Source organism: Diospyros lotus, chromosome 6 (genome assembly GCF_014633365.1).
Source record: "Diospyros lotus cultivar Yz01 chromosome 6, ASM1463336v1, whole genome shotgun sequence".
Classification (NCBI taxonomy): domain Eukaryota; kingdom Viridiplantae; phylum Streptophyta; class Magnoliopsida; order Ericales; family Ebenaceae; genus Diospyros; species Diospyros lotus.
Genome location: NC_068343.1, coordinates 35,519,316 through 35,591,404, shown reverse-complemented (window position 1 = coordinate 35,591,404; position 72,089 = coordinate 35,519,316). Strand labels below are relative to the sequence as shown.

At 37.3% G+C, this 72,089-nt stretch overlaps 1 protein-coding gene and 1 non-coding gene across 3 annotated transcripts; one reads left to right on the top strand and one right to left on the bottom strand.

The window, feature by feature from the left end:
• Positions 1-15,407: 15,407 nt before the first annotated feature.
• Positions 15,408-59,868, top strand: LOC127803011 (uncharacterized). Of its 2 annotated transcripts, XM_052338991.1 has the most exons (8): positions 15,408-15,685; positions 16,221-16,322; positions 21,607-21,708; positions 22,840-22,929; positions 56,580-57,095; positions 57,711-57,866; positions 58,056-58,480; positions 59,142-59,868. In XM_052338991.1, exons 5-8 carry the CDS (start codon positions 56,639-56,641, stop codon positions 59,724-59,726), a joined length of 1,623 nt encoding a protein of 540 aa, XP_052194951.1. In that variant the 5' UTR covers positions 15,408-15,685; positions 16,221-16,322; positions 21,607-21,708; positions 22,840-22,929; positions 56,580-56,638; the 3' UTR covers positions 59,727-59,868. The 2 variants fall into 2 exon arrangements, with proteins under 2 accessions (XP_052194951.1, XP_052194952.1); XM_052338992.1 differs by lacking the exons at positions 15,408-15,685; positions 16,221-16,322; positions 21,607-21,708; positions 22,840-22,929 and having other exon boundaries at positions 52,600-57,095.
• LOC127805362 (small nucleolar RNA R71) lies at positions 33,921-34,027 on the bottom strand. Its single transcript, XR_008024098.1, has one exon. It is a non-coding gene; the product is annotated as a small nucleolar RNA R71 (small nucleolar RNA).
• Positions 59,869-72,089: the final 12,221 nt, after the last annotated feature.

Here is a 72,089-nt window from a genome sequence, read left to right as displayed (position 1 = left end):
CAAGCCATAAATCAATACATGTAAAAGTGCATAAGTTTCATAAAACCTCATAAATAAATATGGAGCCAACCTGTCGGGCTATGGCCACCTCGTCCCGTGCCAGGTGCTCTAGGGTACCCTTTCTCCCTCCGCACAAAATAATAGGTGCGCAAAACACACACACATATATATATATATATGTAACATGTACATGTATGCATTATGTATGCATTGGCTAACCCCGTGTATTTAAATTGTTGTTTCCGCGATATTCATATTTTCATCATCACTTACCCATACCGAGTATTTTTCCATCATCAGATAAATTCAACATATCCTACTTCATAATGTTTACAGCATTCAAAATGTAATTTATGACACAGAAATGCTTGATGTAATTTATAACACAAGGATAGTTTTTTGAGAAATGCTATTTAATATCAAATCTCGATTCACCAGCTGAGGAGTATTATAAATTTAATAACTATTTTTCCCAACATATGATTGTTGTGATTTCATTTAACTAGTGATAGTATGTATTTACTTGCATTCATGCTCATAGCTCAAATTCATGATTAGTCCTCATGCAATCAAATGACCACACCACGCGAAATTGCTTGCCAAACATAAACTTGAAATTTTCTAAGGCGAAGGACCAATTAGAACATATTTTGAAAATGTCTTCATTTTGAAAAACTAACTCTCTGTAATTTGATAACTAGCATTCATTGTTGTAAAAATGATTTTTAATGAATTTTTCAAGAAATGGAAACTATGTATTTCGATGGTGGTAAAATTACAAATTCGTGAATTTGTATTAAAACCAAAATTCTATCTTTTTATTATTATGGGTTTTGATTTTTTTGATATTTTTATTGAATCCAAATGGGAGTACTTTCTTATTTACATTTATGTATTAAAGTAAATGAAAGGTAAAATATAAATTAAGGAAAATGCAAACATTTACTTAAAGTTAAATAGATAGGGTGTAAGCAGGTAGCTCCCATTCAAAGGTTTATGGGAAGAGCTCGGGACGAGCTCGAGGTCATGAGCTCACGTCTAAGAGTTGGAATGACCTTGCTAGAACATCAATGAAACTGAATGTGTATATATATATATATATAACTGGGTTTGCCGAACAGAACAGTACAGGGGCATTTGAACGACGGTTTAAAGCATGAGTATATGGTAGATTAGCTAGGTAGGGCATGGCTTGGGTAAGCTTTTCAAATTAGTGAGGGGTAGCAGCTCATTACGCATGTATGTATATATGTATTTATAAGTGGGTCTCATATATGAGTGACCAGTATATATATATTTTCAGTTCAGCTTTTGCTGTTTGATGCGAGACCTTCGAATACCTCAATGAAATCATTCGAATGAGTGGCAGATGATTTAGCATTTTACATTCCGACATAACACACACAACTATAAGAGGCATTTGGAACAGCGAGCTCATTCAGATGTGATATACACACAGATATATATATATACATACTTTTAACACTGCTTCTTTGGATGCAGAATGAGCAGAGGTTCTCATCCTCACCTAGCTATATAAAATGCCATTCACGAAGAAAGCTTAGGGTGAAAACAAGCCCCATTTCGAGACCGCAAGGAGACTCCAACAGATACCCAGATATGAAGACTCAGTGAAGACTAGCAGAAAGTGAATCATACGCAACAACAAGCGTATAAATATATATTATACATGTCTATATATATAACCCCTCACAGTAACTAAAATGAAAAGACTAACAAAGGAACTTGCGCGAGAAAATAAATAACAAGGGAGCTCGCACTGACAAATAAAGTGGGAGTGCGAGAAGAACTTGCAGAACAATAAATGAGATAGCAGAAAATCCAAGAGAGTGACATACAGGGCATGTAAGCGAGCTTGGACTGAAAATAAAGAGGGAGTGCAAGAAGAACTTGCCTGATAACTTTGCTATGCAGAGAAATTCTCCATTCCTGAAGTTGTTATCATCCCAGACGAAAAATACAAGAAGCCAGGAGGGAAGAGAAGAAATACGAAGAAGAGGCCATAGATAGGAAATGTGGGTACACTCAAGAGAAATGTCGCTAGTGTAGGTGCAGCACGAAGAAGGAAAATGCGCAATTTGCACCTGCCACTTGGTCAAAATAACTTGATTGCCCTTCACCTTTACAACGGTCAAAAGGAAAACCAAGGGCACTATTGACATTTGCTGGCCAATTTATTTTATTATGATTTTCCTTTAAGAATTTCAAATCTCATTTCTCAATTGGGCTCAGCCCATGTCGTGGGCCATTCCATGGCCCAACTCACTAACCCAAATAAATTATCATAATCTAAGCTCATTCAATACATAATTAAAATTCCAAACATATCTTAATGGCCCTGTAAGCACCCCTGCCCGGATATCCCAACCACCCAGTATATCCGAACGAAAGCGCTTACATAAGGGAAGAGAAACAAACACAAGACAAAAATACCCTGGCATGCATACATAAGAAATACAATAGCGGAAGCAAAACGATATACATGCACGCCCACGAGTACCCCGTTGGAACAGCGGTCACGGAGTATATAAATATATACAAACCCTATGCCAATAAATAGGAGATACAAGGAACAACCCGGCATAGTAAAAAATAAAAGGCAGAAGTTCTAACAAAGTATCAGAGATGATAGGGGCAGCTAACTGTACACCCTACCGACACGGTTGGCTGCTAGGTGGCGCGGTCCTCGCCCTCGACCTCGACCTTCACCTTACCCTTACCTGGAATGATGGAAAGCAAGGTGAGTTGCAAGACTTAGCAAGTTTTATGAAAAGGAAGGCTATAACATGAATAGAAGAGGAGATCACCTCAAATACAGACCCACATGTACACACAAGCCATGTGACGCAACAATACAATAGTGCTGCATAATAAAAGTACATACCGGTCCTTAAGGCCCACATAAGACACCTAGCACCCAAGTCCCATACCAACCTGTCGTTGCCCTGAAAGGCAACATAGATCTCCAACAAACCTGTGCACACTATCCCGGGTCGGTACTCCCGTCACCCATATCCATGTTGGTACTCCCAACACCCGAGCCATAGGCTCCCTCGAAACAGTACTCCCTTCCGAAAACTAAATACTACCAATAATCATGCAATTCACATAAAAATGCAATGGCATAATGAGCATCAACGTGATACATGGCGCCCATACATCTAGGCATCAGGCCATGCTCCGCCCATATAGTAAATCACACGCGATGCATATGCCCGTGCTGGATGCAGCATAACCAAGCTAGAATGTCTGTGACCAAGCATAACCAAATCATGATAATCCCAACATGCAGCCCGTACCCATGTGCATACAAAACCATGCAACAAGAATAAAATATAACTAGGCATGCTATAATCACATAACGGCAGAGCTAATCAGCAGTGCCTGGTACCGGTCAGCTGTCAGTGGCTAGGAGAGACCATCCGATAGCCTACGATAGACCGTACAATAGTCACACTGTCACCGAGCCTCCGATCTTTACCCCCACTGCACAACCGCTTAGCCTATAAACAACCAAAAAGCCAATAATAATACCCGAATAGCTAAGAACCTAGCCCCGGGTGCATACGGCATCTTCCCATAGGCTTGGGGGTGGCACAAACCCCCATAGGCAATTAATGAATAAAATCCTCGAGACCAGTTTAATAAATTAAAATTTTAAAACACACCGTTAAAATTCAATAATTTATTATCAGCCAAAACAAACGAAGGGAGGTCAAATAAATTGACAACGAAAGAATTGACAAGGTGGGTATAAAGAACTTGCCTTTACGAAGATATCCTTAGGCTTGTTTTGACTCAACACGGTAAAAAATTATACAAACTGCAATATCCCAATTATTTGCCAAAATTAATAAAATTGGACTCAAAACGAAATTCTGACCGTACAGAATATTTATTACTAGCTTAGCTACATACCTGGCAATTTAAATCCTTGATTAAACTTGAATGAATCAGAATTTTGGCCCTAAAATCTCCCAAATTTCTCCCACGTGCTCACTGTTTTTCTCCCAAAATTTGTTGTTGTTCATATGCAAAAAGAATGCCCGAAATCGGGCTTAAATTGGCCAAAAAAATGAGCGAAGGAGGGGGCACCACGTGGCAGCGCGCGGGCCAACGCTAGAGGTCACCGCCTCTAACTAAAACAACGTCGTTTCGGACGTCTGGCTGATTAAAAATCAGCCTAAAACCTCGGCCTCGCGCGCGCGCCCCTGCGTTTCGAACCCGCGACCGCACCCATGCCCTCGCACCACCCGCTCTAGCCACTGCCCTCACACATATAACGCGGCTCATTAAATTTAAAAGAGCCCTTGGTCCCTTTTCCAAAATCGCGCCAGCCACCCCCATGCTTCCATATTTACACTCTCACCCCCTATATTTATTACACTTACACCCAAAACTTTCAAAAATCACACAATTCGATTTATTTCAATTTTCTTTCTTATTCCATAATTTTTTTTAAAATAATTAATTCATTACCTTAATTTCTTATTTCCTTAAATCACATAATATTTATTTTTATTTAATAACAACAAGTTATTTTAATATTCCTTTTAATTTTTAAATTACCCCGATACTAATAATTAAATTAATTTATGATTTACGAGGCGTTATAGGCCCAATCTATTTGGACTTTCCCCACATTTTTGGATCCCATTTAGATGGGCTACTAAATTCTCATTTCCTCTTACTCTTCATTCCATAAGCAAAGAAAAATATTTTCAACCCTCAATTAATTAAAACAAAAATTTTTGAACCCAAAATAAAATACCCAAAAACGTCTAAACTCCTTAGCGGGTCGTTACAATTTCTCCCCCCCTTCAAAGAATTTAGTCCCCAAATTTGTATCTGGTCACATGAATAATCGAGGAAAGAAATGCCTCAGCTCATCCTCAAATTCCCAAGCAACCTCACCCTGATTGTGACATTGCCACTGGCCATTATAAACGGAGTTAATCTATATTCCCATTCATTTTCTTATCGTTCCCGAATGTTCAATGACATTTTCTCTTATCACACATCGTTCATGACCTTTATGGTCTAAAGAAAAATCACCCTCATGCTAGGAATCTAGCACCTACTTTCTTAATGTTGATACGTGCCACACCGAGTGCATATCGGCCACATAAGGCTAATTTATATGCCAAAGGTCCAATTCACACTAGGATTCTTGAAAGAGTCAATAGGATAAGGGCTAGTTTTCCCTGAGCTCCAACCATCGCACACACCTTATGGCATCATCCTTGGCCATACATGGCCTCACATCTCAAATTCTAAATCCTAGTGTTTCCAGTCTACATAACTTTCCTATCTATCTTGGGTCACCTCCACCTAGGCCCTAGCAGTTCTGATTTTTCAAACATTTTCTCAATAACTTGGGTCCCAACAAGGTCCGATATCCATCATCCTCCTAACACACTGGTGTCCTACATAGACTTCTATAAAATGCCTCATAGGGTGGCATTCCAATACTGGCAGGTAACTACTATCGTAAGCGAACTCTACTAATGGAAGATGTTCGCCCTAACTACCAAGGAAATCCAACACACGTTCCCGTAGCATCTCCTCTAATGCCTGAAGAGTTCTTCGTCTATCTGCCAATCTGCGAACGAAATATAGTACCGAACTTTCTCCTGGTTCCCAAGGCAACATGCAACATTTCACAAATACTTGACGGAATACCATGTAGTCTTACTATTTCTTTAATAAACGTTTTTGCCCAACGATTTAGGGAAAAACGTTTTTCTTAAGTAGCTAAGAGAAGCTAATTTAATCATCTCGACTACTAGTACCCTAAACGGCCTCGTTCTCTTTTCCATCCCAGGCAATCTCTACGCAAGGTTCGTGGGAGCATTGTCCTACCTCCACTCCGGGGCTGGTAATAATTTCCAAGAATCTACGAGTTTCTAACATTCAGCCTTACTTGTTGTCACATTAAACATTGTGAAATCACATCTCGCCACATCTTTCCTTAAATCGTTCCAAGTGAATAATATAGGATACATTAGGCTTCAAGTGGGGTCCACACAGAAACCATTTTCTTTAACCAATTTCGCATTTATTAGCCATAACACACATTCTACAGTTTCCCAATTTGTACATGTAACCCTTATGTATTCCTAGTGGATCTCTTCACTCAACAAGTATTTTTCATTCCATCAATAGCTCCAAGGAACGGCTCTTGGCAGGCTTCTAGGATGGCAGCCTTCAAAGGGGAGAAGGTCTGGGACTAGTTGTAAGGTCGCATGACAAGGACGTCATGTGCTCAAGGGGGGAGAATGTAATATCCCGGGAGCCCAAAAGAGGATAGTATATATCGAGAATAAGTAAAGAATAAAACAACACCAGGTGGATATCTTTTGGGCTGAATGTAGGAAGAGAACTCCCAAGTTAAACGTGCTTAACCTGAGGTAATCCAATGGTAAGTTGTTCCGGTCTTTTCTATCGCTCGATGAGGGATGTTACATGTAAATTCTTAATTTTTCCTGAGAAAGTTCAAAAAGATTTTTTTTTTAATTTTTAATGGTGGAATGACGATAATTTCATATAGTTTTAAGTGTAATTTTATTTTTGAGTGTAAGTGATATCTTCAGAAGATTAGGGGTTGAATATGATTTTCGGTACAGTTATGAATAACCGAATAGATTGAAGGGAATGCTCTGTAACCCAAATATTTAAGAAAAATTATATAATATGAACAGAATTTTAGATGCGAATTATGACATTGAAAAAAATCAGATCGAAAACAGTTTATTATGCAGCTAAAATTTAGGCGAAAAAATTGAATCGTCGTAATAGATTTAAAAAAAAAAAAAGAGTCAACAGACCCTGAAATATACTTTAATTTAGTTAGTAGAACAACCCTTACTTGGTTTCATGTTGAAACAAAAGGATTAGCTATCAAATCAAATAATCTGGCGTAAATATAAATTCTTAATTTTTCCCAAGAGAGGTCAAAAAGATTTTCTTTTTTTTTAACTTTCAATAATGGAATGATGATAATTTCATATGATTTTTAGTATAATTTTATTTGTGAATGTCAGTTAAATCTTTAGAAGATTAAGGATATAACATGATTTTCAGTACATTTATGAATAACTGAATCGATTGCAGGGAATGCTTTGTAGCCCATATATCTAAAAAAATTATATGATAAGAACGAGAATTTCTATACATGAATTATGACATCGAAAAAAATCAAATCGAAAACAGTTTTTGATGCGGTTAAAATTTAGGGCCGAAAATCCGAATTGTCGTAATAAATTTAAAAAAAGTTAACGGAACTAGTAATATATTTTAATTTAGTTAGTAGAACAACCTTTAGTTGGTTTCATGTTGAAACAAAAGGATTAGCAATCAAATCAAACAATCGGGCGTAAGTGTAAATTCTTAATTTTTTTCAAGAGAGGTCAATTTTTTTTTTTTAATTTTCAATAGTGGAATGACAATAATTTCATATTGTTTTGAGTGTAGTTTTATTTGGGAGTGTAAGTGAAATCGTCAGATGATTAGGAGTTTAACATGATTTTCTGTATAGTTATGAATAACCGAATCGATTGCAGAGAATGTTATGTGGGCCAGATATCTAAGAAAAATTATATAATATGAACGAGAATTTCTAGATGTGAATTATGACATCGAAAAAAATTATATCAGAAACAGTTTTTGGTGTAACTAAAATTCAAGTAGAAAAACTATAGTAGCAACTTCTATTCACGAAAAGGAGGACGATTGTGTACACCAATTAATTGTTGCCTTTCAATATATATATATATATATATATCAAATTAAACTTAATTCAGCTTACTTATTAATATAATGAGATCAAAAAGCCTAATTTTATAGTATTCATATGGTATGTATGATATTGATATTGCCAATATCAATATAGTTACTAAAAAAAGATATTGTACAAATTATTAAATTTCATTTAGAATATATCCTTATAACCTAGATTGCATGAAAACGAGAACAAGAAATAGATACAGTAAGAAACAAAAATGAAAAAACATCATTTTAAAAGAAAAAAAAAAAAAGAAACTCGGGAAAACATGTAAATAAAAAAAATTAAGAGCTTTTTTGTAAATATAATTTTTAATATAAAAAATTATATATTAAAAATTAATATATATATAATATAAAAAATTAATATATCAAAAATACGTTACCCACGAATAGATTAGATGTGAAAAAATTTCTCCTATGTTATATAACATAATAATATAGAAGAATTTTTTATAACGTAGGAGAATTGTTTTTAATATAGGAAAATTTTAAAAAATTCTCCTATATTATATAATGTAAGAGATTTTTTCCGCCTCTACCCCTTTTGTGGTAATTTATTTTTGATTTTTTTTAATATTATAAAATAACTCCAAAATATTTATAAAATTGTAAAAATGACCTAAAAATATTTTTTTTTCTATATTTCTTGGCATTTCACTACATGAAATTTTTGAAAATACTGAAACGACATTCGCATTTTAATGCATCATAATTTATAGCACATCAAAGTCTTATGTTTTCTTTTTAATGTACCCAAGCAAAAATTGTGCCTTTTCCACTAAAAGGAATTGTGTTTTTTAGTTAGCCATGAAAAAAAATAATAATAATAATAAAATAAAATTTATTACTTTCTTAACAAGTCCAACCCCCTTCAAACATCCAATTGGTAATTTTGAACGGCGCATGCAAGTATGTATTGTAGGGAGGAAATACGATAATTTAACTGTAGAAAGAGAGAAATGTATATGCAAGATAATTTATCAAACTCCTTATTATGAATCGGTCGTGTAAAATGAAATGTACTGAGCTTATATATATTATATGGTAATGTTAAGAAGATGTTAAGTGTTTCTTGGCATGAGGCCAATGGCAATGTCAGCAGCAGCAAACAATCTTTTCTTTCAGTAGTAGTAGTCAATGAAAAACATATTCTACTACTTCACTACTACTGGTAAGAAAGAGGAGGCATAAATAAAGCCATAGCCAAAGCCAAAGTCAAGGTCGAGCAAACATACATACATATACAGCAGGAAGGAAGAACATGTATCTATCTATCTATCTATCCATCTATCTATGAATAATGCATGCTTCATGAATGAATGGACGATCTCTGAGTCTAAATGAGCTTTTTCATGCCCCACCCAATAGCAACCAAATCGAGAGCTAGACAACCTCCTATTGTTCCAAAGGTTGTTTCCCAGAATTGGAAGGGTTTACCCTCAAAGAGGCTTTTAGTAATGTTCATCCCAAACAGCCCTGTTGCCAAAATACCTTTGTCAAACAGGCAAAAGCAACCATGAAATTTGTGAGAAGAAAACAACGCATGTATGCAGTCGAAGCAAAAATCAAAAGTAGCATGTGGAGTGTCAAATTTTTTTTGTGGCTAAAGAAGAAAATTGCAACAAGAAGGAGAAATGCAACAGAATTGGAGCGGCACACGCAACAACACGTACGAGAGGCCTATAAATTGGCCTCCCCACCTCATTTGTTAGAAGTTTATCTTTTGTTAGATTCCTATAAAAAGAGATTAAAATTATGTAAAATCCATATAACATACATTTTAAGTAGAAAAAATAACATAAAGTTAAGATGAAAATTAAATAAAAATATGTATACAATTAAGCTCTATCACAATTCAGTTACGAAATCAGGTAAGTCTTATTTTAATCAATTACGCTCATATATCATGATTGTTCTACATTTTTTCCCAACAAAACTTTTAGCATTTATGACCTACAAATATCACTAGAATTATTCTTTAAATCATTGAGTAAGTCATAAAAACCCCATATAATACAAAGTATATTACATCCAACACTTCTTATAAAAATATTTGTTTTCAAATTTCTTGTTTATTGTTTACACGGCGAATGTATTACTTAGCATCATCCATGTATACATCAAATAAGTAAGGATATTTTTCTCTCATTTCAAGCACACTCTCTCAAGTTACTTCTTCTCATTACTATAGTTTTTCCTCTAAACCTTCACAAGAGATGTAACTTTAGATCGTAAAACCTTTTCTTTTCAATTCAAAATCTTATTGGGCCATTCCCAATAAGTCAAACTCTCTCTTATCTAGATTCTTTTCTTACATTGTAAGGTTTGAATTGGGCATACACTTTCATGATTGAGATACATGGAATACACTGTGGATAGCAAAGAGTCTCCCAAGATGCGCAACACATAATTGAAACAAATGACAAAAGTGAGAGTGAATATTGAAACAATTAAAAGGCTAATATAAAATTGAGAACATGTTAAAATGTCATTATTATTTAATTTGATTATCTATCCTAAAGTCATACAAAATCTTATATTCTATAATTGTTAAAAATACATAAAACTTTATTGTGTTTAATATATATGTTGTTTCCTCAACAATTAATTTTTGATGTGCAAAACGTCAAAATTTCATATTTTAATTATTAAAAATTATTGTTTTAAGTTCTTAATATAACAGAACGTTAGTGCATGTATGAATGTGTTCATATGCTGGCTAATATTCTGTCATGATAAAGATGTGAAATAATAATTTTTAATAGTTGAGATACAAAATATTAAAGTTTTATACATCAGAGATTAAATATCTTATTTTTAATTAATTATTAAAGCGTGTTGTATGTAATAAGCCAAATTTATTTGAAATGTACTTATAAATCACAAAAATATTTTTTGGATAAATAAACTATTCATATAATATATTATAATGGTTTAAATTTATATCTTTTGTGTAAAAGATATAAATTGGAAGGAAGACTTTATGGCCATTTATATATTGTGTTGGATCTCTGAATTCAAGGGATCTCACTAATCCTGACTCACAAGACTAAGTAGTATATTCAAATAATTGTTAATTGAGAAAGAGAAGTGTGTTCATATATTGTATGATATTCCTCAACTAAAACGACATGAGACAAATAAAAAAATTAATGAACCACGAGGATTCAAAAGGTTAAACATACATTTGAGGCACAAATCAATGCAATAGGAACGGTGACGTCGATAAAATTAATTACCAGATTTAAGTAATTGTTGACTGAAAAAAATTAAAAAAAAAAAAAAAAGAACTTCTTGTAGTAGGGCTATTGCATTGAATTCCTAAATCGGAATTGTTGATTAATAAATGGATCCCATTCATTTAAAATTGAAAAAAGTTTAACAAATTCATATTTACAAAATATAAATATAAAATATATTTTAAACGTTTACTGAATATGAAATAAATCCGAATTGTGTACTCGGGTAGATTTGCCCATAACGAGTTCCAAATTCAATGTCAGATCCAGATCTAGACCCAAATCTGAATTTATAACCACTACATGTGATTACAGAAGTCTGATTTGATTAACTCTCTCAATAATTTTAAATTAATTCTGTGTGTGTAACTCTTAAGTTGTGAATACAAACAACATTTATTGTGATTTCTATTATACCAGTAACTCAACCATTTGATTACATCTCCGCTATGCAACCAGATAAGTCTGATTTGATTTAATGTCTTATTTAATTTATTTTTTCAACAGAACTAATACATAAACCAGTAAATAAGCGTACTATTGCGATCCCTAAATATATGAGAACAGTTCAAAATTTCTTTTATCAATTAAGGAACCAAGACTGGGTCTGAAAGGAGAAAGCAGATGTACTCTCCCTCTCCTTATTTGCCAAGGAAGCATAACAAAAGCAAAAGACCAAGAAGAATCATGAAGCTGAGAGATAATTGCAGAACATGCCTTTGTGCTTTCTTAATTAACAATGCTTCTAAAGTTACCTGTCACCTTTGCTTGCGAGTGCATGCAGAAGGGAATATATATACATATATATATATATATATCAATATGTATGAAAATGCTTTCCACTTGTTAATTGATTACCTTTTTCACTAGCTAGTATATATATTTCAAATTTTGAGTCCACTGTGGCCCTGAATCTTCCATCAAGTCAAGAGGCATTCGCTCATCGATCGCCTGCACGCCTGCAACTTCACACTCCACCCTCAGTTAACGCATGCAACAACTTCTTCATTTAACGTTTCTCTAGCCTACAGGATATTTGACAACGTTTCGTGTGAACAACTTGCAGAAAAAATGGCCGGCCCGCATGATATTTTTTAATCTACTTGCACAGGTGTCAAAAATAATATATTTTCAAATTTGTTGCGTCAATTAAGAATCTTGGGATTAAGAGGTTCATGTGATAAAATATCAAAGTCTACAACGTTGAGGAAGAAGGTCAAAATGCAGAAAGAAGAAGTTGGGGGCCAAAGTGTAATTTTTCAAACTGCTGCAACAGCATGGCCGACCTGCCACCGCACATGGAGCCCAAATCCGGTTATGGGACTACCGAATCTTGTCAGGGTATGGCCGACACGAGCCTAGGAAACGAGTAGGCAAAGCAAAGGCTGATTATTGGCCCAAGGAATGGCCGAATTTCGGCTATAAATAGATTGAGGGTTTCGATGTTTTTGGAGCATCAAATTCGGGCGTTTTAGAGTGATTCAAAGAGATTGGATAAGGGGCTTTTATTTCTTGGTGTGTGGGGAGAAATTCTATAGATTTTGAAGCATTTTGGTATAGGTTTGATTAGTGTTCGAGGCTTGGCCGAAAAATGCAGTGGTCGCCAGAGTCGAGATTTAAAACGCCCAATCGAGGCATTTCTGACCACTATTTCAAGCTTCCAAGGGTGCTATCGTGATCAAAATAAGGAGTAGGCCAAGGTCGGAGGAAGATATCAATCATCAAAGCATCACCGGTGACTGGAAAAAAGGTTGAAGACAACCAGCACGTGTTGTACACGTGCAGGTTCCACACCTAACACATGAGCCAGCGTGTGAAGGCACATGAGGTCCGGGTATTTTTTAAAATTTATTTTAATATTTTTAGAAAAATATTTTATGAATTATGGTAGAGAAAAATTTGATAAAAATCTCGATAAAATATTTATTTTAGAATTATCAAGCAAAAAATAGGCAGAAAATAAAAAGAAATTGTGTGAAAATTATGAAAAAATGGATGTTAATATCCTTTTGAATAAATATGATGTCCAATGATTGTTGAGGCTTGAGATTGAGTAATAATATGATTATTTGAGGTCTGACACAAAATTCGAGGTTGGCACTAGAATCAAGCCTGAATTACAATTAAGGTGAGTGTTCGCCTCTATAACTTGACTTATTGTGAGAGTTTCTACTTCAAATTTGGTTTACCGTGAGTTGTTTCTCGAAACTTGATTTTGTTTCATGCAATGGTTTTGGCATGTGAATGGTTCATTCAAAATGTATATTTGCGTGTGCATTGAAATACATGCATTAAAATGTCATTTTATGTAATACATCATTATATGTTATGGTTATGGCATTGGCATGTGTATCGGAAATTGGTAGTGTTTCCGAGATGCTTTTGAGTAGGAAAGTAATCTTTGGTGTGATTGTGGTGTGCCAAGTTCCTACGTTGATGTTGACATTCCTGTGTCGAGAGTGGTAACAATTGATCTCGAGGTGTCGGAGATATGCGTTGATGTTGTTCCTCTTAAGTTATGATTATGTTATGCCAATGCGTCAATGTGATTATATTATCTTTAGAGATATTGTTTTTTTGTCGTGGTATGACTTAAATGTTGTATGAGATTCTCTTAGACTGAGACATGTCGGGATATATCTATTGTTCATGGTCTTGCATACATTTACAAAACTATTTTGAACTTTCACTTAGATAATTCAACATCTAATTTGGATTATATCCCTGAAATATTGAAACGTTCTAGGCGAAAGTAACGGTGCCAAGGAAAAGAAAGTTATCGAGATATAGCCGTTGATTACATTGGAGACCTTTAGCATATATTTTGATATATGTTTTGAGGTGTTTAGTTGTGTTGCTGAAGGATTAATCTCAATGTATTTTGAGTCAAAATGTAATGTCAAACAATGGTATGATATCTATATTATGAATAAAGGAATTACGATTATGTATTATTTGAGATTTCAATCTTGCTTTCACAGTTATGATGATGTTACTTGTCTTAACTTATTGATTTTTTTTTAAGTTTGATATGGTAAGAAGATAGAACGGAATTATTGGGAATTATTTGTGTTAAGCGTATGTTGAACAAAAAAATATATTTTCGAAATCCCAAATTAACACACGCTTGAAAAACACGGGGTGTCACATAGGTTTTGCACCTTCATTCATTGGACCAATATGGTCCAGAATAGTTGATTAATAAATAGATCCCATTTACCCATTTAAAATTAAAATAATTATAAGAAAAGTTAATATATTGAGTCCATAGAGAAAAAATATATTTTAACATTTACTAAAATAACTTCTAATCACTCATTTAAAATTGAAATAATTTTAACAAATTCATATTTACAAAATATAAATACAAAATATATTTTAAACATTTATTGAATTAATACATAAATAAGTAAATAAGGTTACGTTCTTTTTGCGTTTTTCATTTTCAATTTTGAGTTTTAAATTCATTTTCAGTTTTTTGTTTTGATAGTCTATTTTCAAAAAAGTAAAAAATGTATTCTTTTTATCATTTTAAAAAATTATTTCTAAAATTAAAAAATTACAGAATACTTTTACTTTAAAATTTTGAGAAAAAAATATTTTATGATATTTTATTTAATGAATTTGATTATTAAATGATAAAATTAACTATTTTTAATAAAATTTTACTATTAAAATAAAATAATAAATTTGATTAATAAATTATTGATATCTAGTGATATTTATATTAAATATTATTATACATAATATGTGTAATATACTTAATAATATATTATATGTTATTTTATATTTTTAATTATAATATAAATATACTATATTTCTTAAATTTTAAATAAATATATAATTTTATTTTTTTAAATTTAAGAATAATTTTTTTTTCTTTTTAGAGTCAAAACGTGAAAAATAAATTGTGTTTTTCATATTTTGGATTTAGAGATTATTTTGGTTGAAAACAACCAAAATAACTTTTGTTGTTTTAAATTTATTTTATAAAAAATTTTATTACTTTCAAAAATAATAAAATAAATATATTTTTATTATTTTAAAAAATTAAAAATAACTTGAAGACAATATTGAGAACAGTGGAAGCAAGAGGGTCTGAAAGGAGAAAGCAGATGTACTCTCCCTCTCCTTATTTGCCAAGGAAGCATAACAAAAGCAAAAGGCCAAGACCAGACCCAGAAACTGAGAGATAATTGCAGAACATGCCTTTGTGCTTCCTTAATTAACAATGCTACTAAAGTTATCTGTCACCTTTGCTTGCAAGTGCATGCAGAAGGGAATATATATATATATATATATATCAATATGTATGAAAATGCTTTCCACTTGTTAATTAATTACCTTTTTCACTAGCTAGTATATATATTTCAAATTTTGAGTCCAGTATGGCCCTGAATCTTCCCTCAAGTCAAGGGGCATTCGCTCATCGATCGCCTGCACGCCTGCAACTCCACACTCCATCCATCCTCAGTTAACGCACGCAGCTTCTTCTTCATTTTTCTAGTCTACAGAAAAAATGGCCGGCCCGAACAGACAAAACAAAAGATTTTCTGACTTCCTAGCTGAAGTCGATGCTGATGAAGTACCATCACCAAGACCAGACCCAGAAACTTCCAGCAAATTCAGACGAGCCCAAGGTGACAATGCTCTCACTTGGTTTGTCATCAGATAATTATTTGTCACAATATTGGACCATTTCTGTATTCCCCCGAAAACAATCATTAAGATCCAATTAGGAGAAAAACAAAAAAATCAATTAGGAAGAGACCAGATGTCCCACGTATAAGATAGCAAAAAGTATCAATGAACATGAGTGTTTGGATTCCTAAAACAAATTTATTAAATGCATCTTACTTAACTCTTTTGCATATTATTAGTTTTTAACAGTGTTCCTAAGAGTAATTTTAGAAGTTGGATAACAAAAGTTTGTAGGACAAATTGTAGTGAGGGTACGAAAAGCGAGAGTTATCAACTTATCATATATAGATAATTGCTAATTAGAGAGGTAAGAATAATATAACTCGTATGTTAAAAAATAAAAATAATAGTGGAAAGGTAGATGATTACCATAATTCTAGTACTGCATTATCATTATCATTATGATTTTGTATATTCATATAAAAAGTCTATATAAATATATATAATATAATGTCTCTGGTGCTATTGCATTAGGAAGGAAAATGGATGATTCTAATCAGCCATCGATGGTCGATGAAGTGAAGCTGGACTTTCATGCAACATCACCAAGCAAGAATGCTACACAAGTACTTGGTGGTAAGAGTTAAATATTATAACAAGTGCTTAAAAGAAGACGAACGTGTGACTACGGATATGATATAATAAAAGAGGGACAATCATTTAATAAAAGCTAATTTGTGAGCATCACTACAGTATCAACTCTTTCTTCTGGAAAAAAAAAAAAATTAATATATTATTGAGGAAAAGTAGAGCCTAGCCCAAGGACCCAATCGAAGAAGGGTAGTTCGACTTTGTCCTGACAGATTCAATTAACACTGGAAGTGTATATATTTACATACACTGCTAGCGCAATCCTATTTTGGTTGCTTGTTAGTTTTTGGGTGTCATCTATATATATATAAGCACTAAAAAAAAGGAAAACCAAAATCTTTTAAACATTTTCCCTTAGATAAAACCTCCCCCAATGGTCAAAGAGGCCTGAAATAAATGATTCACACCAACTGAAAACTTCAAGCCATAAGCTCTAGCTTAAATTGCAAAAAAAAGAAGTAAATGATTCACAAAGTGTTCCTCCAAATGGGAGGTGAGGTCAGTGCCTTTTTAAGCTAATTGAAAGAAGTGTTGGCTTGCTCACTCCATTGGAAACTGTCCTTGGTTAAAAGATGGTTGAGTGGTGCGGCAATGCTTGCGAAACCTTGAATGAATTTTCTATAATAGCCGACGAGATCAAGAAATCCTCTAACCCCTTAACAGATGTAGGAATCACCCACTCCAATACTGCCTTTATTTTAGCCCAGTCTACTGCCACCCTTACTACGTACTGAAATTACATACCCAAGGTAGTCAACTTGTGTCACCCCAAAATAACATTTGGATTCTTTGACAAATAATTGATTAGTTGACAAAATCCCCAAAACACCTTGTAGGTGATCAGTCAAATGGTCATCCCAAGTCTTTAAATATACCAAGATATCATAAAAAAGACTAATATAAATTTACAGAGGTATGGGCGAAAAAGATTCTTCATGAGACTCTGAAAAATAATTGGGGCATTTGTCAACCCAAATAGAATGACCACACTCAAAATGGCCCCTATGAGTACGAAAGACAGTTTTGGGTATGTCTTCTTCTTTCAAACGAAATTGATGTTATCCTCTAGGTAAGTCAAGTTTGGAAAAATACCTTGCTCCATGAGTCTCATCGAGTAGCTCGTCAATCACTGGAATTGGGTACTTATCCTTCACTGTAATGTTGTTTAAGGCCCTTTAATTCATACAAAATTGCCAGGTCCCATCCGCTTTCTTTACTAGAAAGACAGGTGAAGAAAATGGACCGTTGCTTGGTCAGATTAGGTCTTATTGTAGGAGTTCAATGTTAAGGAAAGCACATCTCTCATTGCATAATATATGGAAAAACAATCACTGAAATTACTGAAGATAATGGCACAACAGATGAGCAAACATATGCAGAGAAAATCGCTGAAGATAATGGTCAACTCCAAAATTTTAGGACTCATTTTCAGACTTATTTTTAGCCATAAACATGAGTTTTAAACCTGTAATTTCTTGCATAAAATTAGTAACTCTTGGCGTATAAATCATGTATAGAATCATAATGAAAAGTAACACCTTATCTACACAAAAATATTGAATTTTCTCATGGTATTAGAGCAGAAAGCTTGCAAGCCTGAAAACATGTCTTCGTTCTCTTCTGTTTCACAAAATGAACCAAAACCAAAACGTGAAGAAACAACCCCCTATTGTAGTTTTCCTTGTCTTTCAAAGTTGTCAAACCGTCAAGCTTGACCCCTTGAAAGATATAGCTCTATAAAAAATTCATAATTTAGTGATAAAATTTTTCTATCGCTAATTAGAGACGACTCAACGACAGACTTTCCGTCAATTTAGCGACGAATTTGCGAAGGAATATTCCGTTGCTAAATAATTAAAAAAATTAAAATTTTATTTAGCGACGGAAATATTCTGTCACTAAATAATTAAAAAATAAATAAAATTATTTAGCGATGGAATTTTGCGTCGCTAAATAATTAAAAAAATTTAAATTTATTTATCGACTAAATATTCCGTTGCTAAATAATTAAAAAATTAAATTAAAATTAAATTTATTTAGCGAGGGAATATTTCATCCCTAAATAATTAAAAAATTAAATTATTTAAGAAATTTAAAATTTAAATTATTTAAACAAATATAAATATAATTTCTATGATACAAAAAAACATCTCGAGACTCTAAAATAACTAAAAATTATATTTAAATATATTATAATAATTTTTATTAACATTAATATTAGTAAAAATTAAGCTAATAATTTTTTAAACATATTACAAATTAAAATCAAAATAAGAACATAATTTTTCATTGCTAATATAATAATTTATAAACTTCTATTTGAATTAACAACGAAATAAAATTAAAATTAATATTCATTTCCCTCTACTAACATTAATATTAAAAGTAATATGCATTAAATAAGTTTGAAAAATTTTGGAGTGTAAATATAATTTTGAAAGTTTAGAAGAGAATACTATAAATATATTTTATACACATCAATAAACAAGGAGGCTTTCAAATTGATTGCCTCGCACGCGGTACTTGGTCATGAGTGGTTGGGGGTTCGATTTCGGTAAAGAGTTTGGAATTATTGTTGGGATTAATATCCTAGCGCAGCAACGTGGCGCGCATGAGGGGAGAGGGGGGCGCATGCGTGGTGGTGCGCGTGCAAGGAGGCCATGATGTTTGATTTTGTGGGGGCGCTAAATTTAGCGATGGCACTGATTAGCAACGGATGGTAGAATTCCATCACTAAATTCAGCGATGGAATCGTCGCGCTAAATCGCTGATTTCAGCGATGGAAAATATTCTATCACTGAATTTAATTCGTTGTTAAATTATTTAGTGACAAAAATTTAACATTTAGCGACGGAATTTTCCATCATTAAATGGTGAATTTTTTGTAGTGTTGGTGTCGTGCTCCCCTTTAAATGACATGGTGAGGTTTTTATAGTTTGTCTCAACTGGACAAGTGTCTCAAGCCACTGTACACATAACACAAATTGATAAGCAGCAGCAGGTAAAATATAATAGTCAGTTGTAACTTGGTACCCTTGGATGATCATGGTGAGTGATCGACATTGCCCTGCACATTCAACTCGATCTCTATTAGCAACATCATCTGATTATTTTTTTTGTTTGCTACCGGAAGACCATACCTTTGCACAATCAATTGGTCGATAAAATTATGGGTGCTTTGAGAAGATTCAATATTTTTGTGTAGAGAAGGTGTTACTTTTCATTATGATTCTACACATGATTTATACACCAAGAGTTGCTAATTTTATGCAAGAAATTACAGCTTTAAAACCCATGATTTATGGCTAAAATGTGTCCTAAAATTATGGAGTTGACTATTATCTTCAGCGATTTCCTCTACATATGTTTGCCCATCTGTGTGCCATTATCTTCAGCAATTTCAGTGATTGTTTTCCCATCTCTTATGCAATGAGATGTGCTTTCCTTAACATGCTTCCCCTATCTATCAAAACCATTACATCCTTATTCTTCAATTTCCCCTGGATTTGGAGGGTTTGTGGATGCTCCATGGCTGCGATGGCATGAAAATAAATTTTGGGCATTACCTCTTCTTCTTCATGTTCCAAAAACCGTTGCTGCCCTCATTTGAGTTAGAATCTTCAATCAAGAATAATTGGGGTCGTTCACACCAATGCCCGAGAACATATTTGTGGTCACAGTAATAGCAGAGCCCCTTTCAAGCCTCTTAGTTGGTGATTCTATGAAAAGGCATAGTGGGCTGGTTAGAACTTTGGGATGTTTTGGCCATAGGTGGTGGTCCTAGCACTCCAGCAGATGGGTTCGTTCCAGGCTTGACTTGGTTATTTAACAAGGAAGGTCGATAGCATTTGCTAATATGCTAGGCTGCTTGATCTTGACATCGAGTTGGATGTCGTTGCGAAGACCTGCTATGAAACATCATTCTAGAAAAGGTTCCGGCAGACCATCGACCGGGTGTGACAACTTCTCGAATGCCTCTTGATAGTTGGTGACGGTGGTGGTTTGTTTAAGCCGTGTGAGAGCTTCTGATGGGTTTTTGTAGTCCATTGGCCCGAAACGGAGTAGCAAGGCTTTGGTGAATTCATTCCAGTGTACTGGTCCTCTGAATTTCATGAACCATCGATACCATTGGAGTGCAATTCCTTCAAGGTGAAAGGAGGCAAGTTGAACACGATGCTCCAAAGAAACCTCTTTGAATTTAAAATACTGTTCAAACTTGTAAATCCAACCCATGGGGTCTTCTTTATCGAATTTCGGAAAGTTGAGCTTGAGCTGGTGATTATTTTGAGACTATGAGTGGCTAGCCGATGCATGGTTAACAGGATGGGAAGACTCGGCTTGGGCAAATAGGTTAAAATCCGGATTGGAGAAATGGGTTCCTTGGGTCACTTCTAAATTCTGAAATTTGGCTAGAATAGTTTTCAAGGTGGAATGTACCTCCTCAATGCCGGATTCGTGATGACCCAAAATCTTGTGAACGTCGTTTCGAAATTCTACATTCGATTGATTCTGAGTTGTAATGATGACTCAACTTAGCTCTAATACCAATTGATGTGTATAATTTGGGACGATATGGAGAAGAGAAGAACATAGGAGGTAGGGATTAGTTATCAACATTCATGGTTTTTATTTAACTGATCCTTTATTTAAATAGGATTCCAAAATTCAACTTAACATAAAAATATGGGCACTCCCCTACATGACAGTAACTAAACAAATAGTGCAACAACTAACAGATAAATGCTACCTAAATAAGAGCCAAATATTCAGCCCTCACTCTTATATCAACTGAATGGGAAATAATGAAAATTGAATGGAAATTGACTTAAGTCCAACAGCTTAGACAAACCATGGAAACGTCCAAGCCAACTAGCCCACTCTCCACATGAATCTCACGCACGTTACACGACTAGCAGGTGACTAGCAAATGAGTCCATGACATAGTGTTATCCACTCCAAGAATCCCTTTTGTAGCCAAATTAACCTTGATACTAAATCTATCAAAAGAAGTCCTCCACTATTAAACTGAGATTGTTTTCACAGAAGTTTCGTAGAATTGGTGTTTGAACTTTGAAAGGATGAAGTTTCCTACAAGTAGAGTGAGTAGGAGCAGGCCCCAATGTTGTTCCATGCAAAATCTGGGAGCATGCCCTGAGAACTTTAGATCTTTCTTTACTTTTAATTAAAAGCCTTCCTTTTTTAATGCTCATTGAGTCTACACTCAACAAAATACTTGACATGTTTTATGTATTTATTTATAATATTGCAGAAGGAATGGTTGGATCTCATCGTGATGATCAATACCGACTGCCACAAAAACCAAAATGGGAATTCCGTTGGCCATTTTCTTGGTCCACTAAGGGAGACGAAGGTGACATTAATTCTAGTGGATTATCATTTTGTGTGTTGGTATCAAAAGTCCACGTAAATATAATATAATGTTTTTGGTGGTACTGTATTATAAGATTTAAATATTATAATAATTTATTTTCTTTCTAAGCAAAAATGAAATTAAAATTGACAAAAAAATTCAGACCAACGATCGAATCGAACAAGGGGAAAATCAGACTGATTTAGTTTGACTCTGTCTTGACTGCTCTAATTAACATAATATGTATTTACATACACTGCTGTATACAGCAGTGTATAAGTGTTCATGCTGCATAAGTGTTATACAGCAGCGCATACAAGAATGCATACAGAAATGTACGTATTGTTGTATTTATTTGATTTTAAACACTAATACCAACTAGGAATCCGTCTACAAGATTGAGAAGGCAAAGGCTATAAACTGAACCAGCCGAGGGATCATAGAACTGAAGCAGAACATGAACGCAAGTGGTGAAGAACAAGCAATACTGATACAGCAAAGAAACCCAAAAAAGGAAGAACCATGACACTTCAGAATAATAAAACAGAGAATGCTCAACCACCCAGTCACACAAAACTAGCCTTCACTGCCAAGAAATATGTGAGCCAAAACCGCCCCCAATGACCAAAGAGGCCCGAAATAGATTTGGGGCAAAAAGGGCCAAGATAGATCCCACCAATTGAAAACTTCACACCATAAGCTCTATCTTACCTAGCAAAAAAATAAAAAATTGATTCACAAAGTCTTCCTCCAACCTGTGGAACGGACAAGTAGGGTTATCCACTCCAAGAATCCCTTTTTGTAGCCAAATTATTAACCTTGGTATTAAATCTGTCAAACAAAGCCCGCTGCTATTAACTGTTTAATTCACGTTGTCTTTTTGTTAAATTGAGATTGCTTTCACAGAAGTTTCCTAGAATTGGTGTTTAAACTTTGGAAGGACGAAGTTTCCTAGAATTACCCCAATGTTGTTTCATGCAAAATTTGAGAGCATTCGATGAGAACTTCTTTATTTCTTTCTTTGTTTCTTTATTTATTTTTAATTAAAAACCTTCCTTTTTATAATGCTCATTGAATCTACTCTCAACAAAACACTTGACATGTTTTATGTATTTATTTATAATATTGCAGAAATAATGGCTGGCTCTCATCATGAAGATCAATACTGACAGCCACAGATACCAAAAGGGGAATTTTTTGAGTTCATTAAGAAAGGAAAAGGTGACAAAGCTCTAACCTGGTTTCACTGATGCAAGCAACATTTGTTATCAACATGCATTATAATGCTCAAATTTCTTTTCTTTTCTTTTTTCTCTACATTTTAACAATGAAATAAATAAGATAATTATAAGAATTTAAGTAAATCTTATTATAATATTAATTCTATTCATTTAAAATTTTTATTAAATGTATTATCCCATTATAACAACCTACTTCCACCATGCTATGCTTAATAAAAACTTGACTAAGATAAAAGTTGATTTTTTTAAGGTTACAATAAATTTAATAAGAAGTAAATATTTTGACAAATTATTCTTAAATAATTTCTACACTTGTTTAAGGTTTTTTCACTTTTCTTGTTATTTTTTATCCCTTATATTCCCTCCATGATCCCCAACAACAAGAACATAACAACTTACAATTTTCACATTAAGTGGTGAAAAACTTTTCACCACTTAATATGTACTATCTAAATGCCAACAAATAGTTCTTATGAAGAATGATATAACTCGCTAATCCCTATACATTAAGGAAAAAAGATTAAATAGCTTATCATTATTTTTTTTATAGTTTTGATATCCAAAATATATAAAATCATCATTTTTAATTGATAAAATTTAGTGCATCTGATATAGCAGAAACCTTTTAATAACCTGTTGATTCACTCATGAATGTCGGGTTATAGGATTCAATCAATAATTCGTTGATTCTAAAGAATACCAAAAAATTGAAGAGAATTATGGGAAAAATTTCAACATAAATTTTATTGAGAATTCTGAAAGCAATCCAAAAACATCCTATAAATATAGTATTTATAGGTGTTGTGCCATAGAATTCTCGAGCGTCCACGTAAGGGTATTCCAGTCATTAGGCACCTAGGGGTATTTTGGTCATTAGGCCAAGGCGAGCGAACCCCAAAAGTGGTCCCGAGCCGGGACGCATTTTCCAAGAAGAAATTATGGTCAAATAACCAAAGAATCAATATAAGGGCCATAGTGTAAATGACCCAAACTTAGGGGAAGGGTGAATGTGTAACAAGGAAGAAGTCTAAGGGGTATAAAAAGAGAAGAAGGCCACTGTTCAGTGGCCAGCTCTCTCTCTCCCGCGCTCTCTCTCGCCCACTCTCTGTTGATCTCTCTCTGAGAGATTTCTCACCCTCTCAGCGATGCCTTTTTCCTCTCGGCAAGCCCAAGCTCTCTCAGAGAGCTTCGTGTTCTCTTAACAAGGTAACTCTCCCCTACCATGACCTCTTGGGAAGCTCTGTGTCGTTGCAACTTTCTCTTTCTCGTCTTCTCCATGAGTCTCCCTCGGCAGTGAAGCAGCAGCATAGGTCCTCTCGGGAAGGACCTGCATCTCACGGAGAGCCGTAGCTCTCTTAGCGAGCGCGACGTCTTCCGACAATGTTGGATCTCTCAAAAAACCACACCCCCTCTCGGCCACCTGGTCCCTCTACAGCAATCTCTCGACCTCATCTTCTCTCCACATCTCTCTCGGCAGTTTCTCTCTGAGAGGCTTAAGGCCTCTCGGTGATCCCCTTCTTAGGAAAAAGCCTTCTCGAGAGGAGCAAGCCTCCTCTTGGGATGGTTTCTTCCTGAGAGGTTTTCTCTCCATGGGATGTCTTCTAGCGTTCTCTCTTTTGCCCATGTCCTCCTAGCTTGTATATCAATGTAACAAATGAATATATGTGTATATAACATATGGCTTGTACGTTTACCTATGGCCAGAAATATAACTATATGGTTTAGTATTTCTATAATGCATTCAGATGCTCATTTAGAGTGATTGGCCTTCTAGATGCATAGTGGGTCGCATTCCTATGGCCTTATCCCCTCACAGCCTTCCATTATAATCTCATATGCTGGACATTCGCTAAGCACGCATGCGTCATGCCCACACACATGGGGACCCAAGGCATGTCACTTAGCAATACTCACATGGCATTTTGTCATGGGCCGCAATAGTCTCTCATGGGCAACACGTTGCCCACGTTCGATTAAGTGAGCAACATCTAGCAGCGTTAATTTAAAGGCCGGAGCTGCGCCCAGGTAGGTCCCTTAGGGGCCAAAACCCTACTTCAACAACCCGTCATGAGGCCCACCTTCTCCCGGATAGCCCCTAGGCAGTCCGACCCTCCGAAGGGGATTCTTCTTAAGCCCGTCCGAATGCTACTAATGTGCAGGTTCATCCCTTATTCTGTGTAATAGTACTGACCGGGTAAGATACGACTATTTATGTTCAATAATAGTGTTATCTATTACTTTTCTCTTCTACTAGTACTTACTTAAGCATCGGAGAGCATACATGAGTGAGGAATCTCCGCGTGCCTTCTAACTTGTTCCTGTGAGCGCAGATATGCCCCGAGCACGCAACGGGCCAATCCTGAGCAATATCGAAGATGCCCTCAGAAGTCCACCAACGACCTTAGTCAGTACATCGAGCACCGAAGCTACCCAACGCCTATCTCCACCATCAGACTCCTGCCAACTATCAACCTTGCTCTGCCTCGGCTCCAGCTTTCCCTCACTAATTCTATTGTTGTAGTTTTTGGGCTACAACAATAGGCTACAACTACCAATACGACTAGGAAACTGAAAAGCACCCCAAAACCCCAAAACTTGAATTTTACCAAAAAAAAAGGCAAAATTGAGTTCTCATTACTAAATTAAAATTAGATTGAAATAAAGAAAATCCCCCAAAACAGCATATTAAAATTCATTTTCTAATGGAAGTTATTACCAAGTCAATTATTTCCTAAAATAGCAAAAATGCTAATTTCGAGACCTAAACAAAAAAATCTGCCCGAAAACATGGACCTGCATACATATATCCAAGCCTAGTTTTCATAGTGCCCTGGAAGGTATCTCTATTCGTTTTAATTTATCACATTTATCTTTCATGAAATTATACATTAGCCTTACCGCACTTGGTGTAATACCCGGTATTACATGGTATTGAAAATAAATAATTTTGATTATTTTGGACAGGACCTCGGGTGGTCCGGGAAGCCCAAGAGTCGGTTTCGAGTAATTAATTATTAAGATTTGCCGAGTTGGTGGCAGGGAGTACCTCGGGACTTGGATGTCTAGGGAAGAGGACAAGAGATTGATGAGCATCTCGGGATGAAGATAATGGCGCTGAAAGCAGTCCGATCGGAAATAATTTTCAAAATAAATTCTGTATAAGCCCGAGTGTGTGCCAATACCGAATAGTCAGAGGGGACCTCCTGGAAGATGAGGGGACCCTAGGGGTGGTTCGGTTTTCTGAGTAAGGCAACCCTTAAGTGTTTTCGGGTAGAATAAAGGTTCCGTGCAGGCGCAGGGAAGAGGTCGGTATTCCCGAATAGCGGTCGGCTATTAATTTTTGATAAATCGAGATGTGGTGTGACTTGATGATAATTTAATTAAGCCTTGGAGGGTCAAAGTGTTATTATTAAAAGTCTCAAGTGTAATTAAAATTCCTTAAGTGGGATTAATGATGTTAAAGGGGGTTAATATGCAATTATATATACATATATAGATATATGGCGCTCTGCCCATATTTCAAAATTTGAAACCAAATCAGAGGGGGAAAGAGAGCTCATGAGGGAGCTATGGCCAAGAACAATAGAATTGAAATCGCGAGGGAGAGAGGACAGCCCGAGATTGCGACAGAGAGAGAGAGATTGTGGGAGATGGTAGCTAGCCGGCCAAAAATAGTGGTGTTGCTGGCTGGTTGTAGGGGCTGCTTGGAGAAGACGCAGCCATGGCAGCGATGGTGGAGCTCGAGGAGAGACCGATAGCAGCAGTGGCTCGCATGGAGGCAGCCTGTGGTGGCCGCGGTGACCAGCGATGTTGGAAGAGCCGACGATGGCTGGTGCAATAAAGGCGAGCGGCCATGGCAGCAGCTTCGCTGCTGTTCCAGCGGCTGGTCAGCGTCAGGGGACGCACGCAAGAGGTCATCAGCAAGCTTAGGGGCGCAAAGAAGTGTCGGAGAGGGCCGGGAGCATGGCCATGGCAGCTGCGAAGTTGCCGTTGCAGCAGCCAAGCATAGCCATGGCTGCGGCAGCAGTTACAGCAGCGAAGTGGGTGTCGGGCAGCTGTTACCTGGCGACCGAAGGAGGCCAGGCAGCGGGTGGCCGGTGGTGCACGCAAGCAGGCGCGAGATGGGGAAGAAGAAGGAGCTGCTCGTGCGCGAGAAGAAGAGAAAGAGAAGAAGAGCAAATGGAGAAGAAGGTGCGGAAGGTTGAAGACAATGAACAGGAGCCGCGCGGGAAGGGAGAAGAAAGAAAAGAAATAAAGAGAAAAAGAAGAAATAGAAAAGAAAAGAAAAATAAAGAAAAAGGAAAAAAAATGAAAATTTTGAAAATAGGGGAAAAATCTAGAAAAATTTCAGAAAATTAGGAAAAAGTTTTGGAAATTATATTGAGGCTCGTAGAGCATACCGGACGCTCGAGAATGGGATTTCGAGTATGAGATGGCAGCTCGGGAAGCAACGTCGGCGTGGGCGATTAGATGATTTTTTCTTCCAAGTGAATGAGGTAATTAATTATTTCTTTTGAATTAATTGAGGTAAATTAATTTAATTATTTTCATTATGTGAGATAATGAATTATGTAGTATTAGTTGGATTAAACCATGTGTTGGGGTTATTTGAAATTTGTTAATGGATGATTTTGGTGATGTGCGGCGTAGTTGAGGGCATTGGTTTAATGCCTGAGGTTAATGGAGTTGGGATTTTGTGTGTGGTTGCATCTAGGTTCGACCGAAGGGACGGTGATCATAGAAGAGCTTGAGATTCAGGTTGGAATTCATGACGAGGCAGAGATGAAGCTTCGAGCCAGGTAAGGGATGACCCCATGTGGAGATGGCTTTGCAAGTCGGTAAATATGCTTGATAATGTTTTTATATTGCATTGGCATGTAGTGGTTATATCTTGTGTGATGCAAGACCTAGTGGACCAATGGCCATATGGAGGACTAGTGTGGTGGGGGCTGATAGGTTGATGCCTCAAACCTTAGTGGGCTATGAGGTTGAGTGGACCTAGCCTCATTTGCATGCATTTGGCATACATAAACATGATTATATTCATATTTACATGCATTGCACCCTTACTGAGTCTTTATGACTCATGAGGTTTTACCTCATGTGTGGATAATGTAAGTCCAGATGCAAGCAGGGATGGTGTCGGGAGGCTGTTGTGGCAATTAGCTTGTTGCCTGAGATGTGTTGTTGTGTAATCTCCTGTAATTTTTTTATATGTATTCATGTAATTGAATGTAAACGATATTGAGCACTAGATGTATTTAATTGTTGAAATCATCGGAGTGTGATTAATGATTGTGAGATTGTGCGTGGAATATGGCTTAGTTGGAGAAGCCGAGTTTCAGACCAAGTAAAGATCAACGAGGTAAGTTCTCATAAATCCCCAATACTCAGCGAAGTGTTGTTCTGCTAGCTTTGTGCCTGGGTCACCTCTGGCTTGCTTTGAGGCGAGCTGAAGAGAGGTGAAGCTCACTTGGGTTTCGGGTCGGGGTCCGCTGAGTATTCTTGTTTAATTTGGGACCGATTCCTGAGTGGAGCGAAGGGAAAGACGAAGCCTAGTTCCCACCTAGGGCGTTTCTTGTTGAAACATAGTCCAACCCTTCAGTGATGGTTTGTCGGGTGAGTAATCCGATCGATTATTTACCGGTGGCGCCCGTAAGTGGGAGCAGGTCGTTACACTTGGTGGGATAAACTAGCACTCCCTAGAACCATCACACTAGGGAGATGGGTTTTCTTGGCATGTCGGCTTGTGTACATGTTGTTATAAAAAATACAACAATTAAATTTTATGACGTGGGATCTACTTGAGCTCGATGTCTAGTGAAGTAAGGTTGCCGTAAGAAAAGTTGGCAAGGGAGTTCACCACAAGGATGCTTGCCTCAAAGAGGTTCGCCACAAGGATCTCGTTGCAATGATTTCGCCACAAGGATCTTGTCAGAAGGACTTCTCAGCAAAGATCTTGCCACAAGTCTATTGCTGCAAGGATCTCGTTACAAGGACTTTGCCGCAAGCATCTTTCCATAAGGCTATTGCCACAAGGATCTCGCCATAAGGACTTTACTGCAAGAATCTTGCCACAAGGATCTTCTCTGCAAGGATCTCACCACATAGACTTCGCTGCAACGATCTTGCCACAACGACTTTGCTGCAAGGACTTCGCCATAAGGACCTCGCCACAAGGTCTTCGCCACAAGGCTCTTGCTATAAGGATCTCGCCATAAGGGTCTCGCCTGAAGGGTCTTTGCTGCAAGAATATTTCCCTATTGATACTCCAAAATTGGATAGAAGGCTCGCGAGAATCCTTGCCCGCGATGACCTTCCGATGCTTAAGTCAGTGCCAGATGGAGATAACTGTTCACAAAAACAATAAATTTGTAGTCAATGTGTCAAAATTTTATCGAATTTTGGAGTCTCTCTCAATGTGTTGTAGCTGGGTATTTATAGGGCGCAATTCATGAGGGGATCAAGTGTCGACGCGTGTCGCTTGTTACCGCAAGCCTCCTAGCTACAAGGTCCTTGGCCGCGAGCCTTTACCGCAAGCTCATGCCACAAGCCCTTGGCCGTGAGGCTCCTTGCCTATATGCCTTATTATCGCAAGCCTCTTAGCTACAAGACCCTTGGCCGCAAGCAGTTTTCGCAAGCCCGTGGCATGAGCTTGGCCGCGAACCCCCTTGCCTATATGCCTTGTTTCCACAACCTTCCTGCCTGCAAGCTTCCGCCTTACCGCAAGCCTCTACCTTCCCACGTAGGAGCACACCGCCATAATCATCCGCTTCAAGCATACTACCGCAAGGTCTTGTTTAGGAATTATTTTGCTTCAAAAAATCCCGTCTTCTTGTAGGCGGTACAACAATTACCCCCCACTTTTTTTTTTTTTTTGCCTTACAGTGAAATGGACGAGTAGGAGAATTTCCAAAACCATTGCTAATCTCTCAAGATGGAAAGGTCATTTTCGCTTTGCCAACCTAATAGGCGGAATAGAGGCCTAATCATGTTGACAAAGGGATTGTTCAAACCGCGTTATCGGGTTGATAGGCAGGACAACGAGCCATTCATTTGGACAAAGGGATTGTGCAAATCGTGTTGTTGAGCCAATAGGTAAGATAATGGGCCAATCGTTTGGATGAAAGGATTGTGTGAACCACGTTGCTGGGCTATTAGATGGGACAACGAGCTAATCATTTAGATGAAGGGATTGTGCGAACTGTGTTGTTGGGCCGTTAAGCGGGGCAACTGGCTAATTGTTAAGACGAAGGGATTGTGTGAACTGCGTTGCTAGGCTATTAGGCGGGACAACGGACCAATTGTTTAGATGAAGGGATTGTGCGAACCGCGTTGGCAGGCTATTAGGTAGGATAACGAGCCAATCGTTTAGACGAAGGGATTATGCGAACCGTTCTGCCGAGCTGTTAGGAGGGACAACAGGACAATCGTTTAAATGAAGGGATTGTGCAAACCGCGTTGCCGGGTCATTAGGTAGGACAACCAATTGTTTGGACGAAGGGATTGTGCAAACCACACTGTCGGGCTGTTAGGCAAGACAACAGGCCAATCGTTTAGATGAAGGGATTATTCCTGGGCCCTAGAAAATATAATAGAGAATGCACAGAAAGTAGTGATGTATTGCATTAAAGAGTGTAAGCGTTTTTTTTTTTTTTTACATGGCCTGATTACACATGCCTAGGTCCATAATCCCGCTGAGGGCTTGCATTGTTATATAAATTTAAAGCATGCTAGTCAAAATGAAAGAAACATTACAATTTTTAAAGTCTACTAATCAATCCTATGCGGTTGGTTTGGCAATGAAGGAAATCTCATCACTATTTTTTCCCTTGGTGGATGACACATAGCAAGTGTGCGCTTGTCGTTGGTCTCCTCGAACTTACCTTATGCCTAAAGGAGTAGGAAACTTCATCAATAGGTAATAGAAGGAGACTATGGGCCTAACATCATTGAGTAGGGGGCAACCCAGGATCACATTTTATGCAAATGAGATGATCTTGACTACCATGAAGTTGACCTGTCGTATTACGTTCTGAGGTCCAAAGCCCATTGTGATTGGTAGTTGCATCGATCCCACCACTAGAACTGTCTCTCCAGTGAAACTGGATAAGGATGAGGAAACTCATTTGAGTTGGTTATGGGAAATACTCATATACTCAAAGCAATTCCAATAGATTAGGCTAATAGAACTACCACTGTCTACTAGGACTCTCCCGATGGGATGCTTGGCGATGACAACTGAAATTACCATTGGATCATCATGTGGGAGAATTACATTCCCCTGGTCATCAAGCATGAAGGCAATAGGGTCTTCATTTTCCTTAATCTCCCCTTCACAATCGACTTAGTAGGCTAAGCGGGCATAGCCCTTCCAAGACGAAGAGTTGTCCCCAGTAAAGTTTCGCCACCTGAGATGACGTGTATGGCTTGTTGTGTCTTTTTATTATCCTGGGGATTCTGCACATGGTCTCTCATTCTCTCTTGCTGCCCGTGGTTGAATGTTTCTTGTCCTTCAAGCTTCTCTCCCCTTCTCTATGGTTCCTTATCATTTTCCTCATCTTCTCACACATACCTCTGCAAGTGACCTTCTCGAATGAACTTCTCAATTTTATCTTTTAACTCGCAGCGCAAATCGGTGGCATGGCCATGACGTCAATGATATTGGAAGTATTCATTTTGCTTCCTGCCCATTGGCCGATCAACTATTTTTGGGAGCCTGATCAGCCCCATCCTTTCTATAGCTGCTAGTATGGCTGATCTTGGCTGAAGGAGTCGAGCGTAATGATTAAATTAAGGTGCAGCTACTTTTGGCTTCCTGATGATAAGTGTCTTTTATACACTTATTTTGGTCTATAAACTTAGCATTTATACATTCAATGAGCATGATTTCTACTTGATTTGGTTCTATATATGGTTATGTAGATGTGGAGCATGTGTTAAAGCGGACATGGAGCAAAAAGAGTGATTTTGGTGCATTATGGAAGTGAAATAAAGCTTGGAGGCATGGTCGGGTATCAAATTAAAAGAAAGCAAAAGAGTATCGAGAGCAAGAAGTTGAAAATGATAAAGAAAGAGGCTAAAGAAGAAGGCTAGCGGTCTTACAGCGGAATGCATACCGCTGTAGGACCGCTATAAGGTTTAGTTTCTGGAGCTCACGGTCCTACAGCGGAATGCATACCGCTGTAGGACCGCTTTAGGAATTGCTTTCTGGAGCTCACGGTCCTACAGCGGAATGCATACCGCTGTAGTACCGCTTTAGGAATTAGTTTCTGGAGCTCACGGGTCTGCAGCAACAAGCATACCACGGTAGGACCGCGGTAGGGTTCAAAGCTTTGGGAAAAGGCCGTTTTAAGCCCGTTTCAATCCAAATAAAAGAGAAATAGACTCCTTTAAGGTGCAGGACTTTGATAACCTAAAGAGGATTATATAAAGACTTATTCTTGGAAGATTTGGGAGTCTTTTTGGGGAGAGAAGAGAAGTGGGCAGAAGATTGAAGACTTTACTATTAGGTTGTATTTTTCTTTTCTTTTTCAATTCTTTGCTATGGATTCCAACTCTTTTCTTTTTCTTTTGATTGAGAGCATGCATAGCTAAGTGTTTATAGCTAGGGTGAATGATGAAACCTCGACTTCTAATGGTTTGATTTAAAGTTATTTGGTTTGCTATTTTCTTATCTATCCGAGTTGATTGTTTGTTATGTTTATAATGTTGTTTTGATGCTTGATCACCATTGAAACTTATTTGTGATTTGTATTGCTTTCGAGAGATTCAATACGGATTAGATATGGTAGTAAACAACGTAGGGTCCGATAATAGGTAGAGATACTGTTATGCCCTATGAAATCATTGTGTGATGATCTCCGTGATTGAATGCATGTTTATATGTTCGAAGGTTGACTAGAGATAGTTAATCTCATATATATACATAGAACTAAATGACCATCGAGAGAGGCTTTTGGTTGTAATTGGATTATCGATTTTCAACCTAAGATAAGGAATAGCAACACCCGAGTAATGAATAATTGAATCATAGAGGTCGACGGTGGATTCACAAACCCTAGTGCCTTAGTCTTGTGAGTTTTAAATCAAAGCAATTATTTTGTTTGCATCTTTTATTCATAAATTAGTTTTCATTACAATTGAATTCTTTGTTAATGTGTGTGTTAGGTTAAGGTTAGATCAATTAGAGTAAACGTCAAAAGTTAGTCCTCATGGGTACGACACTCTATTCATCATTGTATTACTTGTCACGATCCGTCCACTTGCGGGATAGAATTAGCCGGACAAGTTTTTGGCGCCGTTGCCGGGGACTAACTCTTTTGATTATTTCTTTGATTGATATTAGCTTTAACTGTTATATTTTGTTTTCATTATTTTCTGGGCTAAGCTATTTCAATTTGTGTGTGTGTGCAGGGATTGAGATAGTGCATGAGCCGTTCAGAACGTTCGGATATTTGTGAGTTTGATCCTGAGATAGAAAGAACGTTCCATCAAAGGCGTCGTGAACAAAGAGCAAGGAGGGAAGAACAACTGAGTAACATGGGTGACAACGTAAACCAACTTGTTCCAATGGCACAGCCTGTTAAAGTTAATGAAAGAGACATTCTGATGGGAGATTTCATGATGTCCCCTCTAATTGAGAATCGGTCAAGTATAATTTATCCTCCCTACGGGCATGAGAACTTTCAGTTGAGGCCGGATGTGATCAGTCTCTTTGCCAACAACATACCATTTTATGGAATGAGCGAGGAAAATCCACACTATCACTTGTCTTGGTTTCTGGAATATTGTGGAAATTTCAAGTATCAAGGAATTAATGAAGAGGCACTCAAGATGCGCCTTTTCCCTCACACTCTGAAGGATAGGGCTCGAGAGTGGTTAGACTCATTACCACAGGGTAGTATTACTACATGGACAGATTTGGTACAGAAGTTCACACTCAAATACTTCCCACCGGCCAAGATTACCAAACTTAAGCATGAGATTTCAACTTTTCAGCAAGCTGAGTCTGAAAATTTTCATGAAGCATGGGAGAGGTTCAAGGAGCTATTGAGGAAGTGTCCTAGTCATGGTTTTCCACTACCAGCTCAAAATCACATTTTCTATGCTGGACTTACTCCTCACAGCCGCTCTGTAGTTGATTCTACAATATGAGGATCAATCCGAAACAAATCAGCCGGGGAGCTTCATGACCTTTTCGAGACAATGAGTGAGCAATTGGTGATGTGGCCAGATAGAAACTCACATAAAAGAGTAGCAGGAGTGCATGAGGTGGATCTTAACACATTGATGTTAGCCAAGATTGATGCACTATCAAAGCAGATGGAAGCCTTAAAGTATACTTCGAATGTTAATATGGTGCAAGGATCACTTCCCATATGTGCAACTTGTGGAGCAACTCATCTATTGCCTGAATGTCCGCTGCTCATAAATCCACCATTCACGGAGCAAGCTGCTTATGCACAGAATTTTCAACATCAACAAAATTTTCAAAGGCAGCAGAGTAACCCATTATCACAAACATACAATCTGGGTTGGAAGAATCATTCTCATTTTTCTTATGGTAATACTCAGAACATCCAAAATCCACCAAAACAAGGGCGGCCACAAGAGGAAAAAGAAGGATGGGAGGAAGCACTTTTAAAGCTTCAAGAACGAAGTGACCAGACGGACGCAGCCATTAAGAATATTGAAAATCAGATTGGGCAACTAGCAAAAATCTTAACGGAAAGGCAACCGGGCACATGGCCGAGCAATACAGAAGTTAACCCAAAGGAGCAAGTAAATGCAATCACAACAAGGAGTGGGGTGCAACTACCAGAAATTCATGTTAAAAGGCCAGGTGTGGTAAAAGAAAATGGTATTGTTCAGGAGACAACGGATCAACTTGAAATGCCTGAAGTAGTAGCTGAACAAGAGAAGGTAATTCCACCACCGGTTAAGCCATATGTTCCTCCAATTCCATTCCCTCAGAGGTTGCGCAAACACAAACTGGATAAGCAATTTGAGAAGTTCCTAGAGGTATTCAAGAAGCTTCACATAAACATCCCATTTGTTGATGCCTTAGCTCAAATGCCTAGCTATGCGAAATTTATGAAGGAAATTTTATCAAATAAGAGAAAGTTGGAGGAGCATGAAACTGTTATGCTAACGGAGGAGAGCAGCGCTATATTGAAAAACAAACTACCACCGAAGCTTAAAGATCCAGGGAGTTTTACTATTCCTTGTACTATTGGTAGTTTATTATTTGAACGAGCTCTATGTGATTTGGGTGCTAGTATAAATCTAATGCCTTACTCTATTTTCAAGAAGCTTGGATTAAAAGAACCAACACCTACTACTGTTTCTCTTCAATTGGCTGATAGAAGTATCAAATATCCGAGGGGAGTAGTGGAGAACGTTTTGGTAAAAGTGGATAAATTTATTTTTCCTATTGACTTCTTTGTTCTGGATATCGAAGAAGATTATGATATGCCCTTAATTTTAGGGAGACCTTTTCTTGCCACAGGAAAAGCTTTGATTGATGTCCAGCAAGGAACACTTAGCCTTAGAATTTATGATGAGACGGTTACGTTTAATGTATTTAAGGCTATGAAACATTCTAATGGCAATGAAAAAGAAGTCTTAATGAGAGATGGCATCGTTGATTTAGTAGAGAGACTTGATGACCTTAAAGAAAATTGCATTGCTAACTCTTTTGATGAGCAGGAACAAAGTTTGGATGCTAAGAACAAGGTTGTGGTCGTGGGCTCTTTGGGAGAGAAGCAAAAAGGTTGTCCATCAAAAAGAGACAAACTGTATTCTTTGGATGTTTCTTCTTCTTCAAAAGCCAAGCCACCAAGTCATGAAAAGGAAAAGTTGATAAGGGTGTTGAGGGAGCAAAAGAAGGGGATTGGATTAAAGGTTGCTAACATTCAAGGAATAAGTTCATTAAATGGCACCCACAAAATATTGATGGAAAAAGGATTCAAGCCTCCTTGAAGATGGAGGCTTAGTCAAGCTAATGACTTTAAACAAGCGCTTATTGGGAGGCAACCCAATTTCCTATCTTTTTCATTTATTGGCATGTTGCATTTTTTTTTTTTCTTTACTTTGAGTTAGGTTAGGGTGTCATTTTTTTAGGATTTTTGTACAAAAACAATGTTGAGGTCATCATAACAGCATGCACTTGGTGTTTGATAAAATACCCCAGCCAATGTTAACTTGCACATTGCACCTTAAGTTTGGGATTTTGAGGTTCAAGTTTGGGGGAGTTTGGGCATCCATGTGACTCTGTCTACTTCATGTCATTCTTATTCATTGTTGCATTCTCATGTTCAAACTTGTGCATTGTAGGTACATTTTCAAAAGTGATAATGCAATTGAAGAGCCATCCTACACCAGCTGCTTACAAGGGCAACTCCATTGCCGAAAGTTTCAATACCTCAAAACGAGCATGTGTTGATCTATCTACCATCATAACCTTGACACTATAGTCCGGGTACACTCCTTCCTTTTTTTTCTCTTTGTTCCATTGGGACAATGAAACGTTTAAGTTTGGGGGGAGGTTCACTATGGGCAGCTTGCATATGTCGTACGGTCTAGTTGTATGGTTTTATTAAAAAAAAAATATTATCTTGTTTTGTTGGGTAGACGTGCCATCAATGATGAAGTTTATTTGGTACCATTTTGATGCAAAGAGTAAAGATAGTGATGCTACTCATTTCGTTTTGAGATTCATTATCCATGTTAGACTAATTTGAGCACATGTATTCAATGCATAGGTTGACTACACTGCTAGGTTTCCAATTAGACTTTCACCCTTAAACCAACTTTGTAAGCAACTCAATCATCAAACATTATGAAAAGAAAAGTTTGGGGAAGGTTGAGCTATGATGGCAAATGTTGAGGAATGTGTTGATTCCGTGCATGTTAAAATTTGTGTGGAATGTGTTAGACATACTAAGAGAAGCTAGGCAATGACCATAGGCTAGTGATCTCATCCCTATGTCACTATGTCGTGCACCAAATTAAATTTGAGCCTGCATATATCTTATACCTTTCTTCGTAGCCTGAATGACTTGAGTGATTATGCCCGTAGAGGTATCTTAAAACTTGGTGCCCCGTGGTCATCTGGCTTGGGAGTCATCGGCTGAAAGCTCGTTACAAGGGTCATTCAGAAAGCTTAATGGAGTGAAGGCTTCACATAAGATATAAAAAAAAAAAAAAAAAATGAGATGGAGCATAAAATGCACTCGTTCAACAAAAAAAAAAAAAATCTCAATAATGGTGCCGATGTTTGTAACTCTTAGGGATTGAGAAAACTGGTGGGTTTGACTGTCTAGTGGATGTTAGCATGTCGAAGCATTCAAAATAAAAGAGAGTCTTCACAAACCAAGACAACGCCATTTTTAGCTGAGTCCAACCAAACTTGAACAAGAAAGAAAAGAGTGATTGAGAGCACCTAGGGACTGAATGAAAAGACCAAGTTTGGGGGTGAAGTGCATATTACGAGCGAGAAAGTGTACAGGACCATCAAAGGGTCGGGATACCAACAACCTTATGCATGATATTGTACCTGACAGGATTTGCACACACACACGTCAAAACATGGAATAAGTCCAAAACAGTTGTGTAGCATTATTAGAAAACTCTGTGTGAATTATGAATGATACAAAAATCTGAAACTACCTTGAAGGTTATCCAACTTGTAAGTGATTTTGAAATATTAACTATTCTCTACTTGAGGGGTGATATATTTGAGTCGATAATCTTGCTCGGGACGATCAAGAGTCTAAGTTTGGGGGTATTTGATAAGTTTCTTTTATACACTTATTTTGGTCTATAAACTTAGCATTTATACATTCAATGAGCATGATTTCTACTTGATTTGGTTCTATATATGGTTATGTAGATGTGGAGCATGTGTTAAAGTGGACATGGAGCAAAAAGAGTGATTTTGGTGCATTATGGAAGTGAAATAAAGCTTGGAGGCATGGTCGGGTATCAAATTAAAAGAAAGCAAAAGAGTATCGAGAGCAAGAAGTTGAAAATGATAAAGAAAGAGGCTAAAGAAGAAGGCTAGCGGTCTTACAGCGGAATGCATATCGCTGTAGGACCGCTATAAGGTTTAGTTTCTGGAGCTCACGGTCCTACAGCGGAATGCATACCGCTGTAGGACCGCTTTAGGAATTGCTTTCTGGAGCTCACGGTCCTACAGCGGAATGCATACCGCTGTAGTACCGCTTTAGGAATTAGTTTCTGGAGCTCACGGGTCTGCAGCAACAAGCATACCACGGTAGGACCGCGGTAGGATTCAAAGCTTCGGGAAAAGGCCGTTTTAAGCCCGTTTCAATCCAAATAAAAGAGAAATAGACTCCTTTAAGGTGCAGGACTTTGATAACCTAAAGAGGACTATATAAAGACTTATTCTTGGAAGATTTGGGAGTCTTTTTGGGGAGAGAAGAGAAGTGGGCAGAAGATTGAAGACTTTACTATTAGGTTGTATTTTTCTTTTCTTTTTCAATTCTTTGCTATGGATTCCAACTCTTTTCTTTTTCTTTTGATTGAGAGCATGCATAGCTAAGTGTTTATAGCTAGGGTGAATGATGAAACCTCGACTTCTAATGGTTTGATTTAAAGTTATTTGGTTTGCTATTTTCTTATCTATCCGAGTTGATTGTTTGTTATGTTTATAATGTTGTTTTGATGCTTGATCACCATTGAAACTTATTTGTGATTTGTATTGCTTTCGAGAGATTCAATACGGATTAGATATGGTAGCAAACAACGTAGGGTCCGATAATAGGTAGAGATACCGTTATGCCCTATGAAATCATTGTGTGATGATCTCCGTGATTGAATGCATGTTTATATGTTCGAAGGTTGACTAGAGATAGTTAATCTCATATATATACATAGAACTAAATGACCATCGAGAGAGGCTTTTGGTTGTAATTGGATTATCAATTTTCAACCTAAGATAAGGAATAGCAACACCTGAGTAATGAATAATTGAATCATAGAGGTCGACGGTGGATTCACAAACCCTAGTGCCTTAGTCTTGTGAGTTTTAAATCAAAGCAATTATTTTGTTTGCATCTTTTATTCATAAATTAGTTTTCATTACAATTGAATTCTTTGTTAATGTGTGTGTTAGGTTAAGGTTAGATCAATTAGAGTAAACGTCAAAAGTTAGTCCTCGTGGGTACGACACTCTATTCATCATTGTATTACTTGTCACGATCCGTCCACTTGCGGGATAGAATTAGCCGGACACCTGACCTTCTCCTGCCATTGTCTAGGGTCCTCTTCAGTGTCTCGTTCTTTTCTCTTCCGCTCTCTATCCTCATCTATCCTCACAGTTTGCATAACCTTCGCATGGAGTATGTATTTATTTGCCCTGATGAACAAGTCTACCAAGAAGCTTGGCAGGTCTAGAGATAGTGACTTCTATAAGGAAGTTAGACATTTTCCTTGTAACATTGTTGATACCGCCATTTCCATTGGCAAGTTACGAATTTTTGGTGTGGCATTATGGAATTTGTTCACAAATTGGCAAAGGTCTCTTTGGCCCCCTGTCGGATACTGAGGAGATGCGTCACATTCTTGCTCTTTCAACTGTTAATTATGAAGGCTTTTGATGAATTTTGTTCGCAAATGTTCAAATGACGACATGGATGGTTCTGGTAGACTGTTGAACCAAGTTCGGGCATGTCTTGACAAGGTCAATGAAAATGCTAGACACATAATCTTATCATCCCCTCCATGGAGCATCATTAGAGATTTGTGGTTCTGGATGTGATCATCAGGATCATCCTTGTCGTCGTAGAGGAGAACCTGAGGCATTTTGAACTTCCTCAATAGTGATTTTCCCAATATATTTTCGGTAAATGGGGACTTCCTTTTTGACTGCTCATTCACAACCGGGACCAACTTCTTCTGCTCTAGCACTTCTTCTACCACCATTTTCGTAGTGTCCCGTATATTTATCGTGGTGTGATTGTCAGCTTCTGTATTCCTTGGGGTGGGACCCCTGGTGGGACTTTGCCTACCTCTTTGATAACTCTATTCTCGTGCTTATCCTAGTGGTAGAGGCTTTGACTGATTTCCTTGGTATGGAGAGGATCGAGACTGAGTGTCAGGTGTAGCTTCTCTATAGGAACTAAGTTTGTCGCCTCTTGGTTGGGTTATCCTTAGTGGAGAGATTTTTGGCACAAATCTTACCAGTGTTACATGTAACGTTATACGGGGATTCATACTTTGGAGGATCACCACCATGCCTCGTAATGTCTGCATTCCCTCCGTATGCTATTGTCGTAAAGCTTTTAAGCTTCCCAAGGAACTGTAGGAGGAGCCTGTTGTGAAGCACCTAATTGTTTGGGATGCCTATGCTGATTAATTTCAAACGGATGAGGGAAGCCTAGGGGTAGTAGTTGGTCCTCCATCTGTTGTTGAGGATCCAGGGGAGCTGGCTGTGTACTCCCTTGTGATAAGAGCCTTATGGAGGCAAATGTGCTCATGTTGGATGTCGGCTATCTCACGGGGGTGGGTGAGACTCCCCACCTTGAGAGCGAGTTCAAAGATTACTTCTCGTGTTGGCCATTAGTAACAATTCACAATTTGGCTTTTAGTTCGTTTTCCCACAGACGACGCAAAATTGTTATTGACAAAAATACAACAATTAAATTTTATAATATGGGATCTACTTGAGCTCGGTGTCTAGTGAAATAAGGTTGCCATAAGAAAAGTTGTCGCAAGGGAGTTCATCACAAGGATGCTTGCCTCAAGGAGGTTCGCCACAATGCTTTCGCCACAACGATCTCGCCACGAGGATCTGGCTGTAAGCACTTTGTCGCAAGGATCTCACCACAAGGACTTCGCCACAAGGATCTTACCACAAGTCTATCGCCGCAAGGATCTCGCCACAAGGTTATCCCCACAAGGACTTTGCTGCAAGGATCTTGCCACAAGGCTATCGCTATAAGGATCTCGCCACAAGGACTTCACCATAAGCATCTCGCCACAAGGACCTCACCACAAGGACTTTGCCACAAGAATCTCGTCTCAAGGATCTTGCCATAAGGTCTTCGCCACAAGGATCTTACCACAAGGACCTCGCCACAAGGCTCTCGCTATAAGGGTTTTCGCCAAAAGAATATTACCCTGTTGATACTTCAAAATTGGTTAGAAGGCTCGCGGGAATCCTCACCTTCGATGACCCTCCAATGCCTAAGTTAGTGCCAGATGGAGATAATTGTTCGCAAAAACAGTAAAAACATAGTCAATGTATCAAAATTTTACTGAATTTCGAAGTCCCTTTCAATATGCTATAATTGGGTATTTATAGGGTGTAATTCACGAAGGGATCAAGTGTCTACACGTGTCGCTTGTTGCCGCAAGGCCCTTGGCCACGAGTCCCCTTGCCTATATGCCTTGTTATCGTAAGACCCTTGATGGCGAGCTTGGTTGCGAGCCCTTGGCTGCCCCCTTGCCTATATGCCTTGTTATCGCAAGCCTCTTGGCCGCAAGCTCTTCCCAAGAGCCCTTAGCGCCAGCTCATGCCGTGAGCTCTTGACGCTAGTTACAGCCTTGTTATGGGCCTCCACCTTGCCACGTACGTAGGAGCACACCATCGTGATCATCTACTTTAAGCACACTGTCGCAAGGTCTTGCATAGGAATTATTTTGCTTCAAAAAATCCCATCTTCCTATAGGTGGTACAACAGTATGCAACAACACAAGTACACTCGGAGTGTGTAGTCCCTACTTAAGGTGATGACATGCTATGAACAATAACCATTAATTATTAATATTTACCCATTCTTGCATTGCCCTTATTCATGTTGCATTCATGCGCGAGAATCATTCATTAAAGTCATACATTTAACTGTTCAAACATCATTCCATCCCCCCAAAAGAATGCCCATTATATTGATATATGTGTATGCGTCTCAAAATACAAAAGATAGAGTGAGCTAAAAAGCCAAAGAGGGCAAAAAGAAGCTGATCTAAATTAATGCCCCAGGAAATCCGTCCTCAAAGGTAGGTGACATCTTCGTGAAATCCAAATCTTTGAACATAATGTTAGCAAGGGCATCTATATCCTCTGCCCCCTAAGGATCCATATGGTTGGCTAGCGTCTAAGGACTTAAATTCGGCTTCAATATGAATAGACTTCATGATCCTGCTAGGTTGGGAGCTTCCTTCACCTTGGCGTTCAAATATTCCTTTGGTGTCTTAGGGTCAGGATCCTCATAGTCCCACTAATTGCGGATGCCCTCTCTATTCGTCTCTACCGTGAATATGACATTTGAATAGTCGACGTCCAAGTGCATTCTCTCCAGATACTCTCAGGCTATGTAGAAACCGTATTTAGCAAAGCTTGAGACATACCTCTCTTTCTCCTCATGGTACACTCGAGAAGACTGATATTATTTCATTACCGCAACTCTTATGGTATCAATATCAATCCCCTTGAGCTAATTAGAAAGTTCCTTAGCGCACCTCATTGACTCTTGGAATTGGGCACATGCGTTATCTCTCTCCTCCCAAGCCCGATTGAGTTCAATAGTTATTACGAAGTTGGCATCTATAAGTGCCACCTCGACCTCTCGTTGTTTCCTCTTCTCTTCCTCTAGTTGCTCCACTTTTCCCTTTAGGGAGTTCATCTCCCTCTTAGCCTCTTTGGCCTCACGCTCATGGTAACAGTCCTAGTCCTTATAGTCCCTAACCTCGTGCTCCAAGCACCTCATTGATAGAAATGTAGTCCTAGGGCACACACCAAGAGGGGGGTGAATTGGTTATTTTTAAATTAATGACTTTTAAAACTTTAAACAATGTAAAACATTTTCCAATGAAGGATTGATATGAGAAACAAGTGAGGAATGGATGGCTGCTAAAAGGGAAATTGAATAATGCAAACACACAAGAACACAAAGATTTATAATGATTAGACTTACCAAAGCCTAGTCCACTACCTTAGCTGCTTACTAAGGATTTTAAAAACCAATCCGCTAAAAACACCTACTTAAACCAAGTAGGTCCTCTAGTCTAAAGACTAGGAAGGTACAACCTCCTATCAAATAAATAGGCCCTCAAGCTTTACAAACTTGGAAATAAATGAACACAATTGTAAATAGAGTTCTAAGAGTTTGACCTCTTAGTTACAAATTTTCTCAATGAAAAATAAGGCTTGAAAGAAATTAAACAATAAATAGATTACAAGCCTTTTCAATGAATAAGTGAGAGAAAAGAATGTAAACTCAATAAATTCTCTTGGACACTTCCTAGTTTGGTACTTGAATCAGATCTTATGGACGAGCATTTATAGTTATGGGTGCTAGCATCCAAAAATATGACTGTTGGGGTTGTTAGGCACTCATTTAATGCACTTTAGAAATAGTCGTTGGGTTTCCTGGGAAAAGAATGGCCAACAAATGCAAGGCATCGGTCAACAGATTAGTAAAAATTCAAATAGTAGTTGACAAATCATATGGAACTATAAAGAGGTCCTTGTGCAGGGATTCTGTCGATCGACAGATGCATAAGCATTAGTTGACAGATGGATTGTAATCTTTAGAAGCAATAATGATTAGTATATTGTTGGTCGACAAATGCATGAGCATCGGTCAACATATGAATTTAAAAAAAAAAGGTCGGTTGACAGATGATAAGAGATTTGTCGATAGATGAAGGTCATTTCAAAAGCAAGCATTCTGTCGGTTGGCAGCCCAAGGGTAATCTGTCAACAACTATAAGCAAGTTTCAAAAACAAGCATTCTATTGGTCGACAGGGTATAGGAAACTGTCAACAGTTTTACTAAAATTTAAAAAACGGTCGACAGCTAGTCGACAGATGACCTTACTTCTTTGAAAAAATTGCTTTATTTTGAATCCATTTTGACTAACGGTTCAAGTGATCTTTTTAAATATAATTTTTCATAACTATATGTATAAAGATTGATTTGATTATAATGGTTAGCTTTACAAGCATATCGATTATTAAATGATAGATTGTTTTCGATAAGGAATTTAAAGAACCAATTTTCGTTTTTCATCATCAAAACTAATCACTCAATTTTAAATAAAATCAATGACTTGATTCAAACATCATTCTCTCATCCCTTTGGCGAAGGAGGTTGCGAGTCATTTTTCTTTTGTCTACCTCAGCCTTGGCTAAGTCTGCCCAAGCATTTGTCATTGCAATAGCCTAACGTTGCATTCCCTGCTAGCTAAATAAAATCTCAAATATTAAAGGTTGTAATAACAAGAGAAAACATAAAAAATAAAGCCTTTCATACCTCGGTCAAATACCACTCCGGCGTATCCAGTTGTTTCTAAGTGCTTCCCAAGTATCTTGATTATTCATGAGGCATTATCGTGGCATACATCAATTGTAGCATCCCAAAAATTTGGAGATAAGTAATAATTATTAATTTTAGTATTTGAGGATGTTTTGGAGTATTTAGAAATTTTGGAGATAAATAATAACTATTAATACCAACGTTTAAAGTGATTGGCGACTTATGGAATACTTGTAAGTTAAAAGAATTTAAAAGAGAATATTAAATTTATTGTATTTCTAAATGAGGAAGTGATCGAAAATTTGTAGAATTCCTAAGATTTAGATTATTAAGTATTTAAGGTAAATTAAATATTATAAAAATATATATATATATAATAAAATAACTAAATAATTAAATAATAATAAAAAAGAGATTACAAATTAGCGAAGTTGCTGTGAGTAATTTTCTCTCAAAATCAATAAGTAAACAATATATACATATAAAATATTATCATATATTATATAGCATAATATATATATATATGTATATGTGTGCGCGCATGGCGTGGCCTTGTGTTGGCCATTACCTTTTTGTGGCTTAAAAGCCACTTGAAGTTGCTATATATAATGCAACCTTGGGAAGCAAGTATTGAGGCCAAATTTGGCCATTTCTGAAGCGCAGAAGGCAGAAGAAGAAATGGGAGGAAGAGGCAGGGGCCGCGAGCAGCACGAAAATGGAAGGAAAAATAGGTAAATAAAGAGAAAAATTAGAAGATTTTGAGATTGTTTTCTGATTAAATTGGTCAAGTAAGTGAGTAAAATTAGTATAAGTATTATGTGTTTAAATTACGGATTTTATACGGTTAGATTTGATTAATATAGGCCGTAAACTTATTATTTTCTGTTAAACGTTTTACTTCGCAGTGGGAGTATGAGAGAAGCTACGATCGGCTGTTTACAGGCAAGCTCCTAACCCTCTCCTAGTGCTATTTATTTCCCGTGAAAGTCTTTGAGGTTTCTTGTACTCTAAACCCTCCCTCACCTTGACTCGGTTCTACACATAAATAATAATAATCCGCGTAGTAACCATTTTATGACTTTTATTTTATTAATGAGTTTATTGTTAATGGGATAAGCTAAGTAAGGATGTCATGGCGTCTTTTATTTCGACCGTCACGGAGCTTCGTATCGCTCTGCTTCTGTAACATCCCGATCGAGCGATAGGAAGAACCGGAACAACTTACCCTGATGGGCCTACGCAAACTTCCCAGGGGGGTCACCCATCTCTGGATTACCCCAGGTTAAGCACGCTTAACTTGGGAGTTCTTTGCCAACATTCAGCCCAAAAGGTATCCAGCTGGTGTTGTTTCCTGTCTTACACTATCCTCGATATATACTAACTCCTCTAGGCTCTCGGGGTATTACATTCTCCCCCCTTAAGCACATGACGTCATCGTCATGTGACCTTACAACCGGTCCTAGATCTCCCCCCTTGCATGGCCGATGTGGGATTCACCTAAGGTGCCTACACGCACCCCCCATAGGGGCTTACACACACCCCTCTCGAGACTCAGCCTCCTCGCTGAGGTTTGCCCCACCACCGCGCTCAGAGGCTCAGGGGTCGGCTCTGATACCACCTGTAACATCCCGATCAAGCGATAGGAAGAACCGGAACAACTTACCCTGATGGGCCTACGCAAACTTCCCAGGGGGGTCACCCATCCCTGGATTACCCCAGGTTAAGCACGCTTAACTTGGGAGTTCTTTGCCAACATTCAGCCCAAAAGGTATCCAGCTGGTGTTGTTTCCTGTCTTACACTATCCTCGATATATACTAACTCCTCTAGGCTCTCGGGGTATTACAGCTTCTCTTGGGAATGATGCCGAACCCGTTGGGGTTAGGTTCTTAGAGAAAGTGGTTATGGTTAAAATTAGGAGAATGTGTTAAAGAGTTTATTTTGTATGTTGAGATGGTTTTATGTGAATGAAAAGTAATGAGAATGGCATTACGATGTTATGTGGTTATGTACATGAAGAGTTATGAGTTATGGAGAAATGTTATGTAAAGTTAAGCTGGGAAGATATAAAGTCAATAGTGTCAGTAAGTGTGTCTAAGGGTATGGGTACAAAGCCACTGACTGTTGATCGTGGGTCGTGGCAGTTGATGGCTGGATGTATGGGCGCCAGTCATCGATTGTTACGATAAGCGCTAGACGGCCAGAAGAGCTGGTACTCCAGATTCCCGCCTTGGTTTGTGCATTTCATGATGTGTGTGCCACAAGGGGCTGGGTTGCATTCACGTGAAGACATGTTTTGTGTGTGATGGGATGTGTGAGCATTTACATGACCCAGTTGGTCTAAGAGCCAATTTGGGTACCCTAGGTGAGCATATGCATTTAGAGGCATCTCGCATGTGTGAATTCTTATGTGGGCGTTAGTATGGCCTGATGCTTGGTTTATGGGGGCCTTGTCATCACGTTTATGCTACAAAAGCAGTTGCATTTTTTATTTGTTGCATGGTGAGAATGTGCGTTTTAGGTGATAAGTATGGGTGGTAGGCGTGGTCACGGTAAGACCTTGGGGTGAGACCCACGGCGGCGTGATCCACGATGTGGCCACGGTAAGACCTTGGGGTAAGACCCACGGCGGCGTGGTCCACGATAAGACTTTGGGGTGAGACCCACAGCAACATAAAGACCTTGGGGTGAGACCCACGGCAACTTAAAGACCTTGGGGTGAGACCCACGGCAACAGATTATGATGTGAGCAATAGAAATGGGCAGGTTAAGGACATGGTATGGAGGTAGCTTATAAAAGGCTGCCAACAGGTATGCATGCGGGACTCGGGTGCCAATGCGTGACTTATGTAGGCTCTTGGTTCCTTATGTGCAGTTTACTTTATGTTATGCATGTAGAGGTAAGGTACATATGGATCATGGCATGATGTGGTTGCATTGGCATGGGTTGCATGGGGTGTCATGGGAAGAGTCCTATCCTAAACCCGTAACCTTTCTTTCTAGAGCTTACTGAGTCTCGCGACTCATGTTGTTTTTCCATCATTCCAGGTAAGAGAAACGCCTATGATAGCAGGTACGTTCATCGGGGTTTGGGTCCAGACCGGCATGTCATGGTAGCAAGTGCAGAACTCTCCCAAAACTAGATCCTGGGCGGTCATCGAGTCTTTGATAAAGTTAATATTTACGTTTTCGGAGTTTATCGTATGCTATGTAAGCCCAGGTGGGCCCAAATGATGAATGGTTTGTAAAGATCATGATAAAATGTTATAATAAAGAAAAATTATGATTTCTAAAAGGGGTGCGAGGATGTTGTAGTCATGTCATTGTTCGGTATCATTTTAGTAATGACCCTCTCACGAATCCTCTTGGTGCTCGGGGGCTCTGGGAGGCGGGCCGTTACATCAATCTTGCTACCAGACCCTCTTCTAGTAAAGAGTTTGTGTCCAAAATTCCTAAAAGTGCAAAAAATTCACACCCTCTAAGTTGTTGAGGCCCCACAGGCACTACTCTCTGGTGGATAGGGCCCAAATCTGAGAATAAGGTGAAAGTAAAGCAAGATCGCTATTGGTTAAGTAACGTAGTTCAAAAATTTTGAATCTTACCCCAATCCCGGCAATTGGATCGACGTTAAAATTAAAACAATCACATACATAATAAAATAAATCTAACCTTTAGATTTTTGAGTCATTTGCGGATTCAAGCCGTCTAAGCATTCGATCTCTAACTCGTGATATGTAGCATGCATCCTTTGGTGAGGAGTGCGGAATGGGAGTGCTAGCTCTCTCTCCTTTTCGTGGATTGTGTATGGACAGAAAGAGCCTCCTGTTTCGATTCGATGTCGAAAGAAATGGGAAAAAGTGAATGGCAATTTTTCAACTCTTGAAAAATCACAAAAACTATTTTTTCATTTGGGCAACCCATAAAGGAGTATTTATAGAGGAGCAATGATTCCTATGGTTTCCTAAACCCTAATGGATATGGGTCAACCCATTTATCCTAGTCCAACTAGGAACTTAATTAAAATGGGTTTATCCTAGTTCAACTATGAACTTAATTAAGTGGCCCAAATCCAATAATAAGTTTGAATAAAATATTTGGTCCAAATCTAATTTAGTCCAAATATAATATTTAATTTAATATTTGATCAAAATTCAATTTAGCCCAAATATATTTTATTTTCTATTTGCCACTCTAACAAATAAAAAATTATTATATTAGAAACTCTTTCCTAATTTAATCAATTGTCATTTTAGAAAACTCTTTCTTTTATGATGACCCCTTGTCAAATTGACGTTATTACATTTATTTGTTCTTTTTTCGTGTGAACTTACAACGACACAACTTCTTGTCGAAGTGTCCCACTTAACCATACGTCCGCTTTCTTGGTTTAAGCTAGGGACCGTACCTATTGGGTATGACTCATTACGCTTTCAAATATATTGGCAATGTGTCAGTATGAACATATAAGATAAGATTGGCCTCTAGCAAAGCGTCATGTCTACCTAATTATTCAGAATGATTCATAATCCGTAAATAACCTTTCACGAGCATGGTTACTATATAATTCGATCCTCTCGTTAATGTATCTTATGTGATCTCAAGTCTAGCGATGTTTTGTTTGATTACGATCACATGAGTTTTCTTCAGTCCTCCGGATATCCTCACTCAATAGAAAGTGAATCAATAACTCTTTATTGATCTCTTTCACCATGGCCATGGATTTAAAGTGAATATCCACTGAAGAAGCCTTAAATATATCATCATGTATCAAGGGATAGACAAGTCTCGTCTTGATTATGCACCTATCTCCCCAAGCCTCATGATATACCAAATGATCATTCACGTGTAGCCTTTGTCTAGGCCCATCGAAACGATGTCAAAGCATACCTATCTTCTTATGAGATGATCGTGACAACCTCAGGTCCAAGGATTAGTTACACCCCATCTTGTATGAGAATTCCATCAACATATAACCAAAATGGATTCTCATGGCAAGTCATGTCCAGTGACACATTCTCTAACATTGGTCACCTATGTACTTGTCTAGGTATCCCCACACCTATGGGTTTGAGACCCCATTGCTATCACATAGCAAAAACATAGCACATACAAGTTTTATCGCAATTATCAATGTTCATTCTTGACATTGCTACAACTTGGGACATTTAATGATATCTACAAATTGTGATGCTTCATTTCACATCTTTATAGATTAATCACAGTATACATCATATGGACTTCTATCTAGTTTCATCTGGTCATTACAATAATAACAAAAAAATAATAGAATGACTTCTCGTAAAATTTAAAAACTCCTTATTCAATAATAAATATGATTGCAATTGTTAATATACAACATGCTATACTAACATAGGGAGGACGGGATCCTTATTTCTTCAGTGCATCAAAATCTTGATGACCTCTAGCATCTCGAGACAGTATAACTACCAGCCACCTGGTCTCAAAATTATCTATCTTTTGAGGTCTACTCACAAATAGCTTAACCTTAAGAGGCATCCTTTGGATGGAAAAAAATTCTCTCTCCTTTTATGGTTTAAACGTTATAAAAGCAGTGTAATAAGGAGGTGGTAGGCTCCACCCCATGCTCCTTAGATGTAACTCGGCCGACACTAGCATTTCTTCCTTTAAAAATTGCATCCCAAATGGGTGCAATGGAATCCTAAGTCTTGCTTGTAAGCTATCTAAATGTATTGCTACCCCTCATCCTTTAATAATAGTTGTAAGCACCCTGGCTCTAGGATCCCTCAGATTCCATGATTGAAAAATGTGGTGGGACTGCACAAAGTTTTTAGCAATTTCTTCTCTTAAAATTGAGGGTTGCATCCGCAGGGAAATAGTAATTTTAGTGGGGGGTTGCGAGGAAGCCAATTTACCTTAAAGTGTTTGAATTCTCAGTGAGAGAGAGTTTTCAGGAAGATTAGAATCTCCAGGGAGCTAAGAGCAGCAAGGAGTCTTCGGGATTATCAAGAGAGTCTCCGAGTGCTCCGAATGACTCTAGCTCTTTGGGGGAAAATATGGCTCATTGGGGACCACCGCATATTTAGAGTCCAAGTCCTCAAAAGTTTGAGAGTTGCTAATCCCCCCAAGAGTCTCCCCCGATGAGTTATGTTCGAAACCCATCTTTTTATACACTTTTCTTCGCCATTCAACCCAAGGCAATAGTGGGGAGCTATTGTTGTGTGGTGCCCTAAAAAATTCCTAAGTCCAAGGAAAAATTTCTCGAAAAGGCCTAAGTCTTCAGAAAGTCTCTAGGTCGATAGTCTCCCAATGCTTCCATTAAAGGTCGCTCTAGATGGTCTAACCTCTCAAATGTATAAGTCCGAAGACTCCTTCAGAGTCTCCTAGACGAAAGATAATCTGTGGCCCCGAAGAACTCTTCAGGACCACCTGGAGACACTTATCAGGGCATATTTTCCCTGAAGACATCTCTAAGCCTTCTAACCTCAACCAATGCGTCTCCCAAGAGAATTTGAGGACTTGATCGTGAGCCCCACCTGACATTATAAATACTCGCCTTCTCCAAGGCAAACAAACCTTTGTGGATCATTTAAACCTCTTACTTTCTTTCTCCAGAACTCATTTGAAAGACACTTACCTTACTATTCAAGATGGCAGAAGACCAATTAAGACAAGCCATATATATCTACATATTTTTGCATGTTCATCCCAGAATATTTTGTCTAACTGAGGGCCTGCATGGGGTAGAACCCCGTTTGCGTTTCTAATGCCCTTTGTGGTTGTAGACTTGAGTAAGAATCAGTTCCTTTAAGACCCCTCAGAAGCCTTCCCCAAAGACCCTTCGGGATGCCCTTTTTTCTTGTTCCCCTAAAGACTCTTAAGGGACTATCGACCCTAAAGACTGCAAAAGCTTCGGCTTGCCAACGTTGCTGATCCGATTCAGACCTAATTAGACCTCGCTCATGACACCTAAGATCTCCTGTCTCAGTGAAGGACTCTGTTTTGGCTTATCATAAGACAAATAAATCCAATTATTGTAGTTTGGCAACTACAAAATCTACACCCAATTATAGTATCCCTTGCAATTTTAATATATGGGGTCAATGTTCACAGCTTGGATGGATCTTGACGAATAGATTGGTTTAAAGTTTTCTTCAAATCAAAAGTATTGGAAAGGTGATCATTCATAATCTTTGTTGACAACTTACATTTATAAGTCAACTTTGATACCCTTAGGTGGTTGTTCAAAAAGTACAGAAACAATTATTAATTTTTTTCATCCCAACACAAAGATAGGTTAATACTTCTTCCCTAAATTTTACATTCATGTACTTTAAAGGTAGGTAAAGGGAGAGAAAGCAATCAAGGTCCATAAGGTGAATCCCATTATACTTTCTCACAAGTTGTAAGATAGTAGATTGGATGTTAAGTGCAAGGTGGTATTGATTGGGAGGGACACAAGTTCCTTTGTAGTGGTGACAAAAGGTAATAAAGCAAAGAAGGTTCAAGATCAACATGTAAACATTGGAAGAATTATGATAAGAGTTTGAATTTGGTGTTTACAATGCTAGAAGATGTAAAATTTTGAGTTGATTTATGCGCAGTGGTATTTGTTAAGGGTGTTAAAGCGATTCTAAGCTTACGAAAGGATTTCTATTGAGAATGAGTGTTGTCTTACTCCATAAAAGCTATGGGTTGGAACTTTGTAATTATGCAATTGAAGGATAAAAAAGAAATGGATAAGATGATTAAGCATTATTCTTCATGGTTAGATCATTGGTTCAATGTGGTAAAGCATTTGGTGCAATTTTTTGAAAGGTTAGTTCGGATTAGAAGTGAGGATCCCTTTGCATTCATGGAACGATATATTTTTTAAGTTGATAGGAAGTTTATGGGAAGGACTATTAGTCTTGATGGTGACACAGTTTCAAATATGAGATTTGATTTTGTTAGAGTATTAATCTCAAAATTGCTAGTGAATTTATTAAAAGTGATATTGGCATTGGTATAAGTAAATCAATTTTTCATGTTATTGTTGTAGAGAACCTTGATTTTTCATTCTTTCTTTCAAACGATAGATCTACTGTGAGCTTTTGGAACAGCTTGAGCACCCAATCTAGTTCGTCTTCATTAGAGAAGGAGAGTGCAAAGATTTTTGTAAAAAGAGAAAGGGTATTTGATGAACGACTTTTCTAAAGGAGATGAAGAGGTGTCTAAGGATAATGCCAATATATTGATGGTTTTGCAAGATAAATGTAGTCTAGGAATGAGTATAAGTTGTTGGATTTTGAAAGAGATAGGGTAGATGTATCCTTTGTCTAGGTTCAAAACAACATAAATGGGGTTGTGAGTACGTTGAATGTTAGAACACTAGGTCAAAACTAAGGTTACATTTATAGTGATCATGGGTAAATTATTGGGCCACGAATTCCAAATGATTATCCATTGAGAGTAGTTAAGCTTATGGCATCTTTGGACAATTCAAAGGCTTTGGTGGATAAAGAGATCTCAATTAGGGCTAATGCAAGTTGGTTGGATGGTGATTTTCGACTAATATTTGTTGAGGCGGATCATCTGGGGCATTCTTCCAAAATATGGGAGATGAGACAAACTTTAGGGGTGGCAAAATTGAGAATGATGGTAATCATATTCTAAAGGGTGATGTACCATTTCAAAGAAGCAAAAGCCAAAGCTACTTGGAAACTGGGAGAATATATGGGCCTAAATTTTTGCAATGACAACATTAAAAAGTGTGTTGGGACCCTGGTTTAAAGGGATACAAAAGAATTTAACAGTTGGTAAGGAGGTTACAAAGGATTATTAAAAGGTTTAAAGGCAATCAGTTGCATTGGGCTGGGTATCATATTTTGTTATATTCCTTATTAGGACTATCTTCTTAGTTATCTCTACTCAAAAGTTCATTTCTAGGATTGGGATGTGGGAGCAACATGTTTTCTAGTTCTTGGTTCTTTTCATACTGGCTATGGGGGCTTGGCTCTATGGGGTATCCTCATTAGGAGGTGGTTTCTTTGAGTGGATGGGCAATTTTATTTGAATGTGGATTTTGTCCCTTTTTATGTATTTTTTTATGTGGTAGTCATTTTCTTAATTTCTATTTTAAGGCTTGAAGTTTTCGGCGGGTGGCAATTTTAAATTCTTGTTCGATTAGATTGGGGTCTTTTTGTGTGTGTGTGTGTGTGTGTGTTCTAGAAGCTTTAAGGATTCAATTTCTCTTCCAGTGGATGTTTGGTTGGGTTTCCTAAGGCTTTGATCCATTTACTTTTTGCTTTAGCAATAGATTGTTGCTTGTTTTTTCAATGTTGTCATGGTTGTGTGATGTTGGCTTTGTGTTTATGCGTTGATTGTTGCTTGAGCTTGTTCTTTATAATATTAGTTCTATCTTTTTATAAAAAAAAAAGGGGGAGATAAAAGGCCAAATTAGCCCGTAGATTTTTCAATTCAACCAGTTTTTTATTTTTATTTTTTATTAAAATTAACCCCTAAACTTTTCAAAATCGTTCACTTTTCCCCTGAAATGCTAAATTTTGAATTACTTAGGCCCTAAAATACTACTTTGTTAGCTTTAAATTCACCCTTGAATTAAACCATTCAAAATGGTCAAGGGTAAATTTTAGCAAAAAACAAAAATTATGGCTATAACGTAATGAAAATAAAAAAAAAAAAAATTGGTATTCAAATTGGCCTTTTCTTAAAAAAAAAAAAAAAATGGTATTCCTTGTAATTCTCTTGTGATAATTAATGGGTGGCGTGAATTGTAAGATGGATGATCTCTATGTAGTTAGGAAAATAAGGAAGAGAGAGATTAAGACCTATTAGATGAGTGCCATTATTATTTCAAATTGCTTTATTAAGCTTGATAAGTTCTTGAATTAGTCAACGACTTGATCTATAGATATGTTATAGGTTTGTAAGTGACTTCAGGTGTGTAGTATTTTCCTTCTATGTATGCAAGTGAAAAATAAAAAATAAAAAAATGTTGTTTCTATTTTTTTTTTACTCAAAATTCTTTCATGATACATTACAAGTTTAGTACACAATTTTTTCTACTAATTTTTGTCCTAATTTACACATGACATTTTCAATATGGTTTCCTACTTCCATGGTAAATGTAGGTTGTCACAAGTAGTTACAAACTCCTTTCTTACTTTAATCCATAAAGTGGGCTACCTAAAAAAGCTTGGAGAATTTAACTCAATTATTATGGTTGGATGGTTGCAAAAGATTATTTCCAAACTACTTGCCTCAAGATTGAGTAAGTTCATTCATGAGGTTGTTGATGAAGGGCAAGTGCTTTCATTATAGGGAGACAAATTTAGCAATGTCTTTGTTTCCAAAATATTAAGTGACATGCTTAAAAAGAGGAGTATGGTTGTGTACATCTCAAACTCTAGTTGGAAAATGCTTTTGATAATGGAGTTTACCCCCATTGTTGACTGTCACTTACCCCTCACTATCACCCCTGTTCAACTTGATGGTGTAGCCAGACATAACCCATCTTTTACTGCCATCACCATAATCCTTTGCAACAACCATACAGGGTCAACCACACCCTAAAACCCCTTTATATTGCATAATTAAAGCAATACAATCATTTATTATCTCTATCTTTTAACACCGATCTCTTGACTCATCATCGACGGACTTTCAAAGCCATAGATCGGCTAGCACTTGCTTGAATCGTTCCTACACCATTGCCCTTGCTATTTTTCAAAGGGCCATCCAATCCATCCATGGCTTTTTGATTGTTTCATCCTTTGCAATGAGTTTTTATTGGAAGATTTGGTTTGTTATTTTTAAAGCCGAGTTTCTTGCTAGGAAGAGCTTGGATCCCATCTTTCTTGTTTGGGGTGATCTATATCTTGTAATGCAAGTTGGATTTTGTGATCAAAAGTAATAAGTCTAATTTATCCTCTTTTATCTTTATCTTTATATTTATCTAATCTCTTGACGTAGCGGAAGCCATCTAATAACCCGTTGATTCACTCACGAATACCAGATTATATGACTCAATCAATAACTCGTTGATTCTAAAGAATACCGAAGAAATTGAAGAGAATTAAGAGATAATTTCAACAGAAATTTTATTGAAAATTTATCAATCGATCCAAAATCTCCTATAAACATAGAATTTATAGGTTATAATTTGGAAAACATCCCAAAACCCTAAATCTGGACTCTTACCAAAAAAGACAAGATTCAGATTCATTACAGAATTAAAAATCAACATGAAATAAGAAAAATCTCTCAAAACGGCATGTTAAAATTCACTTTCTAATGAAAGTTATTAACAAATCAATTATTTCCTAAAATAAAAAAATTGCTAATTTCAAGGCCTAAACGAATAAATTTGCCCGAAAAAGCATAGACCTTACCAGCAAATTTGGTGACTTGGAATCATTAGCCCGATTCTCTTGAAATTAGCCTTTAAAACCGTCCAAATCGCACTTTTCATAAAATGCTAAACCCATCTCATCCACATCATCTCTCCTCAGTTTAGCATTGTTATTGTTATTGCTTATGGTATGTTTCTTTACTTTTGCATGTGGATGCCATTGGTTGTAGCTCCCTTGATTTTCTTTCTTTGCAAAGCCTTTATGACTAAACTACTCTGTTTAGTGTGTGTGTATATATATATATATAATTTATTCTTTTTGTACAAATCTTTATAAGACAAGAAAAACAACCATGGTGATTACAATGAAAACAAAAAAAGGAACATCACAATCAACTTCTTGATCCACATTCTAAAATTATTCATTTATTGAATTTTTTAGTTACCTTCAAAATTGTTTTAATTTTCTTTTCTTTTACCCTTCCCAATTATCTTTAGTAGCCCAGTGGTCGATGATTGGGAGTTTAGAGTAGAGCAGTGTGAATCTCAAATATTCTCACACTAAGTTTTAATGTTGTCCTTGCCATGATGATTAAGATTTAAGGATGAAGAGACTAATGATATTAGTATGAAAACTTCATCGAATATTATTACACCATAAACGACAATTAAGTATTGTCTGACCCTATAAATCCCAAATAAGACAACTAACCACATCATCACTCTAACATCTAGCCTTAATAATATGTAAAAATAATAAAAACACACGTGCAATTGAATTAATTAAGGCAATATTCTTTTTTGGCAAAAGTGAGAAATGTATTAATTAATAGAAAGGTAGCCCACTAGCCAAGCAAAAACCCAACAGAAACCCAAACTGCTACCACACAAAACAATCCAAAAACCTATGCACTTGAGCCACAAAGAAAGCCCAAAATTAATTAATTAATGGATTCTTCATTTAATTTTCTATTCTCTATTTATTTTCCTAATACCTCTGCTTTTGATTTTAGAATTTGATAAAAACTTCTACGAGGCGGTGCGAAGTGGAAGGTTGGAAGAGGTGAAGAAGATGCTGGCTAGTAACAATGCACTGCTATACAATAGATTTACGAAGTTCGAGGAAAATGCTATCCAAGTGGCTGTGGTTGCCGAACAGGAAAAGATTGTTTCAGAGTTGTTAGATCGAGAAATAGATCTAGAATTGCTGAAAGAAGAAAACGATTATGGTGAAACGACGCTTACTCTCGCTGCTGCAAAAGGGAGGATGCGTATTGTCAAGATGTTAGTGAATAAATACGACGATTTAGCAGATGTAAAGAATGGTCAAGGACAGTTACCTGTTATTGTGGCTGCTCTTTATGGCCACAAGGATATAGTTCGTTATCTTTATGAGTGGACTCTACTTGAAAACCTTTTTGAAGGAGAGAAAGAAGATCAAAGTTTGAATACAGGCAATAAGGTTCAGTATCAAAGCATGAATAATCGGTTTGGGCTTTTCAAAGCATGCATCAGGGCAGGAATATATGGTACGCACCAAAACCCCATTCTTCTTTCTCCTTTTTTTTTTTCTATTTTTCTTATTTTTCAGTTGGAATCAGGCACCAAAACTACATGTAAAAAAGTCTACCCCAAGGGAGGGCATGCACTGAGACATAACACAATACCCAAGGGCACAAGGGCTACTTGAAATGACCCCAAGCCTTAAACACAATACCCGCAAGGGCACAAGCACCACATAGCAGCTCATGACAGAAACGCACCACATACCTATAAACTAGCTAGGAGATGACATAATTGACATGCCAAAGAATACTAGTCATCCAAGGGATCAACTATGTCACTTCCAACTGAAAAGACATACACCAAGTACTCTAGCTTAGGCTAAAGCTCTGAAGAGCCAAACTATGGCATAGCGCAATACTAAAATCTAACAACCTCCAACTTTGATCCCAATATATACATGCATGATTAGTTATTTTGTCATAGTAAATTTTTTTATTGTGTAATAGTAGCCATATAATTATATTTTATATTTTTATTTGCAATGGTATACATGGTTTAAATTAGCAAAGAATAATGCCAAACTTCTACCCGATGTTATACATGTAAATAGTAATTCTTTTGCCTATCATATTACATAGATATTGCTTTGGAGGTTTTCAAGCTAGGTCCAGGTCAATGCATTGAAGAAATGAAGGAGGAGGAAGGTACAACCCTATATCCACTAGCCCTTGCAGATTTAGCAAAAGAAAAAAGAAATCGATTCTTGGCTTGGGTAAACGACAACATCTCCTCAAGTGAGCTATGCTTTTCTCTACAATTTTGGAATTAAGTGAACGTTTTAATTAGTTATTATTGATCGAGGCTTTGCCTTTTGTGCTGCTGTGCAAATATTGATACTCATTATTGATCTTAAACCACTACTTCACACTGAAGTGGTAATTTAGAGTAGCTTTTGATAAAATTACTTTTTGTTTAAATGACAGCCCCATTGGAGTACGGGAAGAAGTACATGGACAATCACCTACCAGCTCTTAAATTGTTGCGTAGAATAAGTAAGGAATTATCTAGTTTATATAAGTATGATACTGAGACCAAAGTAACAGTCTTGGGGAAACCAATGCTGATGGCTATTTTACAAGAGAATGAGGATTTTGTCAAAATAGCTACTCAAGATTGCCCTGATGTGCTGTGGCTTGAGATTGATGGATTAACACTTTTTGACCATGCAATTTCAAAAGGCCTTAGGAAAATCTACAAGTTTGCATTTAAAAGGCCTGAGACAAAACTTTTTGCAACCGTACGTCCCGATCGCGATGGTAACACTCTCCTTCATCGAGCTGCAAAGTTATCATCGTCCCAATCTCTTGGTCCAGCTCTACAAATGCAGATAGAGCTACAACGATTTAAGGTACTAAATTTTAAATCAACTCTTTGTAGTTTATTTTTTTCATTATTTTTCCTTAGCAGGGATAAAGAGAGATTTTGAACCCCCCCAAAAAAGGGATAATGCCATTTGTATATAATCTTTTGACACTTACAAAATTATAAGTATTTTTTCAACTTTTTCATAAATTATCAATTCGTTTTCAAAAATTATCAACATTTTTGTTATGCATAAAAAAAATATTTTTTAAAAAATAGTTGATAATTTTATACATATGAAGAAGTATTACTAATTTCTTGAAGAAGTAAATTATAATTCTATGACTTTCAAACACAATATCAAAATATTGTGTAAAAATATAACATTACTGAAAATAGAAACCTCACAAAGAAGGATAAAATTGATTTCTTTTTGTTTTATTTCCTTTTATGGTACAAATAGATAAAACATGTATTCACAATTTTTTACCTATATATCTTCTTATTATAATATTTTTCTTGTAGCCCAGGTAACATTGTTTCATTCGTTTTTCTTTCTGAATTTGTTCTCTTCTTCTTATTAATTAAAACATGAATAAAAACAAAAATTGTGTTGATTAGAGAGATAGATACAGAGCACTTTGTTTTTATAAATTATTGTTTCCTTGAGCCAGTGAAAAGGTGAAATATTTGTAATATATTTGCAGGAAGTGGAGAAGATGGCACCTATGTGCAAAGGATTAGTAAACAATAATAACCAAACTCCCCAAGATTTATTTGTAGTGGAACACAAGGAGCTTAAGGATCAAGGACGAGACTGGTTGAAGGAGATAGCAACATCTTGTTCAGTGGTGGCAACCCTGATTGTGACTATAATGTTTGCTGCAGCATTCACAGCTCCAGGCGGCTATAAAGAGGATACTGGCATTCCTACAAACTTGAAATCAAAATACTTTACAGTTTACATAATTTCAGATGCATTCTCATTGTCCTTTTCCTGCACTTCAGCTATGTTATTCTTGGGGATTCATACATCGCTTTTCAGAGAAGAAGATTTCCTAAACAAGTTGCCGCTGGCTTTGATGTCCGGCCTTTTCACTCTCTTCCTGTCCATTGCAACCATGTTGGTAGCGTTTGGTACTGCCTTAGTCATAATGTTGCCCGAAAACTTTGTGTGGATCCCTATACCACTACTTGTGTTAGGAAGTACTCCAGTGTGCATTTATGCAATACTGCATGTTCGGATCTTCATTCAAGTTCTCTGTTGGACCTTCCTAAACCCAACAAATTGAGAAACTATACATCAGAGTATGCTGAAGAAGAAAAAACAAAATGGATTATCATTTTTATTTTTCTTCATAAAATGTCCCTCTTTCTGCCACGTTAGTCTTACCTTATGCTTGCCCCTTTTTATTGCTATTTTCTTTTTTTATGTACTTGCCTATAGAAACAATGTTTTATTGTAATATGTCTTTCTATGCATATGTATGCATTTTTGCATACCCATCTTTTCAAATGCTTTAGTTTTTTTTTTTTTTATATATATATATGGTGAAAATTTTTTAATAAGCTAGCAACCCAAGAATCATTAGAAGCACCAAGGAGGCAAAATTCCCAAGCCATAAGACAAAGAAGAGTTATTAGCACCAAGAAAAAGGGAAAAAAAACCTTACAAATAATGCAAAAAACCTCTAACATGTCTCTAACCATAACCCGCGAGCAACAACTAGTTGTAACGCTCCGCTTTCTCGAGCACGTTGTAATTTAGGACAATCTGGGATAATAATTTTTTTTTTTTTCCTTCAAAACCTAATGCTAAGTTATATCATTCATCAAATCTATTCTAAAATTTTCAAATATTTTCTCGAAAGAGAATTATTATACACATCAAATGCAGAAGCAATGATCGAACCTGACATCTTAACATTAATCGAAATTCAGATCTTACATCAATATTTCTCAACATAACTTAATACAAAGCATAAGTTCTCAACTAACATTAATCTTAATAGGGTTATACATCCTCATTCTTTCAAAATATCTAAAATTCAAAGTAACAGAACTTAAATACATGAACTACATAACATACATTTCATTCATCATTCAATTCATCATGCACTTTGCTACGAGCCATTTCATGCCTCATTCATCCTCGTGTCTGCTACAATCTCTATCTAGAACGTTTGAATATTCCAGAGACAAAACTCAAGTTAGATGATGAATCATCTAAGGGTATAAAATATTTTATCATGTATGTATACAATGTCTTACTTCATCGTAGGAGTCAACTGCACCCTTCATGCTACTCACCATTTTTACGGTCACCTCTTTCGAAGCCGAGGAGTATGAGGGCATCCTTGGTAAAGCAGTAGTGCTAGTTTGTACCCCCAAACGGACAACATGCATGTGATCAATGATTTTAACGTATACGTATGCATTTCATAATCATGTCATGTATGCAATCTACGTGATGGATACATATCAAGGTATGTCAATATGATGAAAACATTTCCGAGGATCAAGTTTTAAACATAATCACTTACGTAGTATTAAGTACCTACTTAAGGGCATATCATTTATAACTGTACAAAACGTGTAGAAGTACACTTACCTTCTCAAGCTTATCAAGCTATCTCGATTTGCGTGCCAATCTCAAAATTCACACAAGTCACTTCAACTTAAGCCTCAAAGCATCCTAATCACCATAATTGATTAAATAAGTATTAAAATCTATTTTTCCATAATTTCTTGCATTTTCTTTATTTTTCTCTTTATTTCTTCCTATTTTTACTCAATAAATTCAAACTAAATATTTCTCAAATATTTCACTATGACAATTTTCTAGGAAATTTTTCTTATCTTAACTTAGCCTCTTAGGCTTCCTCGATATGCCAGTCATATCCTCGAAATGCGTGTCCGAACAATTTTCTCGCCTAAAATCTTCAAAATATTAATAAATATCTAAATCCTATTTTTCAGGATTTTTCGATATTTTTCCCATTTTATTTTCCCTTTATTCTTCTTCTTCTCCCTCCCCGCACGACCAGCAACTCCCGCGCACCAGCTCACGGTCGCCGCTGTTTGGCCCTCCGCCAGCTGCCTCGGCCTTGCCGAACCTCGACACCATGCACGAACCACCGCGAGCTTCTACCCGCGGCCATCGTTGGCTGCGGGGAGTTGCAGCTCTCTACAACCAATTGCAGCCACGGCTGCCATGATCGCACCCCTTGCTTCCCCGGCCTCCACCGAGCCCTCCGACCTCGCTGGATGTCGTCGAACCTGCGGTTACCCCCTGCTCGCTAGCTTTTCTTCTTCTGCGCGGCCATGGTTGCCGAACAACAGCTTTGCTGTTGCTGCCATGGCCAATTTCAGCCATCCTAGGCGGCCCTCTCGGCTCCAGCACTCTCTCTCTCTCTCTCACGAGCTCTCTCTGCCTCCTTCTCGGCCATTTGCTTCCATTTCCATTTCTTGCTTTCATTTCTTCCCTTCTCCCTCTATTTATAACCCTCAGCTACTCCCTCATCTTACTGCTCATACCTCATTGCGTGAAGAACCCTATTGGCGTGCAAATCCTTCCAAGTCTTGCAGGGCATGGCTGATTGCAGAGCATAGGCGACATACACAGCACGCAAACGCGTCATATGCATATATATAATTATATATTACACTATTAAATTACACATTTAAACTAAAAAAAATTACACATAAACCCCAATTTCCTTCTTAATTTCACTTGAGCAATTTCTTTATTGCAACTATGCCCTTAAACATCAAATTAATTTGCATCTCTCTACCGAAAATGCAAAATTAATTACTCAAAGATTACTCAATAATGACGATTTCATTCCTGCGCCTTCACTAGACCTTTACTTCATCTTTAAACCACTGAAGGGTTGTTCATTATGAAAAATTAGAGCCCCCTCAAGCTTTCGTTGACTTCTCAGAAGTCTCCAACAATGATTCGATTTTGCAGCCTAAATGGCAGCTACATTTTAGCTGTACCGAAAATCATTCCCGATCCAATTTCTTTCGATACCATAAATCTTATCTCGGAACGCTCATCGAAACCATATCATTTTCCTTAGACAATTTCACTCCGAGACATTCCCTGCAGTCGATTCGGTACTTATAATTACTATTAAACCAATTTTTTTGGTATTCTAAACTTGTCTAAATTACATGGCAATGTTACGAAAATATGGGTTCTTACACTAGTTGCAATGACCATCTTTGAGAAATACTTACCTACAAAAGATATTATATAAGATGAGAAAAACAATATAAATTGAGCAAGCCCATATCAAATGTGTGCACAACAAAGAACATATTTCTTGGCATATACTAGCTAAAAGGAGGCTCCCAAATGAGTTCCAACATTGTTAGTATAGTGCCATAAATGCTAGATTTATACTTCATGAAATGCAAGTGAGTGGCACTTATGATGTATTCTTGATATTAATAAAAGTTCATATCTTCATTCATACTTTACATCTCACCTTTATGAATGGGCCACTAGATTTGTTGGTAAAGGTCATATTCTCAAGAGTTGAGATTGTGTGACGTGGATCTCTTATTCAAGATTTCTTAAAGGTATTCGCAGTCCTCATATTTATTAGAAGGGGAATATGGTTTATCGATTATTGACTAACACATGGGCTATTACCATTGTTAGCATGAAATGTTAATGGAAATAGGGTGGTGAGTCATGCGCCACATTGCATGAGATGCATATAGTAGACATGTGGGTGGGTGTTGGTAGAATATCCACTGAATGTGACGCCTGTGACATATGACATGGCTTGGAAGATTAATGATCAATTGTTGGAATTTGATTGTGTATATGGTCCTCAGATCGAAAGAGATAGAGTTGTCTTGTGCATTAGTGTTAGGGATTTTCCATTGAGCTAAACCATTCGGTGTGAGAGGTAAGGATGCTTTCTGTGGTCCTTTGCTCAGTCGAGACATTAAGTGACAGAAGGATTGTATTACACGGTAATAGTCAACTATAATAGGCTCACTATGAAGTTTGATTTCATTGCTTTCTATATTATTCTGAACCACTGCTAGGCACTTCTCAGTACTTTTCATAATATCACTAGAATATAGAGAGATTCTCGTGACGGGTCAAGGTGATTCAACCTATAATACCACATGTTTGTATGAACTTGCCACGTAATTTCGATAAGTTTAGAATACTGAAAAATTGGCTTAATAGTAGTTTTAAGTATCGAATCGACTGCAAGGAATTCCTCAGAGTGAAATTGTCTAAGGAAAATGATATGGTCTTGATGACCATTCCGAGATAAAATTTATGGTATCGAAAGAAATCGAATCGGGAATGATTTTCAGTACAGCTAAAATGCAACTGTCATTAGGGCTGCAAAATCGAATTTTCATAAGGGACTCCCGAGAAGTCAACAAAAGCCTGAAAGGGCTCCGATTTTTCGTAATGAGCAACCCTTCAGTGGTTTCAGGATGAAACGATAGCCCGGTGAGAACACTGGGGCAAAATCGGCATTTTCGAGTAACCTTGAAGTTATTAATTTTGCATTTTCGGTATCGTAATGCAAATTAATTTGGCGTTTGATCATGTAATTGCAATTAGAGAATTGCTCAAGTGTAATAGAGATGAAAATTGGGGTTTAGTGTGCAATTTTTATATATATTAATATAATATATGATATATATATATACATATACACGTGCTGTGTGTGCGTGGATGGAAGTCATGCCTCCCATCCTCAAAGATCATGCCCTGCAACTGATAGGGTTGAGGCTCCATTTTCCCTTGTGCACTCTGATGTATGGGGGCCCAGTCGGGTCAATTCTACTCTTGATTTTTCATATTTCATTACTTTCATTGATGACTTTTCTCGTTGCACTTGGTTGTTTCTTATGAAGAGTCGATCCGAGTTGTTTTCTATTTTTCAGACATTTACTGTTAAAATAAAAACACAATTTGGAGTTTCTATATGTGCCTTACGTAATGATAATGCCCCTGAGTATTTTTCTTCTCCATTTACTACCTTTATGACTGCTAATGGCATCCTGCATCAATCCTCTTGTCCTTACACACCTCAACAAAATGGTGTTGCTGCGCATAAGAATTGTCATTTTATTGAGACTGCACGGACGCTCCTTTTACATGCTAATCTTCCCACCAAATTTTGGGGCGATGTTGTTCTAACTGCATGTTATCTAATCAATCGCATGCCATCTTCAGCGTTATAGGAGAAAATTCTTCATTCCTTTTTGTTCCCTACACGACCACTTTATTCTATTACTCTTCATGTTTTTAGATGTATTTGTTTTGTGCATTCTTTTTCACCTGGACAGGATAAGCTTGCTACAAAATCTCTCAAGTGTATCTTCCTCGACTATTCCCGGTTGCAAAAAGGATATAAGTGTTACTCTCTTAAGCTGCATCGCTATATTTTATCTGCTAATGTCACATTCTTTGAACCTCAGTCTTTTTTTCGATTGCCCAGCCTGATTCACAGAGTCTTCACCAGGTTTTTCCCGTTCCTTTTTCTTTTCTTTTGTTGTCCTCCTTGGGTCCATCTGTCTCCTCTGTGGTGCCTACGTTACAGTTTTTCAGTCCACCTACCACAGCTCCTCCACTACTTTCATATCACCATCGTCCTCATCCCGCTACCGGCGCCAACATTCCTCTAGCCCAGGACTCTCTTGACTCGCTCTCTCCATTTTGTGGTCCCTCCTGCCCCGAATCCTGAGCCCGACAATCTCCCCGTTGCTCTTCGTAAAGGTACACAACCTACTCGTAATCCCCATCCTATTTATAACTTTTTATACTATGATCGTTTGTCTCCTTCTTATAGTGCCTTTGTTTTGAGGCTTTCCTCTGTTTCTATTCCTTAAACCACAGGTGAAGCTCTATCCCATCCTAGTTGGGAGAAAATGTATGAAATTGCTCAAGATCGCCAAAAGTACTATGCGGATCACCGTATGCGGGATTTGGAGTTTCGAGAAGGGGATAGAGTATTTCTTCGGATCTCACCACAAAGACCATCAATGAGGAATCGAAAGTAAGGGAAGCTTAGTCTGAGGTTTATGGGACCGTACAGGATCATTGAGTGAGTAGGTCCTTTGGCCTATCGATTGGCCTTGCCCAACAAATTAGCTGGATTTCATGACGTGTTCCATGTGTCTCAATTGCGGAAGTTCATACCGGATCCAAGAATGGAAGTTCCAGAGGAAGAGGTTGAGGTTCATCAGAACCTAACCAATATTATGAGGCCAGTGAAAATCTTGGACCACAAGGAAAAGAGGTTGAGAAGCAAATCACTTCCATTAGTTGAAGTTCAGTGGAACCATCACTCTGATCGGGAAGCAACATGGGAGCTAGAAGAAGATTTAAAGCGCCAATTTCTCGAATTATTTGTTGAGGTAATGGAAGAGTAGCTTTGATGTATTGATCAATTATATTAATGGAAATGAAATTTCGAGGACGAAATTCTTTTAAGAGGGGTGAAATGTAATACCCTTGATGAGTCATGATAAAATTATCAATTAAGGGAATATTGGTATATGGAAATTTTCATAATTGCCCTTGAATTAAAGAGAAGGCACATAATATATAGGATGCCTTAAGAGGGGCAAAACGGTAATTTGGAGTCCCGTCCCATCAAAGGGCAAATTATTTTTGGAGAAATTATTTATATTGGAGAATTGATTTTGGAAGAATTTAATTCTTGTTTAAATGCATAGATGATTAGAAATTAAAATGGAAGCCAAGTAGGTTAGATTGGTGACACTTGGCAAAATCTCATGGAATGGGATTTAATTAAATTTGGGAATAAGAAATTATTTGATTAAGTGTAATTGGTGACATGGCATGATCTTGTGAAGCAAGAGTGGGATTTAAAGAAATACAAAAAGAAAAGGAAATTAGTCTCTCAAGCATTAAATGAGAGTCATTATGGAGAGAATTAAAAGAAATTCCATATTTAATGGAAATTAGTCATGCATTTATGTGGGAAAATTATGGATTAAATTAAATGCCAAAGAAAAAGGAATTATGTCTTTCAAGAGCAATTTAAATTAAATAAAAAAGAAAAGATATTAGTCTCCATTAAATGCTTAAAAATTTATGGGATTTAAATTTAATAAAAAATAGAGAAAATAATCAATCTTGAAATTAGTCATTATTTCTTAATTTTGAAAATTGGAGAATTATGGGAAATGTAGCCTTGATCCAATGGTGGTGATTGAGTCTTGAAATTTGAAGAAATCCAATGGTTGGAATTTAAGCCTACCAATGGCATGGATTGCCACATGGGTAGGATAATTTCAAGAAGAAAGATAAGGGAGGGTGAGGATTTAACCTCCAAAGAAAATCAAGGGATGAGATTTAAAGAGACTAGGTCTCTTGGATTGTGTTTCTCTATAGAGTAGAGATGGGTTCTCTTAAAATCAAAGGCTAAGATTGAGTTTAGGAGAAGCACAAGGATTGTGCTTGTATTTGAGGGTTGAGATTGAGTCTCTTGAATCAAAGAAAAACCAATGGCTAAGATGTTATCTTGAGTTTTGGCATGGATTGAGTAAGAAATCTCTATAAATAGGGAGTTGAGATTTTAGTTCAAGGTTTTCCCACATGTGAAGAGAAAGAAAGTAAGAAGAAGATTAGGAGAAGGAAGACGAAAGGCAAGCAAGAGGTAAGCCTTCTTTCCCTCTCATGAAGTAGCTTTTATCTTTGGTGTATATGAGCTAAGTTTGTATTCTTTCTTCTAAGGTGGTTTGAACCAAAGAGAGAGTATTGGCAAGTGTGGGCTTAAAGCTTCAAGGATAAAGAGGTAAGGGATAACCCCAAGTGGTGGGGTTTGCTTGCATTTGTACTTGTTTTGAATGAATTGCATGTAATGGTCATATTGCATGTTTTGTGTTCTAGTGGACCTATGGCCATATGGAGGACTAGTGATGAGGGAGGGGTTGTTGGTGCCTTAACCTATAGGGTTATGAGGGCATGGAGGACTACCCATTATATGCATTGCATTTGCATTACATGTTTATTCTCATGTTACATTTACATTTGCATATTATTGAGCATTGGCTCATAAGGTCCTTTGACCTCTATGTAGATGGAGAATCATCTAAAGGAAAAAGAGTTTTGGAAGGTTGAAGGCAATAGAGCAAGGGAAATGCATGCGAAGTTGTATGTATTTTGTGGATTTAGTGGATGATGTTGTATTTATTTTAGTTAAATATGTATGAATGCTTAATGTGGTTGAATAATGGCAAACTTGAATATTTTGGAAGCCATTTGAAGTGTAAAAGCATTTTGGAAATTTTGGGTTTTAAAAAATATATATATTTTAAATTAAAAGGTAGGAGGCAGTGTGCTGGGCGCGGCCGCGCGCACAAGGTAGCTGCTGCTGCCCGCCCCCCCTGTTGCTATTTGAGACTTCTTTTTTTTTTATTTTTTTATTTTCTGTTTATTTAAATATAATATGCTATTTTAGAAATTTTTGAAATAAATTATGTTTAAATAAATAAATAAAGGAATATTTTAACCTCCAAATTAATTTTAAATTAATATAAATTTGAGGCAATTGTGGGAAAAATTCCTATATTTTGGGAAAATAAATAATAGAGTATTTTCCTTAAATTTTGAAAAATGGATGAGGATGCTTGAGGTTTGAATTTCAAAAATTAATTTCCTAAGGGTTGAAAATTTGAGGTATTTTGAAATAATTAAAACGAAAAATCAATGGAGAATTGATAAGGAAAATTTTATTAAATTTTTTCAAAGAAATATTAATCCAAATATTTTCTAAACGAAATGAAGGTGAGATAAATGGGTTAATAGTTGGGGCAAAGAAAAATTATTTTCTTATAATTAAGGCTTTATGCCATAATTTATATGAAGCAAGTGAGTTAGTTTATTTCTTTCGATCCTTGGAAGTCATTCTTAGCTCTTCATTAAAGAGCTTGAGAAGGGGTGACACTTTGCAAGGTTTCGGGTTTTATCTTCGCAAGGTCGTTTCGATATTTCCCGAGTCCTTTAGTGGAGCGAAAAGAGGGCAAAGCCTAGTTCCCACCTAGGTCATTTCTTATTGAAATGTAGCCGTCTCTTCATCTTTGTCCTAGCGTGTGGATAATAAGCTGATTATTCGTGAGTAACACCCGTATGTGGGAGCAGGGCGTTACATTTACCACCAGGAAAGACTCCCGTTGGTTGCCATTGGGTATTCACCCCCAAAGTGCGTCTTGATGGCCAAGTGAAACTTCTTAAGGCTCGCTTGGTTGCCAAAGGCTTTACACAAATCTATGGGCGGGATTACAGCGATACTTTCTCTCCTGTTGTGAAAATGGCCTCTGTTCGCCTCTTTCTCTCTCTGGCTGCTACGCATCATTGACCACTCTATCAGCTTGATATTAAAAATATCTTTCTTCATGGTGATTTGCAAGAAAAGGTATATATGGAGCAACCACCTAGTTTTGTTGCTCAGGGGGAGTCTAATGTAGTCTACATACTCAAGAAGTCTCTTTATGGTCTAAAACAATCACTACGGGCGTGGTTTGGTAGGTTCAGCACTATGGTTCAAGCCTTTGGTCTCACTCTAAGTGAGGCTAATCATTCAGTTTTCTATCGCCATTCTTCTTCCTTATGTATCTACTTTGTTGTTTATGTAGATGACATTGTTATCACAGGGAGTGATCAGGCTGGAATACAAAAGCTGAAAGAACATCTACATCAGCACTTTCAAACCAAAAACCTAAGTTGACTTCGGTATTTCTTGGGTATTGAAGTTGCTCAATCAGGAGATGGTATCTCAATTTCTTAGAGGAAGTATGCACTTGATATCTTAGAAGAAACTAGTATGGTGAATTGCAAACCAATTGACACTCCAATGGATCTGAACGTCCGACTATTGCCAGGACAAGGGGAGCTTTATTCGAACCCTTGAAGGTATAAAAGACTGGTAGGCAAGTTGAACTATCTCACAATCACTCGTCTTGATATTGCTTTTGTTGTGAGTGTAGTTAGCCAGTTCCTTAGTTCTCCATGTGATTCTCACTGGGATGTTGTTATCCGGATTCTGAGATATATTAAAAGAGCACCAGGTAAAGGGCTACTCTATGAGGATAAGGGGCACACTGATATTTGTTGTTATGCAGATGCAGATTGGGCAGGATCTCCTTCTAATCATCGGTCAACTTTTGGATATTGTGTTCTTATGAGAGGAAATCTGGTTTCTTGAAAAAGTAAGAAATAGAATGTAGTAGCTAGATCTAGTGCAGAGGCAGAGTATCGGTGTAATAGCCGAACTCTTTATAGGATTTATCTATTTTAAAGAGAGTGATATGCCTCGAAAACCCAAGGAAAAGTAGGAAAATCCTAAAGGCAAAAAGGGTAATTCTTGGAAATTATGGACAAAATGTAATTTCTTAAAAATATTTGAAGAATCATTTTGAGGCAATGGTCGGCACTCAAGGGTAAAAGGATCCTAGAAGAGGCCTTAAAATATTTTGAGAAACAAAAGAATGACATTTCAAGGGGGCAAAGTGAGCTTTTAGAAACTTAGGGGTGAAAGTGTAATTTGTGGAAACCTTAGGGCCAGAACCGTAATATTGACAAATTACCTAAAAATATCTCTCAAAAATATCGAGAATTAACCAATCAAAGGCTTCCAAGTGTCCCTAAGGTGTGGAAGCATCCTATTGGCCGAAAACTTCTATTTAAACCACAGCCACTCAACAAACCACAGCCACTCAACTAAAACCCATGTCAAGCCAAGTTTGACCCAACCTTTGGCCAAATTAAGGGTTGTGAAGGTGAGAATTGCAGAGGGGGAAATTCTGGAGGAAGCGGAAGAGAAAAAGGGTGAAAGACGGAGGAGAACGAGAGGGTTGTTGGAAAACAGACCGTCGCCAGAAAACACCTGCAATTGCCAGAAAAATCGAAAGGTAAGTCCAATTTCTCTACCTAATCTAGTAGATCACTGAATAAGGAGTCTGCAGGTTCAAACGGGAGGTGAAACGGAGCTCGAATAAGGGAGATATGGCTGTTTTAAACGATAGCCCGAAAGTCCAGCGAAAGAGGTAGTGGCGTGTGTAACGCACACGCCGTGGACTGCTGCGAGTGACTGCATGTGGCCACCATTCTGGTGGCGTGTGCAGGTACGTGTGAGGCCTCCTTCCCCTGAAATTTCTATGACATACTCTCCTTTTAATTCCCTACAACCCTGTATAAAAATATTTCGAGTTGGTGACACGAAACTTCTGTAACTACAGCAAAACAAAGGTCGATACCCTATGAACAGTAACTACGAAAGGTAAACAGGCACGGTGAGTGGTTCTTGCATCCAATAAACTCCATATTGGTCATATGTTGGTTCATTTGTGTGATGTTTGTGGCTTACACTTCATGTTTCTCTTTGTTAAAGCATATTTCTTCATTCTTGCATGCATCTTCAGTGTTGTGGACGGTTGATGAGGCGGGTATGGTGATTTGGGGAAGGAATCTGATGCCCTCGGTGGGGCTAAGGAGTCCGGTGCCCTCAAAGGGGCTACGAACATCTACCTCCAATCACGTGCCCCAGCAAACTAAGGTGTTTGAGGAGACTTCATTCTCACATTGCATTTTACACCTGCACGCATTATTACCTTTGAACCATCACAGTTAGATGTCAATATCTAACTTGGGTGTTTGATACCCCTGGAACATTTCACGTTCCAGGTATGATAGCTGTGTTAAGTACTGGGGAGACAAGCAGAAGAATTAGAAAGGAGGTGGTCGAGACTTAATTCAAGTCCTTTAATTTCCATTGTGTTTATTTTAAATGTTGTAAACATACGCATCAAGTGATGTACTATTAAACCCTATAAGAGTATGGGAGTTGTATGTTGTACTTATTTCTTTGATCTTGAAAAGGTTATGTTGTGGTAGGGGAATAACTGTTGTTTGGATGGGTATGTCTTAAAAAAATTAAGGGTTGTGTTTGGTTTTACTTCAACTTTGTGTATGGGTATATATGTGTTCGTGATGTCACAATTATGTCCGTAGTGATCTATTGTAACAATTGCTAAGATACTTGGAAGTCACCTAAGTATATGTATGCATCCTTAATGACTCATGGAAATCCTAACTATTTAAGCTCTCAGGTTCGGTCCTTACTTCCATTGATAAAGGATTTCCAATAACGCCCAAGTGTTGTAAATGTTAAACATAGCCACAGTGTGGATTGAAAATATGGGACGTTACAATCAGGCTATGGTTAATACAACTTGTGAGTTGATCTGGCTTAAACAACTTCTGCAGGAACTCAAGTTTTGTGAAGTGTCTCCTATGAGGCTTATTTGTGATAATCAGGCTGCCTCACATATTGCTTCCATACCAGTGTTCCATGAGCGGGCTAAGCATATTGAAATCGACTGTCACTTTGTTAGAGAAAAGCTGGTTGAAGGTGTTATTATTACAGAGTTTGTCAACTCCAATGATCAACTTACAAATGTCTTCACCAAGTCTCTAAAGGGTGCTTGAGTGGAATATATTTGTAACAAACTTGGTGCATATGATATCTATGCTCCAGCTTGAGGGGGAGTGTTAGAATTATTAGTATATATTATAATTATTATATGTGTGTGTTTTATTTTGTAATTAGATTAAACCCATAGGTTTAAGGCTTATTATA

What these genes read in the sequence shown, in the direction of transcription:
- LOC127803011 (XM_052338991.1), top strand. Translation starts at nt 56,639, where the DNA reads ATGCTGGCTAGTAACAATGCACTGCTATACAATAGATTTACGAAGTTC. An exon ending in CATCAGGGCAGGAATATATG is followed by an intron (nt 57,096 to 57,710) that starts GTACGCACCAAA and finishes CATATTACATAG; the next exon opens with ATATTGCTTTGGAGGTTTTC. An exon ending in AAACGACAACATCTCCTCAA is followed by an intron (nt 57,867 to 58,055) that starts GTGAGCTATGCT and finishes TTTAAATGACAG; the next exon opens with CCCCATTGGAGTACGGGAAG.